General features: G+C 45.2%; 1 protein-coding gene across 1 annotated transcript; it reads left to right on the forward strand.

The window, feature by feature from the left end:
* The first annotated feature begins 2,082 nt into the window (after positions 1-2,082).
* On the forward strand, positions 2,083-48,747 carry SLC5A1 (solute carrier family 5 member 1). Its single transcript, XM_074972668.1, has 15 exons — positions 2,083-2,217; positions 5,033-5,104; positions 15,168-15,272; positions 18,796-18,855; positions 19,224-19,328; positions 27,410-27,515; positions 27,857-27,937; positions 28,814-29,034; positions 30,289-30,424; positions 33,052-33,159; positions 34,002-34,152; positions 34,789-34,957; positions 42,553-42,768; positions 43,732-43,834; positions 46,074-48,747. The coding sequence occupies exons 1-15, from the start codon at positions 2,131-2,133 to the stop codon at positions 46,289-46,291; spliced, it is 1,938 nt and encodes a 645-aa protein (XP_074828769.1). The 5' UTR covers positions 2,083-2,130; the 3' UTR covers positions 46,292-48,747.
* The last annotated feature ends 23,342 nt before the right edge of the window (positions 48,748-72,089 follow it).

Raw genomic sequence — 72,089 nt, forward strand, 5'->3', positions numbered from 1 at the left:
GAACCAAACCAATACAGCCACCACAGGTAAAGATGTGAATTGTGTGATTATTAATTCTTGGGCTCTGAGTCTCTCCTGTCCTTTGCATGTTGTGGAATCATCTAGACCTGGCCAAAGTGTGTGCAGTGGCTGTAAAGCTGAATTCTCCACTCACTCACACCAGTAGTAGTATCTTACAGTCTCTTTATTGTCGCTTTGCGCAGGGATGGATGACAACTCACGGGGCAAGGCAGTGGAGAATCAGGCCCATGTGCTCCACAACCTACTATTTTCTTATGTTAGTTGGTTGTGGCTACAGGAGCTGAAACTGGAATTCAATTCATGAACTAAGAATGAGTGAAAACAAAACAATTCATTTGTTACAAGGACACATGGGAATCCATTTGCATCAGCCTTTGTATGAAAGGCCAACTACATGCTATCTTAGACAAACTGTTGCCTGGTAATTAGGATTAGTAAATAAGACCTTTTTCTCTGGTGCAGACAACAGGAAAGGTTGAAGTTAATGGGAATTGTGGGTGCTGAGCAGCTCTTAGGGTTATTTTTTTCACCTATTGGCTTTACAAACAGCATTGTCACTGACTGTCTGTAGAACAAATAAAAGTCTGTGCTGAAGAGATGCCTAAATGATCAGAGGGCAGCATTTTGTAGGAAATTGGTAGGTATCTTTCTCATTTCAATGTATAGATGAGAAAGACGGAGTTCTTGTTTTACTCTATAACTTCAGATTAATGGTCCTTTGTTATGATATTTTACATATAGATACACTTCTGTTTAGCTACTACTACTACTCATAATAATTTTTTAAAAAGCAAAATGTCGTAGGATAATTACACCTTGAAAAGGATTCCCTAACAACAGAGGGTCAGATCTCAGTTGCACTACTGAAAATCAGAAGTAATTCCACTGAAATCAATTATGTATAACCAGCATAAGATCAGAATTAAGCCCACTATGCTTTGTATGTTCTGTACTATTCATTCTCTTTAGGGTAAATACAATGTGGCAATTGATTCCTGGCTGGCAGCCTACTGAACTGTAAATGAGTTATGATTGCGTGGGGTAAAGCAAAGGTGGAGACAGACTTTCAAATATCCTCAGAGCCTTGAAATTCTTACACCTGTCTATTGCCTATGTCTCCTGCACCCCTCTGATCTTGGCTGTGATATCCACCTCCTGCTCAATGAGAGAGGATCACAGGGAGCTGAGGAAACTTCCCTTTTCAGGGGCTGTTTCTGAGTGACTTAGAAGCCCCATGGAAAATCACAGCCTGCCCCACATTTTGAGTTCTCTTTTGCATCAGGTCATTTTGTTTGGTCAAATTTTAAACTCCAAGAATAAATAACTGCATATGGAACCATACCTAAGCACCACTGAACTTTGGGGGTTATTTGAATCTGGAATTAGAACATCATAGCTTGCCACCGTGGGCAGAACAAAAACCCTGGTTCTGAACACTGGGATGGAGAGCGTTCATTTCTGGATCTCAAATTTATGGCTGAGACACATCTCTATAAAGATCTAGATGTAAGTGGTAATAGTGGCTTCCTATTGTCTTGTTCCAGAAATGCTGGGCTGTACCTCCATTGTGTATTCCTGCTGGGATGAGGGATGGCACAGCAGGAGTATTAGCTCATGGAACTGTGGGGTTTCCCTAAGTGTCAGTCACTCTTTCTTTGGGCTTGGTAAGTATCAATTTCTCAAGGAAACAATCAATTCTATGACCAGATTTACAGGAACAACCTCTCCAGGAAGAGTATCTGCAAACAGTGAGGTGCATACACTGGGTATATTGTGTCCAAGCCACTCCTTCCACAGCTCACTCCTTCCCAGACTCTGCTCTCTGTCTGCAACAACTCTGAGCACCTTCTCCGAGGGATGTGACTTCGGGTTGGTCTTTGGCTCTGAAATCAGCAACAGCTGTAATAGGGGAGCAGTTTTTTGGAGAAAATCACAGCTCAAGAAAGAGCATCAGCTTCGCTTTGTATCCATAGAAGTGAAACAAGTGAATCTAAAGTTACATATTATACAAGAGAGAGGGGGACGACAAGGGTTTATTATTAACCTGAAGTCTGTGAGAGACATTATAAGGAGAGAAGAAGAAGGAAAGGTGCCGGAGAAGCAGGCAGGATGGACTCCTCTGAAAAAATCAATAACCCTGCTGACATCTCAGTCATAGTCATCTATTTTGTGGTAGTCCTAGCAGTGGGAATATGGGTATGTCTGGATCTTTCTTTCTTAATGAAAGTGTGGTTTATTGTGTTTTAGGAAAATGGCTTCGTAAATTAAAACTACAATTGTGTAAATTGCCTGCTGCTTAACTGTGGGATGGGCTGAAAGTTGGCAGGATGGGGATTAAGTTGGGCTTCAGTGGGGCAGTAGGACCTGGTATGAGATCTGAATTGGAGGTGAAGATGATGAGATGGTAGTGGAGGAGAGGATAGATGGGGCTGGGATGAAGAAGGGGTATGGATGGGGAAGGGACTATAGGAGAGGGCCAATGGATGGAGATCAGGATAATGGTGAAGTGGACATTTTTAGCCGATTAGAGTGGGGACCTGTAAGGAACAGAGTGGGGGTGAAAATGGGAATGGGATGGTAGCAGTGGTGAGCGGGGATGGACTTTGGGGTGCTGGAGCAGAGGAGCCTGCAAATGGGAATTTGTGATGGAGTAGTAGTTGGGGTGAAGTGTGAGAGGTGGGGTAAATGGGGATTGCAGTGGGGTTGATTGTGGTAGGAATGGGGGGCGAGTACTGGACTGAGTTGTAAATGGGTATGGATTGGAACAGAGCTAAAGGTGGAGGGAGATGGTAATGGAGTGGGAGATGGGGATTGCTGCAGGATGGATATGAAATGGACGAGAGCACAGACACGGTCTGGACACAGGAGAATGCCAGCTTTCATCAGTAGGACTTCACTGCAGAGAGCAGGTGCATGTAGACTCTGAGGAGGAACAAATCTCAGTGAGGACAAATGCTGCTGGTGTTAGGGTCTTTTCTGTTTAAAGCCCAGATAGGATTGTGCCTCCTCCTGAAGCATGCTGATGATGCAGAGGGAAGTACAGAGACTGCAGCCTTAGAAAGAGAAGAATTATTTTGCACTTAATGGGTGAAAGGCAGATATTGTCCTGTTAGAATAAGTCTTGATTCTGCAGGGTTCAAAGGAAAAGGGCAGATAGTGTTTGTACTGATGTTACCTTAGTGGAAAACACTAGTGTGTCACTTGGTTGAAGAGCTGAGATCCCTTTCAGGAACAGAGTCTGTGTATTCTATCTGAGGAGACATCAGTGTCCATGGGGAAAATGCTGCTAGTCCCTTGAGGAAAGAGCCAGCAGTTAACCAGAATGAGTCAGGGAAACCTGCCCCTCGGTGACCGACCTGTGCACTCCCCTGAAATAACCCAGGAGTCCATGCCATAAAGGAGAGCAGCAGCTGCAGACGAAATCTTCCACACTAGCAGCCTATCAGAGTTTTGAAAAGTGATTAACTTTTGAGGCCAATGAACTAGTTAAAGTTTGTTCAGCACTTAGAAGATGTGAAGTACCTGCACCTGTACCTCTGGCCGAGAGTATTGGCGGCCAAGGGTTGGATTGTACCAGAGAGGCTGTCCATTTATTTTCCGTCCCACAGAAGCAAAACACAATTGAGGGCCCATACCTTTCATGAGAGCACTGCTTCTTCCTAGTGCACCCTGAGGTGCAAGCAACCTCAACTGAGCAGGGAAGAATGGGGAGGAGGCCCCCTCATCAGCCCATTCTAGCCAGCCAAGCTGTCCATTGACTCAGAAGGGTGCAGCATGCTCTCCTCTAAGGAGTGTTGTGGCAGAAACACTTCCATTGCATCTTGGGGAGCTCTGGGAGGGAACCAGGCTTGTGCCTTAAAGGTACAATCTGACCTGAAGTGTGATTATTGTAATTTATTATTGACTGTAATTCTTTGTAACATAAACTCCTGGGGCAGAAGAGGGCTGGCAGGTGGCATGTCAGGCACTGGAGCATTGAAGTTTCTAGTTCTGAATAGTTTCTAAGAAGCTTAATGTTAAATGTGTCTCTTGATTCAACTATTGTATGTAGTGAAACATGCCCCTGTTTGTTTGTTTTCTTGCTTCTATATTAGGATCAATGATCTGGCTCACTTTTTCTCACACCCTCTCTGGGCCCGATCCAAAGGATCATTGTTTGCAAAGGGTTTTGGATCAGGCCCTGTGAAAAATGTGATGGAAACTTCCCATAAAGTCACTCCTGACATATAAAATGAGAATGAGGAAAGTAATTCTTAACTGGCTACTCTGTGGAAGTGAAGAAAGGCTAAAAAGTGAAGTGCGGGTACCTTGATGATCTTATCTGAACAGGAAAGGTTAAATTGCCATGCAAGTAGATTCCTGCAGGGAAACTCTGGACCACACTAGTATTGAGTAAGAAAGCTAGGTATAAACAACGAGGAGTCCTTGTGGCACCTTAGAGACTAACACATTTATTTGGGCATAAGCTTTCGTGGGCTAAAACCCCAAATAAATTTGTTAGTCTCTAAGGTGCCACAAGGACTCCTCGTTTTTGCTGATACAGACTAACACGGCTACCACTCTGAAAGCTAGGTATGACATTTCTAGTGCATGAACATAAAACTCTCTACGTCAGCAGTTTTGAGGCCTGCTCACCTGCAGGAGTGCTCCCATGAGTGACAGTTTGCAGGCAAGGCCCTTGGTTAGTGATGCCTTTCTTGTGCTTTATTTTTATGGTATAGTTCATTGTATTTTAATATGTGCAGTGTTTAGATTTGGGTTTTGCAGACTTCGTGTAATGAAAGTTGAAGCAATAAAGCTTGAATGGTTAATTTATAGATTGATATAAGAATCATTGCTCAGTCATTGTCAGGTCATATTATTCCCTTCAAAATCTTTCTCCCCTGGCCATTTTTGATCATTACGTTAATTTTTCTTTCTCATCACTGCCCTGGCTGTTGATGCCATCAGGCTAAATTTAGCTTATTAGAGCTGAAAATTTTAACCTTTTTTTTTTTTTTTTTTTAATCAGGCCATGCTCTCAACAAACCGCGGGACTGTCGGTGGATTCTTCCTAGCTGGACGGAGCATGGTGTGGTGGCCGGTAAGTGCAATACACACACAAAGGAATTGTACTTTCACTCCACACCACACATAATGTTTGGCTGCTCATCACTTTATCACGTCAGGATTTTATTGAATGTCGTATACTTACTATTTGCTCTTGTCCCACCGAAGTTTTTCACTGAGGGCCTGACTCATGTGAGGTGATTGCTGTTAGGTACAAGGTACAGAGAGGAATTGATTTGTAGGTGTGGTTTCTGTGGTGCTGCTATATTGCCTTCATGTGGCTGTGTAATCTAGTCCTTTGTTGTAACATTGCAAGGAGAGAACCCTGGAATGTTCATAATAAATTACTGAGAACAAGTCAGAGTTTACGTTTATAATAATAGTACTTAGCACTTATATAGCACATTTTAAGCTGTATATCTAAAAATGCTTTACAGAGGAGATAAGTATCATTATCCCCGTTTTAAGATGGGGAAACTGAGTCACAGACAGGAGAAGTGACTTGCCTAAGGTCAGTGGCAGGGCTGAGAGTAGAACCCAAGTCACCTGAGTTAGTCCAGTGCTCTCTCCATTTAGTCACCCTTTCTCTAGTGAATGAATCTTTCTGGCAAAGCAGAAAACCTTCTAGACAAATGTGATGCATTGTCTAGGTGTCACTAATATGGTACTTTCATGATTATCTTTGCAGTTCAGCTTGGAAGGAAAAGTTCAGTGATTTGTTATAATAACTACCTGATCCTGCAATTGGACCCATGGGGCAGGACCTTTGCACTTGAGAGGAATTTGATGCCGGGCTCTGTCCATGTGAATCCAATGACATGATTGGGGCCTTAGAGAACTAAATAAATATTTACTGACTGTAGGAATTTTCAAAACAGCTTTCAGAAATCCCTGCCACTTTTTCAGTGTCTCCATTCAGTATTGCCTGAATTGAGGAGGAGTTGGGGCTGCCATTTTAATGATAAGAGCATTGTATTTCCCAGCAGGAGGAGGATCTCATGAGTAGATTAGGCCTGAGAAAATTCAGGTCCTAATAGAAACCATTGTGAAATAGAGAATGTCAAAGTTATTTTAAGGTAAACTTTGTTTTGTTTAATCAATGGAGTGACACTGCCATGAAAATGGATAACATAGTGGTAAGTCAGGACCCGTGACTGAGTGACTGTAAATGCACTAGGCCTGATCCTCTGCTGTCTTGCACCTTGTGTAATTCTTTATACCTGTGAATAGTGAGTATAAAACAACCTTCGTACAGGTGCAAATGACGACACAAGGTGCAATGCAGCAGGGAAATCCAGCCCAGTGTCTACAAGTGCAAAAACACCATGGGTCAGACCCTCAGGCCTAGGTGAGCCCCTATGCACTGCTTTAAAGAACAAAGGGGACTTGAAGCTTCCCTAAAGGGGCAGCTGGGAATTCCCCTGACACAGGGGAGTCCCCCAGGGTCATAAAACAAGATAGCCAGCTTTACATCGCCTAAGCCCCTTGCCCATGTCGGAGGCCAGAGGGGATGATCCTGTACTGCCAGAATTGTCTCTAGGATTAACATTTGCTTAGCCATCTTTGCCTCCCTGCTACACTGTGAGCTCAGTGCAGCTGAGGATCTACATTCCTGATTACGTTCTCATTAATCCTTCACTTTGGAACACCTACATACCTCCCTGTGACTTAACAGGAAATCTCTTCCTCTCCACCCTGGCAGCACCAAAGCAAAAGACGTGGCAAGCTCTCAAATCCCTAGTTAAACACTTACATTAACAATACTATTCTGGAGGGCTACTCTGCTCAAGGGAATGTGCACTTTCCCTGGTTTCAGAGTCTGGGTGGGGGTTGAGCCTCCCGGGGGGGGGGGGGGGGGGAAATAACATTAAAAGTTCAAACGAAGCAGGAATTACCTGCTTCGTGCTGCGACAGCTAATGCAATATGTAATATTTTAGAAAAAGTGCCACTTCCTGGCTTCACCCTGGAGCAGTGCCATGTGTGATTATAATCATGTGAGGATGTTCCAGGGAAACCTGGGTGACTTATTTCCCAAGTCTGTAGATGTGAATGTTGCTTTATAAATGGACCCTTCCCACCATAGTATATTAGTTCCTTTGGACTTGCTTACATGATTCATTGCTTTCTGCAATAGATAATAAAAGAAAATATATTTCTAATAACCTAGTATAGAAATTAAATTTCCATTGGATTAGTTTCATTCTTCAGTTGTCATGCTGTTCCCTGCTATACCAAGCAGCTACGGGCATAGGTTGAAGATTAAGAAAAGAAACGAGGATGGTGTTTTTTCCCTGTTCTTTGCTGATTCCACATTCATGGAAGTTTCTAGTTGTGGCTTCTCCAGGACTACTTCTTGATAGGAACAATGATATGAATCTGTTAATTTTAATGGCGCAGCTGTGGTCTAGGAGACTAGATGAGGGGCTATATGCAAAGTAGTTGTAGCCGGGGTCAGTCACAGTGTTATACCAATAAAATAAAAACCAGTAGGATCTTATTAACAGGGAAAAAGCAAAATACCACATTTATTGTGAATACAGAAAGAATCATAGTAAGCAGTTAGTTATAGCTATAACATTCCATTCAATCTCATATTTATTCACACATTAATTCATACACACACACACACACACACAGGTTCTGCAAGGTTGTTATCATAGTTACCAGCCTTAGAGTTGCTCATGCCAAGCCACTGGCCAGGTGGCCTGGACATCAGGAGGGAGCAGGGCCTCATCAGATGCACATGTGATGCTCCTGGAAGTTGGTTTGCAGAATCAGACCCCAAAGTTCTCACTTTCCAGAGTCCAGTTTTATAGGAATTTCTTCCTATGTCAGTCTATGGGAATTGCTTCATCATGCTGTTGCTGAATCAATCAGCAGATGTCACATTCCTGACGGCTCCGTGCTGCCAGATGTTATCTTGTTCTTTGGTTCTCCCATTCTTGAGGCTGTTGGGTGGATTCCAGTCTGCCCTCCGGGGGGGGGGGGGTCCTCTGGTTATTTCCACTTGACGCCTTCTTCAGCCGATGGACACTGGATTCTTAGGCTGGCACCTCCCTGATCATTCAGTTATTATCCACACCAAACATCCATCCACATACATCCTCTATCTCTATTTTAATCACAATTGTTAACAAAGTGAGATGAATACAACAAAAGGGCGGGGAGTCTCTGGGTGCTGTTTCTGTTACAGAGTATTGCTTTGAGTCTCTCTCTGTGTGGGTAGTTGTTGTTACAAAGAATTGCTTTGAAAACAGACTCTGTCTTAGAATGTACTAACACAATTAGCAGCTTGCAAGTTTCACACATAGAGGGAGAGAAACAGTATCAAAAACCAAGAGACTTCTTAATTAGTAATACCCTGTAATTTAAACTATGGGGAATCAAACTCATTTGTGATTTTAATACAGAACTTCTTTAATATGATCCAACAACAGGATATTAGAGAGACAAGATGGGTGAAGTATCAGGGGGTAGCCATGTTAGTTTGTATCCACAAAAACAACAAGGAGTCCGGTGGCACCTTAAAGACTAACAGATTTATTTGTGCATAAGCTTTCGTGGGTAAAAACCCCCACTTCTTTAAGGTGCCACTGGACTCCTTGTTGTTAAGATGGGTGAAGTAATAACTTTTATGGATAATATCTTTTATGTTATTACCTCACCCACTTTGTGCCTCTAGATGAGGTGCTGGCAGTCAGGTGAACTGGAGTGTAATCTCTCATCTGACACTGACTTGCTTGTGTGAGTGGACCAGTCACTTTCTCCTCTGTGTCTAGTTTCTCTAACTGTAAAGGGGGATAATGCAGTTGAATTAGGCAAAACCTGCCCACTCTTGGCTCAAATGTTTGGCTCAAAAATTGACTTTCATGGGAATTGAGGATGGTTGGCATTTACCAGGATGAGGCACAGAGTGTGCACTGGTTAGCTGTTCCATCCAGTCTGTGGGCCCAATTCATCCTTTAGTATTGCTCCCCTTAAGTCAGCAGTGCCAGAGATTAATTGGATTCAATAGCTCCAATAGTTAATGAGAGGATTCAGTGTAACTCTCATTCTCATTGATTGCCAGAGGTCCACAGTTCATTCCCATAGGACATGGAAGCTGTGGCCTCTCCTTGGGCCTGCTCTAAAAAGGGAACAACCCCAAATGAATTGTTTTTACTCTTGGGGATTCAGGCACAGATGTTCAGGAAAGACATGTATGTCCTATGACTGCAGAGGTGTTAACAGGCCACTCTACCTAGAATGGTCCCTTACAATATGTGCTAACTACTTATGCTAAAAAATCTGTTCCACCTTGCATTTTGCTGTGAGATTGGGAGCACCTTTCCCAGACTGGAAGAAGAGCTCTATGTAAGCTCGAAACCTTCTCTCTCATCGACAGAAGTTGGTCCAATAAAAGATTTAAACATTTTGTTAAAGCTAATGTTTAAAAAATTATATAACACATAGGTTGGGAAAAGAGTGTCTGTACATCTGGGTATAGTGCTTAGATTATCCACAACTATAAAGTTAGTTTTTAAAAGTAATATGATACATAGTGTACATAGTCTGCAATAACCCAAATTTAGGTGAATAGATTTAACAGTACAGTTTAGATATTAGAATCCAAATACTCGGGTACATCACTCATGAAAGGTTGTACAGAGATTTGGTTGTGGAAAGCAAAATATATCAATGACTGGAGATTGTCCCTCAGTAATTGAGAATTAGGTTGGTTGTCCATTTAGAAAATACAATCTATGAGGAAAGTATTTGTTACTTTCCTGACGGCACTTCTCATTGGCACTCAGCTCATCCCTCCTGGTATTGCCGACGTCCTGTGATGTGTTCTATGTAGATGTCCCTCAACCACCTGATGGCGTCCAACACCATGAGTTGCTGCATCAGCTGAGCAAAGCGTTGACTGATTCTGCATTCTCTCAGCACTCGCTCATTACTGGGCGATCAGTGAGTGTGTCTGGACCTGGTAATCCTTAGCTCTCAAGGTTGCTTCAGTTACTTCAGTTGTAGCTACTTGTGGCTCCTTTCAAAAGCCAACTTTCAACATCATAACTCTTGACCATGGAAACGGAGTTTTCCTTCCTCCACCCCTTAGTTAGAAGGGTGAGGAGTTCAGCCAGATAATTGGCTGCAGACAGTGCCTTGTCTTACCAGTGTAGGGAAGTATGCAAACAGAAATCTTGATAATCCTGGGTATGTGGCCAATCTCTCAGTATTGACAGGGCCCTGGAAATAAACATACACAATAATAAAAATGTCAAGTCAGGGCCTCAAATACCAAGGAGCTCTGATTCACAAAGATATGTCAAAGCCTAATCTATTCTTAAGGAATAAGTATTAAAGGAGCAGAGAAGACAAAGAACATAAATTCTCTAGGGATCAGACATTATTGTTAAACATGAAGACTTTAGTTAATGGTAACTGGGAAATATATGGAGACTTGTTTGTGTGTTACCCTTAAAACAAATTAAATTAGCTCTCCCATTCAGGATCAGTGACATATTAACCTAAGGGCTGAACAGGCCAAGGCTTAGGGCAACAGTAAATGAGTAACATTCAGCAGTCAGAAAAGGGAGAGAATTGGGACATTCAGATAATTGTCACTTCAGTTTAATATGGCCATGTTTCACTGTTGCCCATTGGATAGGTTTCTCTGATCATTGTGTCCAGAGGATTATTGTATACTCAAAGTTTTGCCTGTTTGTTGAATTTAGCAGGGCTGTAAGAAGCCTAGGGGTGGCTATTGGGGATAAATATTTTGTTTCCTGTCCCTAGTTGGAGTGGACACTTTTAGTCTTGGCCCAGGGCAAGAGACAGGGTGAACAATGATGGTTGTTCAAGATAAAAAGACCAACCATAAATTCGATCAAAGTGAAGCTTTGACAGGAAAGTAAAAAATACAGTAAATCAAACACCTATAGATTTCTCCAAGCCCTTCAGTGGGATGCCTCTTCCCAAGATGGGAGGCATTGGGTCTGGGGGTGCCTACATATCTAAGAGTGGAGGCGCTAAAGTATCAAGCTAGCTTACTAGCAAGTAGCAGCAGCTGTGCTGATCTCACACCCATCATGCTCCTATGAAGTCCCAGTGAGATGCCTAAACAACTGAAGGTTTGAAGAGGTAAATAATTGCACTTCAACAAGGGGGACACAGGTGATTACGCTGTGCAGCAAAGCCTAGGATTCTTGAGAGATGCATGTCCATCTCTTTTTAGTTAAAGAATTGTGTGGCATTTAAAAATTACCTGATTAGGTGGTAATACAAAATGTAGAACATATGGAGTCCTTAGGAGGGCAGCAGAATAGCAAACCGGCTTTCCTTTCTCAAGGAGCTGAGTCTTGACAGATCTACAATGAGATTTTACAGAGGTACTAAGCAATATGCAGGTTTTCTGAGTGGTTAAGGGTCGGGAGAGCTGTAGATTTGCACTCAGACACTTTTGTGTCCCAAAAGAATGAAGTAGAAGAACCAGTTTCATTCCACAATGGTAAAGTCACCACCAAAAGAGGCCCAGCATTAGGTTAGGAGAGGAGTGGTACGTATAGCACACTGTAGGGACTAGGGAATTTTTCATTTAGGCTGCTAGGCAAAGTGTAGGATTTCCAGGGTCTTTGAGGCCTGTGGGGCAGCAAGCACCAGGACTTCTGGGCATCAAAAAGTTAATGAAAATAAGAAGGTGAATAGATAAATGAATAACATGTAAAATATAGTTACTTTCATATAGCTGCAGCCTGATGGTAATTTTCTGAATAGTGAGCCCTTGTCAAAAGATTTTAAACTCGTTAATGTTCCACATTTCCTCTCCTCCTCTCTTCCCAGTTCACTTTTTTACCATGTGTTTCCCTGTCACCAATCCTTCTCCCCTTCCCGTAATCTTTCATCTCCTCTCTTTCCACTATCCCTCACTAGCTGAACAATTGACCCCTTCCTTTGCAAGCCCTCCTGCCCTCTCCTAGTTCCAGTCCATCCTAACTGGTGGAGGGAACCTTACTCCTTGCAATTCCCTCAGCAGGGAAACAGGTGGAGCAAGTGTATCTTTAGGGCCTTGCAGCCTGTGCAAGCTCTGTATCTCTTAGATCAGTTCAGAGGGGAAAAGAAAAAATCACACCCTATCTAACTCATCAGACCTCTGGAATAAGGAGAGGTGATTAATGGCCAGATTCCTGAAAATGGTAATGCGCTGACCCTGTCGTGAAGGAACAACTGTATGGTAACATAGAGAAGCTTCGAAAATAGGTCAGAATCCTTTAGCTAATGAGGGGTTATATTACAGTACCCACCTACTCTGACTGATCAGATTTTAGTACACGTGTGCTGTCTCTCATTGGAACCCTGAAGAGGCAGTTGCCTGTCCTGGAACCCTGCAGGGGGACCCTGAGGAAGCTGTCATCCCTCGCTGGAACCCTGCACGGATCCCACTGGCTGCCAGCTCCGGTCCCAGGGCCCCAGGAGCTGAAGCAGAAAAATGTCAGGGAGGTCTCCGGAAGTCATGGATTTCGTGTCTTCCGTGACCTCTGTGACATAAATGTACCCTTAATCATAGTAACTGCCATAAATGCTGCCAACCATCAGCTAACCTTGTCCACATAACTTTTTCATGCTACAGATTACAAAAGTATTGGAGCAAACAATGGAAATCTATTTTCCCAGTTCTGAATTCAAAGATGTGTCTATATATATATATAAAATATACACATTTGTAACTAATATATGCTGATCTTATGATCCTCCAGCAGATGGTCTTTCCTATATCAAAGAGGGAAACAGAAATACAAAGCAATAGATTTGAAATATTTGCATTGCTTTGTTCTGAAACCAGGAATAATGACTGTTGTGTTAACTGAAATCTTTTGCTAGTTGCATTGTTTTTTGTTTGACTTTGTATTTTTCTTTAAAAATTAACAAAGAAAATACAGAGCTGCTTGGGTAAAGCTGGAAATGTTCCTGTGAGGGTGAGTGCGCCAATGTGCCCCACATTTAGGGGCACTACAGGCATGGCAGCTGCAGCTGCCATTTTTTTGGGCTTTTCTTTGGCTGCTTTTGTTACCTGAAGCTGTTGAAAGTGCAGTGTGACTGTTAAAAAGGCTATTTTGAGCTTTTAAAGCAGCAGCTAGGATGGAAGGAACAGATTTAATGAGAATCAGAGGATAATGTGGTTAATCATTTCTGAGGACTGCATTCCTAATAACTCAAAATGAGGTTTAATAATTTATTTATAGGGGATTGAGTGAACAACAGCTGACGATGAGCTAAAAGTCAAGATGTAGAATTTTCCCCCAAATAAATCAATAAAGTTTTGATAAAAAGCATTCATATTTGCCCTGAAGCCACTCTCCTTACAATGCGTATGATAATCAAGTTGGGCCATTTCCAGCACAAATCCAGGTTATTCCCCCCCCCCCCCCCCGATTTGTGCTGGAAATGGCCCAACTTGATTATCATACACATTGTAAGGAGAGTGATCACTTTAGATAAGCTATTACCAGCAGGAGAGTGGGGTGGGGGCAGGTATTTTCTCATGCTTTGTGTGTATAAAAAGATCTTCTACGCTTTCCACAGTATGCATCCGATGAAGTGAGCTGTAGCTCACGAAAGCTTAGGCTCAAATAAATTGGTTAGTCTCTAAGGTGCCACAAGTACTCCTTTTCTTATTAGATATGAGAGGTGATTATAATATTTAATTATCAAAGGGCAGTGGCAACTGGTCAGTACTCAGACCCCCTCCCTTATACACTTCTTTCTTTCTTTCTTTCTTTCTTTCTTTCTTTCTTTCTTTCTTTCTTTTTACAGTTTTTTTCTCTCTGTGTCTCTCCTAGATGTTGAAAAATAAATAGGCGTGGGGAAAAACACTTCACTGACCGACTTTTTTCATTTCTAATCACTGCAGCTCATAAGTACCCTCTGCTTGTAATATCCAAGCCAGTCTTTTTTCCCCCCTTATTCAAGTGTCTGACCCCTAATACTTCAGTTCCTGACCTTGTAAATCATGGTTTGCTGTAAAAGCGGCAGAGTCCTGTCGCACCTTATCGACTAACAGACGTATTGGAGCATAAGCTTTCATGGGTGAGTCTATAAGGTGCCACAGGACTCTTTGCCACTTTTACAGATCCAGACTAACACGGCTACCCCTTTGATGGTTTGCTGTGTTATACTGCCTCCAAAACTCTCAGTACAGGGAAATGATGCTCACAGCTTCTCTCTCCATCTTCTCCTATTGTCTCTTTGAGTTGTTTGATGAAGAATGAGACTTTTTAGGTATGATCTCCCTCCTGTGAATTGCTGTTGTCTATTTTTAATACAGCGCTAACTTCTTTCTCTTTCTTTGGCATCTCTCCAGTCAGCAGTTGCTGTATTCTACCCATTACTCTCTCTGTGGGATTGATACAGAATGTTTACAGGTCTTAGATATCAACATGCCTCATTTGCAAATCCTTGATCGGCCATCATTCACGAGTACTTTAGATGCCCTTGGGTGCAGTGCTGTACCTATGATAGCAGTGTCAGAATCTAATTCGGTTAACCTATTGCCCCCTTGATGAAAGCAAACCAAGTATGAAAAGGGTGTTTCCCACTGGAGGTAGAAGCCGGCCTTAATGACTTTTGGATCTTAAGTCCAAAGAGTTATATCTGACTTTCCTGGAGGAATCAGCCACTTGTCCTTGGAGCAGGTTAGACATATCACATGAGCCTTTTGCCCTAGCTGCCAGGGCCTCTGGCCTAGACCATTGGCTGCTCATTCTGGAATACATCACCCATGTGTTAATTGGACAAGTTCTCCAAAGAGTCGTAATTCTGTATGGGTTGAGGTCACGTGCGCACCTGCAGTGGAAGAGGGAGTATTACCATTTACCAGTTTCCCCTCTGGCTGAGTTAATATGCAACATCCTGTTACGTCCTCCTTGCTTGTAGGGATGATGGCTGCAATGTTGGGTTTTAAGAGGAGAAAATATTGGGGGATCTTCAAGGTTGTTGGGCACTCAGATCCCTAAGTGATGACACACAGGAAATCTGAAAACACTAAATAAGCATGGGTTTTTAAGAGATTTGTCCTGAGCCCAGGATCTATGATCCATGTCTGTTCTTCTGTTTCCAGATTGGTGCCTCTCTGTTTGCCAGTAACATTGGTAGTGGGCACTTTGTGGGCTTGGCAGGCACAGGAGCAGCTGCAGGAATCGCCACTGGAGGATTCGAATGGAACGTAAGTGGTACACATTTAAATAAAATTTTAACCTCAGGGGTATCCAAAGAGATCAGGTGAGTCCACATTGTCCAAAAATCCAGCTCAATCTAATGCTGTCAGAACCCTCAGGGCTGGTGACTGGCAGAATCACCCACCACAAGAACACTTTATGTCAATTTCCATTCCCCCAGCCTCTCTCACCACTCCCACCTGCAGTCCAGCCAGTGGGGAAAGAAAATCCCATTGCTATATTAAGAAACCATGATCTCCTCTGCATCATTTTTCTGGGAGCTCGGTGTGTAGGAGTTGGGGGGAGTCATCATTGTTTTTGCTTTCATCCCAGCAGTGAGGAATTCAATGTTGTCTTCACTCCTTTCTTCATCCGAAGAGCCCTTTTCTCCTTCTCTGTCTTCTCATTCCCCTCCCACTAAGATACAGCTGCGAAGGAGTTCAGAGGCTACCTTGTAATCCACCATCAGTGCTGTTCTGTTCTCAGCCTGCTGGGGGCAGACCCTGTCTATAACCAAACACCTCACTTGATTAAAATGACTACAACTACTGCCTGGAATTGGCAGAAGGGCCGTAAGGTTTGGAAAAGGGTAAGATAATGTGCCCCCTTTCCTCAATCAGTCTACCTGTAACCCTCCATGGATTCAATATGTGCACCAGGAGGAGATGCAGGAGTTGTGGAATACCCCCTTTATGCTGTATTTCCCCTCTCAGATCAGCAGGTCATAGGTTGCAATTTGCATCACATGTTATTGCTGCCCTGAACAGCACTAGCTTCTCCTCCATCGGTACTCCTTGGAGAGGAATTGGGGGCACAGCTCCTTGTAGAGCATTTTGCTGTTTACCTGGTGCTCTGGATGACTTGTCGTGAGGAGGGAACATGGATGAGCACAGTCCTTGGGATCTAGCCCTGTTTTCCCTTGGATCCTTAGACACTGGAAGAATTATTGGCCATGCCTCCAACTGTTGCACTCCACAGCAAGCCCCTCCTTAGGTTTTCTTAAAAATAGAATTGTGTTGGGTATAAAATAGGGCCCCATATTGTTTTGAACTTCTTTATGCATGGGGAAGGGAGTAGAAGTTCACTTGAGAGAGATGCACACATTGGAATCAGTTTAGCTGTCACCTTTTAATATTTTATGTTGCCACTGCTTTAACAAATCCAGGCTCCATACCAAGGCTACTGGATCTTCATGACATCTGAAGGGATAGAATCCAGATCCTCTTTCATAAGCACAGGACTTGAGCTCAAGAGGAGACTCTCCCCTAACTGATAGTAGTATGCAGCCTAAGACACATGGTTGAATTGTCTTGATTCTGTCCAGTAGAGGACAGTGATGCATGTGTATACGAGTACATGCATGCACACACAAGCCAACCAGTTAGCTCATTGCAATACTTACAACACAATGGAACTGATAAACATGCTAATATACACAGGAAAAATGCTGCTCTTGGATCCACACTGATTCTCTTACCAAAAGAGATACTAGACTTGATTCTGCTCTCATTTATACTGGCTTTGTGTCAGTGTAATTCCATTGACTGCAGTGCAGTTACTCTTGATTTACACCAGTGTAAAAGAGAGCAGAATCGGGCCCAATATCTCTAGCATATCTTGTGCTTGATATATGAGCAGAACTTCAGAGATGCAATAAAGAACTAGTGTGTGGATGAGAGATCTAGCACGCAGCTCTGAGAGCAGCATTTTGACCTGTATTTATCCGTTTGAATGTGCACAGCTCTGCATAAAACAAGTTGCTAATATTGTCAGAAAAATTATGATGTATGATCAACAACAAAATATCTGATACACAGAATATACAATATATAGTACAGCCGCGCTACCATACTTGACAGTATATAGTTCCATACATGAGAACACAGTACATCTTTTATAATGCGCAAGGCCACTTCATAAGCAGGCCTCAGCTAGAGTGCTGTGTCCAGTTCTGGGCTCCACATTCTAAGAAAGAGGTGGACAAACTGGAGGGAGTCCAGACGAAAGCAACTGATAACAGTCTCCAAACATGTTAAGGGCCATAAAAAAGAGGACCGTGATCAATTTTTCTCCATGTCCGCTGAAGGTAAGACTAGAAGTAATGGGCTTAATTTGCAGCAAGGGAGATTTAGGTTAAATATTAGAAAAATCTTTCTAACTATAAGGATAGGCTTCCAAAGGAGGCTATGGAATCCCGGTCACTTTAAGAAAAGGTTTGACAAACACCTGTCAGGGATGGTCTAGGTATATTTAGTCCTGCCTTAGTGGAGGGGGCTGGCTGGGCTGGGCTTGAGGTGCCTTCCAGCCCGACATTTCTATGATCCTATAACTGAACCCCACTGTAGAAGGCCGTCAGTTACACCTGCATTTTATCTAAAGAAGTGGGTTAGTCTGGTTGGTGACAAGAATATGGAAGTAAGCTCCACTCTCCAACACCTGGGGCTAGCAAAGCTAATCACAGATGAGACGTGATCATAACCCACTTGGATTTGGGGATGGAATGTTTCCTGTACTGGTGGCTGCCTGGAGACTGGATTGAGGGACTAAGTAAAGGGGGCCGGGGCAGCGCTAGACTTTCTTAAAGTTTCCTGGTGGTAGCAATAGTCATCTGTCACCATACAAAGGCTTCTGTGGGCTGCTGCTATTCTGATCACCACATTGTTCAGACCTGCTCGGGGCAAGGCTAGGTGAAGCCCAGCTGCGCAGCCAGGTGGAGGGAACAGGGGGAGCAATCCAAAAAAAAGGCTCCACCCGCTGCGGCGCTTTTACTCAGCCGGCGGTGCCCCGGCGGCCGGGCCTCCCTCGCTCCGGGCGTCTCCAGTGGCCCTGACAGTCCTGCCGCGGCCGCCGAGGTGCCGCCGGAGACCCGGGGCGCCGCTGGTGAGTAAAAGCGCCGCAGCGTGTGGCTCCTTCTTTTTGGATCGCTCCCCTTGTTCCCTCAACAGGGGAAAATTTAAAAGGCGCCAAGACATTGACAAGGCGCCACTTGTGCTCAGTGGGGGAGCGGCCGCTGGGGGCCCCCCCCCAGCTACTCTACTGGTGAAGCTGTGATTAAAATGCCTGCATCTAGCGTACACTCATGTACTGGCGGCTGCTGCTGCTAGTGGAGCTGCCATGGGATACTGCAACAGAGGGAAGTTTTAAGAGCAGCATTAGACACACTACAAATGTAATTCCCCATGGACGGATGTGGGGCCAATGCCAAAGCAATCTTCTTTTTGATATTCCAGTAACTCTGCTGCAGTGGGGGACTCTTCCTCGGGTGCGTCTGTCGGACACCTGGGGTGAAATTCTAGTTCCCTTCAACTGAACGGCAAAACGCCCATTGACTTCAATAAGGCCAAGATTTCACCCCTGGAGTTTCAACTGTAAAATGCTAGACAGGTAGAAAGAATGAGGCTGAGGTGCCTTCACTAGCCACCATTTTACTCACTGCAATGTTTATAGTTGGCATTCAGCCTGATATGTGGCCTTGGAAAGTGCTGGTGACAGGACCAGAGGCTAATTCAGCTGTTCTTTCCTTGGTTACAGGCCCTGATGATTGTGGTGGTTCTTGGCTGGTTGTTTGTTCCCATCTACATCAAGGCTGGGGTATGTATAGGCACTGGCTTATATCTTTTATGGTTCCCTGTTTTAATCTTTCTGTTTCATTTTGCTGTGTGTGGTCTAACACCATCACAAAACCATTCTCAATGGGAAGAAAGAGACCTGGATGTGTCAGGCATTCTACATACGTTATGTCTGTATATATTTAAACAACAAGGTCTCTTTGTCTTTGAGATCCCAACATGAGCAGCATTTGACTCTGCCTTTCTGTGCTTCCTGGAGGCTCCTGCTCCTTGGCCTTCTTCATTTCTAGTGCACTTATCAGTGTGGTAGCTGGGCGGCAGAGCCTGCTGATGAACTATGTTAGTTGTCTGTTGCTCGTAGTATGAATTCTTCTCCCTTTCCTTCTGCAGGTGGTGACGATGCCAGAATATCTCAAGAAGCGGTTTGGTGGCCAACGGATTCAGATATATCTGTCCATCCTTTCTCTGCTCCTCTATATTTTCACCAAGATCTCAGTGAGTTAAGCTTTTCCATTTCCTCTATTCTTAGTGAAGTTCCTATCTGTATGATTATTTTTCACTTGTATGAAAACTCTCTACCTGTCTGGTTCACTTGTCTGTCATTTGGTGCCTCGGCTTAATTTAGGTAGATAAAAAACTGTTTCCATGTTGTCACTCTTCCTTCTAGCAGTGCTATCCATCCAAACCAGCTCTACAGCTCTGAGTGTCTGCGCATGTTGGATTATACCAGGGGACTCTTTCTCTAGATGGTGGTTATGATTTAGCTTTCTTTTTCCAGGATTTTGTTTCCACATGTGCTCCCCTCTGGAACAGGTCAGGCTGGCTGGAGCCTTGTACTACATACAGTATGCTCCACCTCAGGCATCATTGATAGAAATTGAAGAGAAGGTTCCAAGCTATTAGCGTTAGTTCCCAGTTCTCTGCCTTTGTCCTCCAAGGGTAACTATTGCTGCTTCTTACCCAGGAACATTCACTCACCCATTTAGGCATTTAATTTTAGAGCTTCCTCTGTATCATCTGGGCCCAAGGTCTCCTATTCTGACTCCTGAGCTAGATTCTCCTGCCGCAGGGTATGAGTAACTCCGTTTGGCTCCCATAGGAGAAAAGAGGTCTTGGGTTTTTGGCCCCGCTTTCACACTCATCCTTCCATCAGCTGAACATGCAGCTTGTTAGTATTAATGAAGCAAAAGTGAGAAACAAGAGAGGAAGGCAGATGGGGAGAAGGGACAGAGAGATAGGGTTAGAAAATACAGGAGTGAGAAAAGCAAGGGCAGGAAGGGAAGGCAGGGAAGAGTCTTTCTGTGGATCAGCTTAAGCTATGAAGTGTGGCTAATGAGGGCACTGCAGTAGTGAAGAGAGCTGTGATTTTCCTCCCCTTTTGAAACCATTAATTCTCCATCCAAGTCCACAGGTCAGGCAGACCTGGCTCTGTTGTTTTCCTGCAGTTGCCATGGAAGTTTACTCTTTGCCCTCTGCATAAGAGCTGAGTGATAATAGTATAATTTAACCTAAAAGACCTGGCCTTTTGCTCCCATTCTCATGCTGTTATGATAACTGATTCTTATCAGGGTTACAAATTAAACAGGCTGGGACTATCAAGAACCCGCAAATTGGATTTTGCTTTCCGTTTATTTCAGTGAGGTGCTGTCAGCATAACTGTTTTTATATGCAGCTGTAATTGGAAATGCTGCATCCATTTCACAGGGGATGGTATCATTCCTTCAACTCTAGCAGACGTGGAGTGAATCCATACAGATAAATGGCTCATCATTCTAATCCAAAACCTATATCTATATTTCTGTGTTATGTATGATTACTTGCTACCTATATGCCAGATTCACAAAAATAATTCCCTTTTTATGGGTAAATTTCCTCCCTGTGTCCAACTTACGTATCGGTACTCTGCACTGGGGATTTCCATCAACTCCAGCAGAGGGACCCTCCTCCCAAGCAAATGGAGTGGCTCCACTCACTCGCAGTTATCATTACAGTCCTGAAAATGAAGTAGCCCCTAATGTTCTTGCATCCTCAGTTTTCAGGGCGGAGCAGGGCAATAGCTGGTGGCTCTGTACAGCAACAGATCAATTAGTCCCAGTCTGGCTCTACCATACAATCATCCCACCTTGCCCACAAACAGAGCTGCACAAGTACTCACAGGGAGCCACTATGGAACTGGTTTCTGGCACTTGGGTGTATTAGCTCCTGCATAAGTTCCACAAATCACGCCCCTCCTCCTGATACAGCAGAAGCACTCTTCCTCTGTCTGTCTGACTCCTGGGTAATTGTATGGCCTCTATTACTGTAGGATCTGAGTCCCTCACAATCTTTCACTGTATTGAATGCACCTAATGCTTCTGCTGCATTGTAGTCCTCTGCAGCTGTAGAAAAGGGGACAGGATTTGTCTTAAAGAACGAACTGAAGGTTTGATTTACATGTTGTGTTTCATTGAATATATGCACAGTATTCTGTTTATTAGGACTCAGTTCCCATTCTTATTTGTTATGAAGCACTGTTAGTGTACAGTAGTGTGCAAAAAGAAAAGGAGTACTTGTGGCACCTTAGAGACTAACCAATTTATTTGAGCATGAGCTTTCGTGAGCTACAGCTCACTTCATTGGATGCATACTGTGGAAACTGCAGAAGACATTATATACAGAGAGACCATGAAACAATACCTCCTCCCACCCCACTCTCCTGCTGGTAATAGCTTATCTAAAGTGATCATCAAGTTGGGCCATTTCCAGCACAAATCCAGGTTTTCTCACCCTCCGCCACACACCCCCCACACAAACTCACTCTCCTGCTGGTAATAGCCCATCCAAAGTGACCACTCTCTTCACAATGTGTATGATAATCAAGGTGGACCATTTCCTGCACAAATCCAGGTTCTCTCACCCCCTCACCCCCCTCCAAAAACCACACACGCAAACTCACTCTCCTGCTGGTAATAGCCTATCCAAAGTGACCACTCTCCTTACAACATGCATGAAAATCAAGGTGGGCCATTTCCAGCACAAATACGGTTTTCTCACCCTCCCCCCCCCCTTTTTCCCAAAAAACACACACACACAAACTCACTCTCCTGCTGGTAATAGCTTATCTAAAGTGACCACTCTCCCTACAATGTGCATGATAATCAAGGTGGGCCATTTCCAGCACAAATCCAGGTTTTCTCACCCCCCCCCCCCAACACACACACAAACTCACTATTGCCAGCAGGAGAGTGCGTTTGTGTGTGTGTGTGTTTTTTGGGGAAAAGGGGGGGGGGAGGGTGAGAAAACCTGTATTTGTGCTGGAAATGGCCCACCTTGATTTTCATGCACGTTGTAAGGAGAGTGGTCACTTTGGATAGGCTATTACCAGCAGGAGAGTGAGTTTGTGTGTGTGGTTTTTGGAGGGGCGTGAGGGGGTGAGAGAACCTGGATTTGTGCAGGAAATGGCCCACCTTGATTATCATACACATTGTGAAGAGAGTGGTCACTTTGGATGGGCTATTACCAGCAGGAGAGTGAGTTTGTGTGTGGGGAGGCGGAGGGTGAGAAAACCTGGATTTGTGCTGGAAATGGCCCAACTTGATGATCACTTTAGATAAGCTATTACCAGCAGGAGAGTGGGGTAGGAGGAGGTATTGTTTCATGGTCTCTCTGTATATAATGTCTTCTGCAGTTTCCACAGTATGCATCCGATGAAGTGAGCTGTAGCTCATGAAAGCTCATGCTCAAATAAATTGGTTAGTCTCTAAGGTGCCACAAGTACTCCTTTTCTTTTTGCGAATACAGACTAACACGGCTGTTACTCTGAAACCTGAGTAGTGTGCAAGACACCACCGCCCGCTTGCTGATGAACTAAAGATGTGGCAGATACAATAGAGCACAAAAGAAAACAAACAGAAAGCTGTGATGCTTCATGGAATAGGTGGGTCTTTAGCATCTGCTTGGTGGAAGGGGAGGGCGAACGATTCAAATTAATAATGTGTGAAGCATATGGTGTAACATGCAGTCTAGATTGGGTGAAGGAGACAGGTGAGAGAGAGGTAGAATGAAGGAGTTGGAGGAAATGAGAGGAGGAAGAGAACTTTGAAGGTGCAGGCTAGCATCCTGATCACTAAAGAGCCAAATCCTGTAGTACTGTAAATGGCATCTTATTCAGTTATGCCTACGCCCCTGAGCTGTGTAACTGGGCAAAGCATGAACATTGAGATGCACCAGTGCAGTCATGTAAAAGTTGAAAGGAAGGTGTAAGTGGGGAGCAGGGGAAAGAAAAGCTTCGGGCCCTTCAGAGAAAAGGGGCATGTCTAGGCCAAAAGGATAAGATCATGTGCAGTGGTGTAAGAGGGGAAAGGCATTAAATTAACTTGCTGTAAGTTAGGGGATTCTTGATGGCTAGTATAGCTCAGGTGGAACAAAGTCATGGACCCAGCTAACCCAAAAGAATGGCCCACATGCCCCAGAATAAGAGGGGCAGCGCAGTCCAAATGCCACTCCAATTATAGCTTGTCCAGTGGTGACCACTGTGGAAATTCAGATGTATTTGGTGCACAGCAAGGGGCCGGAAGGTATGCCTGCTGCCGTGGCAAGGAGCTATTTGGCCACTGGCAGCGCACCATGCTGCGTGGCCAAGTGCCCATCAGTCCAGCATGTCACCAGGAAAAGGATAGATACAGAAGGCCAGTGGACACCAGCTCTTGTACATAAGAGATTTTGTTTATGTAGATTCATCTGTTGTGCTATCTAGGCATCATTGCAGATGGCATATGCGGGATGGGAAGCAAGCTGCACATGGCTCTGTGGGAATCTTTCACTCCAGGTGCCAGAGGCAGACACAGTGCTGCCTAGCAGCGTGAATCAGAACATTCCAAGAGATTTGAGAGATCTGCATGCTGCTTCCCTGGCTGCTGCCTTAGCAGACACTCCCTGCCTTGCAGTTCCTAGGGCTTTTGTCATCCTGCTTTGAAAGGACAGCTTTTCTTATGCTTGCTAGCAAGTCACACCTAACAATTTGACTCACAGTGTTGATGCAATTTATATTTGCATCTCAGAAGGATCTTGCATTCATGGTGCCTGTCTTACATGCTGCTTCCTCGTTTACGCCACGTTGGGCAAAATCTCAAACACCATATGTAACATGCCATATTGTATGTATGTTCCATGGTCGCTCTACTGTGTGAGCTGTTGCCATGGTAGCTTTCAGGGTTGGAGTTGCTAACCACTAGCACTTCTACCATTGCTGTCACCAGTGGTAGAAAAGGTGGGCAATTTTAAGAAGATCATGTAGTGTAGCAAGGCATTGGTGACCAGTAACTGACTAAGTTAAGACTAAGTATCTGGTGAAACAAGTAACTGGATGCTCCCCCATAGTCTGAAGGAATAAAAAACCTGAGTCTATGAATGCATTGCAAATGTTCCTTGGAATTCTTTAGCTGTAATGGTAGTTGTAAAAGGACAATCATGTCATTTGTAGCTTTGCCTAGTGGTTCCTGAATTACGTGTTTTTTTTGTTTGTTTGTTTTTTGCATGGAGAAGATAGGATAAGATTTTAATGGTATCCATAAAAGAGAGTTAATGGAGTGACAAGGAAATATCAGTCGTAAATTAATTTAACTGGGAGGTAGAAGAGGTGAACTCGGAAGGTGATTAAGCAAATCCAAGAAGTTTGTTTATTGCTCAGGATGTTATATGATTAACTGGGTTTTCTTGTGGGATCATTTTATGACCATTAATGTTTGTAGCCATGCAAACTAAGCTAATGCTAAAAATAAATGAACCTCAAGCTTTGGGCCATAAGCTGATCCTGTGAGGGTCAGGAAAGAATCTCTCCCCTAGAGGGGCATGGTCTCACAGTTAGCCTGTGGAATTACGCTCTACAAAATCCTGCATCTTAACCCCAGCCTCCATGGCTGCAGATGGCAAAGGCAGGGGCAGAATTTGTTGGTGGGGCCGTGCATGTGAGCATGCAGTGGCTGGTGGTGGGAGCAGGGCTGGAGGATCTGCAGCTGCACAGGTCTCCTCTTTGCCCTGAAGGCAGGAGGGGTGAAGGGGTGGGGTGTTGAGGTGGTGACAGTCTCAAGGTGGAGTTTCCTCAGTGACCTGGGGGAGAGGTTTTCTTCCTCCAGCATCTGCCCAGCTACTCAGGCTGAGTGCTGTGGAATGGATTTGCCCCTTTATATTTTTGCTTTAGTTTTCTTGTCTGTAAAATGCAGAGGATGATACTCAGTTTCCTGGCTGACTGGGGAGTCATGAGGATATGTTACTTACTGATTGTAAAGGGCTTGAAAGGTAAAATATGCTAAGTAGTGTTACGTACAGCATGGCACAATTAGCCAGATGCATGACTTTTATATTACCCCTCTCCTTGTGGCAGAATACCTGACTAGATGCGCTCCCTGTGTTCCTTGAATAAATGTTTGCCCTAAAACCTAGTAGAGCTGTGGACTAAATGTAACCCTTCTGCCCATCAGAGTTGGCAGCAACAAGGGCCAGGTTCAATATCTAGGGGATCCATTCCAATAACACAATGCAAACTGGCTCGAGCCCCCACCCAGTGACCTGGGACAAATATATACCACCCCCGCTGGGCGCCTCCAAGAGGCAATACTTCCCCTCTCGCAAGCACATAGTCTGAGTGTAGCAAAAAGCCTTTTAATAACAGAGAGAAACAATGGGGCATTATGTTGGGGAAACAGCACCAACAGGATTCATAACACAACCCATGAGCAAAAAAACCACCCCAAGCAAATGGGGGCATGCCCCTTTCCCTCGGGTTCTTGAGTCCCAGCACCCAAACGTCTCTTGAGTCCAGCAATCCACAAATCACCCAAAGTCCAAAAAGTCCAGCCCCAGAGTTCAAAAGTTCATCTGCATAGTGTTACTCCCCAGTCTGGCTAAAATGTGCCTGTGTGTGGGGAAAAGGGGCAAGGGGCACCTTACGTGTCCTGAAGCTGACTGCCCCACAGGGCTCTGCTCTGCTACGCTGTCTCACGAACGGCTCTGCTCCACCACGACCGGCTCCGCTCTGCACCACTCGCCGTCTCACGAACAGCTCTGCTCAGCTCGCCATCTCACGAACACACCGCTGTCTCACGAACGGCTCCACTCCACCACGACCGGCTCTGCTCTGCACCGCTCGCTGTCTCATGAATGGCTCCACTCTGCACAGCTCGTCGTCTCACAAACAGCTCTGCTCAGCTCGCCGTCTCACGAACACACTGCTGTCTCACAGACGGCTCCGCTCCACCACGACCGGCTCCACTCCGCACAGCTCGCCGTCTCACGAACAGTTCTGCTCAGCTCGCCGTCTCACGAACACACCGCTGCACTCTAGATCTTCCGGCTCCCCACTACTTGACACAGTGCTCAGTGATTTCAGCTCTTAGTGATTTCAGCTCTTAGTGATTTCAGCTCATAGTAGTGGGGGCCTTAGTGCTGGTGCACCTTAAGGCCAAAGTGAATGCAGCACAGTACCTGTAGCAAGACTCTTAATAGACCCAAAATTAGCTCTGACATTCCACAGTGGAGAGAGACAGAGGTGCAATTGGTGCTTCAGGCCCTCACAAAGGGGCCCACACCACCAGGTACTAATACCTGTCTCAAGTCTCTCTCCATTCACACAGTTTTGGAACCCATTACCCTTGCCTAGCGAGTGCTACTTAGTTGATGGTGAGTCCCTCCATCATAGCAAAAGGCCAAGTACAGTTCCAAGCACAGTTCCCATAATCAGGGTAATAACAATTTATTCTTCCTGCCCCAATAACAGAGACACTGGGGATCCCACAGCAGCCGAAGTGACCATTTGGGCAGCTATGGCCTCAGTCTAGGCGGGGTGGGTGTGCCTATGCAAATGAGATCAGCCCCTGAAGTTTTTTTTTTTCACAACTTGCCACACCTCACCACCAGATGTCAGGGTGGAGCTCATCCTGACACTGCTTACATAAACATCCCTCTTAAGCCTTGTCTGCCCTGGGATTTTAGGGTGAGGTTTTCAAAAGCACCTAAGTGATTTAGGAGCACAAATTCAGTGAGATGACTTTTAATGGCATATGCTCCTAAGGCATGTAGGCACTTTGGAAAATCCTCCCTTAGCACTGGTGCAGCATGTTGCACTGTTGCACATGCCAACCCCGAATAGAGAGATGATTTACACTGGTGAGGCATGATTTGGATTGGAATTGGTTACTCTGATTTCAAATTATGTCTACTTTAGGAGTTTGCATTGATGCAGCTGTGTTGGTAACTAAAATTCCAGGACTTATTCATGAATTTTGCTGAACTGTTTCTCCATACATAAGTTCACAGGCCTGGAGAGGTGGGTCGCCAGATTTGGCTAGGAGGGAATCACTGACACATTTCTGGAAACTATTGTAAGAAGTGCAGAGACTTAAGAAGTGAACTTCAAAAAGCAGCTGGCAGTTAAAATAAAGCAGGTCTGGGTGACCAAGGAGACAGGATCTGTCTTTATTTTGCATGTGCTTTTATTTTTGTGTGCAGAGCTTTGGGGTGTGGAGGATATCAATAGATACTAATAGAAATGTTATTTTTATCTTAAGCATTCCCTAAACTGTCATCTTTCCTTTTATTAGGCAGATATATTCTCTGGAGCTATATTTATCCAAATAGCCATGGGGTTGAATATTTATTTGGCCATAATCATACTGCTGGGTATTACTGGTCTTTACACGATCACAGGTGAGTTTGTGGAACAGATTGATAAATTAAAAACAAGTTAAAAGGGGATCCAGAAAGATGAAAATGGAAGTGGGGAGTAAATGGGAAGAAATGAGAGCATGAAAGGGGAGAGGTGTATGTGTGTGTGTGTGTGTGAGAGAGAGAGAGATGGAGGGCCAAGAAGAGGCCAATTCCCATGAAGGCATTAGCAGAGAGGCTCATGTAATGGCAAAAAGAAAAGGAGGACTTGTGGTACCTTAGAGACTAACCAATTTATTTGAGCATGAGCTTTCGTGAGCTACAGCTCACTTCATCGGATGCATACTTGTAATACTCATGTAATGGCGTTTCTTTGCTTTTAGGTGGCCTTGCTGCTGTGATATACACAGACACCTTACAGACCATCATCATGCTGGTGGGATCCTTTATTCTCACAGGATTTGGTATGTAAATCTGATGAACGAGAGCTGGAATGATCAGCTACAGCCCCCAGTGTCCTGTGGAAATGGATCCAGCATTGTGGAGTCCTGACAGGTTAATAGCTAAGGAACTCCCATTGCTTCATGTATTTGCCAGGGAAGGGGAAGAGCCACATTGCTAAGCCCTCCTGTCATCCTGACCAAGCTCTATAGTTGCCATAGGGATGTGATTCCAAGGCAAGAAGGGACCATTGTGATCATCTCTTCTGACCTCCTGTATAACAGCCTATAGAACTCCCCAAAATAGGGGCTGTGTTACTGTGAATGGGAGGCCAGGTGTCCATGAGATCATGTAGGTACTAAAATGCAGTCCATCCTGTGAAATGGAACCCTAGTATTTAGGGTTCAGGCTACCTAATTAATCAAGAGGAAGTAGTAAAGCCCTGTGAGGCTGTAATTTCCTCCCCCTTGCCTTGTGGCTTCTCATTGGACTTCCTCTGTGTAAGCTTTTCACTGCATGAAGCTGACCCCCTGCTTCACAATAAACAATATTTCAGATTGACTTAATCAGGTGGACTCTGTCTCTGGTCCTCACTTAGGTCAAGGAGCCTGGAGATATTATACCTGGCAAAGTGGAAGCTTGGATCTGGGGCATGGGAAGGACAGTGGAGTCTAAAGGAATCTTTTAGAGCTCCATAGCGACCTGAGAAGGAAAGCCAGTGTGGCTTCTTGCTGATGAGTTTTCACAGCACAAACTTTGATGTTTCTGACAATGTTGATCTCTATTGGGGCAGGTTTATCACATTGATAGCATGGAGTTTTTTCCTTGGATTCTTCAGCTCCATCAGGAATTTCAAGCGTCCAGTACCATGATCAGTGTCGTTACATTCTGTTTTTCAGCATTTTCCAAAGTAGGAGGATATGAGGCCTTTATGGAGAAATATATGAACGCAATTCCAAGCAACACCTCATATGGAAACATTACCATTGACCCAGAATGCTACACCCCTCGGGCAGATTCCTTCCACCTCTTCCGAGACCCGATCACTGGAGATCTGCCATGGCCGGGCCTTACCCTTGGCGCGACCATCCTCGCTTTGTGGTACTGGTGCACAGATCAGGTAGTGTAAAGGCAACAACTGGGAAATTGAGAGCATTCTAAAATTTGCAGTGTAGTTGGATTGATCTCTCATAGAATCATAGAATATCAGGGTTGGAAGGGACCTCAGGAGGTCATCTAGTCCAACCCCCTGTCTTTTGGCCCAATCCTCCAATTTGTCTCACCCCAACCCTGTGCCATAAAAATGGCTATTATCTCCTAAGAGGAAATTGTTTTTTTTTTTTCTCTATAGCTTTTAGATTCTCAGCCTCTCCTATGTTAAGTGACTAGGATGTGTATGTTCCTTTACTATTTTTTTTTCATGCCATTCTGGACATATGTTGTGTGTGTGATGTTTTTTTCCCTTTCTTGCGACATGCTGGATGAACATTTAGGGTCCAATTTTAAAAAAATGGGCATCTTAATAGGACAGCTACATGCATATGACCATTATCAATCTGGGTATAGACTTGGCTTCCCATCCAGCCATATTAGGCATATGTACTCTGTCTATGTGGGCTGCTCGGGGGCAAGTGCAGGACTTGAGAAGTGCCAGAAAGCTAGTACTAAAGTGCCTCAAGACACCATTCCAGCTCCCCCCAAAAGTGCCACACCATTCGGGAGTGATCTGGCAGGACTGGAGAACTGGTGCTGCTTTAATCTCTTGCATAAAGAATGCTGGACAGTTGCTCTGTGTATGTGTCTGTCCCCTCATCGGGTGCTATGGTGCAGGACTGTCCATGTGTTTTCCTTTCCTTTCCTTCTGTCTAGGTCAGTGGTCCATCTAGTCTCCAAAAATGATCAAATTGGGATGTTTCAGAGGAAGGAGACTGCACTACTGTAATTGTGCAGTATTATAAACCATGTGAGAGTTGGGGGGAATTCTTTAAGCCCCCAGCTGGTGATCAACCTATTCTCTGGAGCACAAGGATTGAGAGCCTTTATCATCTGTAACCTAGCTAGTTTAATAGTGTCTGCTGTTCTTATTCATATAAATGTCTAGTCCTTTTTGACTCTTAATAAGCTATTTGGTTCAACAATATCCTGTGACGGGGATTCACAGGGTTAAACATACATTAGACAGTAGAGTATTTACTTTTAGACATTTAAATGTGTTCTCAGGCCTTCAAATGCCCTTGTATTTTTCTAATTATGAGCAAGAGCAAAGAGTTCTCACTGGAATACAGTTGAAACAGAGTCATTTTGCCTTGGTATGCCTGGCATCGTGTGTGGGTGACAAAGCTGGAGTCATTCACATCTACTGTCTCATTGACAGGTTATTGTTCAACGATGCCTCTCAGCCAAGAACATGTCCCATGTGAAGGCCGGCTGTGTCATGTGTGGGTACCTGAAGCTGCTGCCCATGTTTTTGATGGTGATGCCTGGGATGATCAGTCGGATTTTGTACACAGGTAGGACCTAGAACTGTAGCCCCCTCATTCTCTTCTCACTCCTCTTCCAGCCCCACTCAGTTTTCTCTTTGCTGTCCCCCCCACCCCCAGCTCCTTCAGTCCCTCTCCTAACTCAGACCATGAAAACATACACAGACCAGCATTTCCCACAAAGTAAGAAGACACTGCTCTTTCTCCTTCCCCTGCTCAGGGCTCCCAGTGATGCTATCACTGTCCCTTGTGGGGACAGGAATCGAGGGGCAGGTCTTCACTACCCGCTGGATGGGTGGGTAGTGATCGATCTATCAGGGATCGATTTATCATGTCTCGTCTAGACGCGATAAATTGATCCCCAAACGCACTCCCCGTCGACTCCAGCTCGCGAGAGGCGGAAGCGGAGTCGACGGTGGAGTGGCAGCGGCCAATTCGCTGCCGTCCGCACGGCCAGGTAAGTCGACCTAAGATACGCCGACTTCAGCTACGCTATTCACGTAGCTGAAGTTGCGTATCTTAGGTCAACCCCCGACCCAGTGCAGACCAGGGCCTAGAGTGTGTCCCCTCTTTGTTGGAATTTGTTACTGACTGAGCCAGGGGGAAACACTCCTGTCTGTGACTGACGTTTTGTGGGGCAGAGGGAGTTGTGCCTGGATCCCACAGAGGAGTGTTTTCAGCTCATGGAAATGCCTGTGATTTGCAGGCTGCCTAAGCTCAGTGTGAGTGAAGTGCCAGTTGTTCTTTCCCTTCACACTGACCTCTGTGTACAACCAGGGGTGGCAGGTTTGTAGAAATTTTGGTGGTGCCTCGAACCTGCCCCCCCCAAACTCCACCCTCCTCCCCCCCCGCCTAAGGCTCTGGGAGAGAGTTTGGGTGCTGGGTGCAGGCTCCAGGCAGGGGGTAGGGGCGCAGGAGGGTGTGAGGGGTGCAGGCTCTGGGATGCAGTTTGGGTGCAGGCTCTGGACTGGGACAAGGGGTGGGGGTACAGGAGGGGGTGAGGGGTGCAGACTCTGGGATGGAGTTTGGGTGCAGGCTCTGGGCTGGGACAAAGGGTGGGGGTACAGGAGGGGGTGAGGGGTGCAGGCTCTGGGACAGAGTTTGGATGCAGGCTCTGGGAGGCTGTGCAGAGGGCTGGGGTGCAGGCTCTGGGAGTTTGGGGGCAGGAGAGGGTGTGTGGGAAGGGGGTGGGGGTGCAGGCTCTGGGATGGAGTTTGGGTGTAGGCTCTGGGACGGAGTTTGGGGGCAGGAGAGGGTGTGTGGGAAGGGGGTGGGATGCAGGCTCTGGGCTGGGGGTAAAGGAGGGGGTAATGGGTGCAGGCTCTGGGAGGGAGTTTGGGGGTGGAAAGGGGTGCAGAGGGAGGGGGTGCAGGCTCTGGGAGGGAGTTTAGGGATGAGGGGGTGTGGAGGGAGGGGGTGCAGGGGTGAGGGCTGTGGGGTGGGGCTGGGGATGAGGGGTTTGGGAGGATGCTCGGGGCTAGGGCAGAGGGTTGGGGTGTGTGATGGGGCTGGGGATAAGGAGTTCATGATGCAGGAGGGGGCTCAGGGCTGGGACAGAGAGTTAGGGTGTGGGAGGATGAGGGCTGGGACTGAGGGGTTTGGGGTGTGGGAGAAGCTCAGAGCTGGGGCAGAGGGTTGGCATGTGTGGGGGTGAGGGCTTTGTCTGGGCGTGCGGGCTCTGGGATGGGGCAGGGCTGGGGATGAGTTTGGGGTGCAGGCAGGCTGCCCCGGGATGGGGCCAGAGAGGAGGACTCCCCCCAGCCCTCTCCCCGCTGGCAGCAGTGAGCTCTGGGGGAGGGCCCCCCCCACCCGGCAGCACACTCAACCGGCACCACTGTCACTGCACGTGCTCCTAGGGCCCCTCTCAGGTCCAGGAAGCCCCCTCGCCTCCCCTGCGGTGGGGCTGGAGAGGGGGGAGGGGGGACTGCCATCACATGTGCGCCGCCTCCTCTGCGGCTGCCCCTCACTGTAGCCTCACTTGGGGGTGAGGGATGGGGCTGCCCCTTGCCCAGCATGGGGCAGGAGCGGTGACTGCAGGCAGGGCGGGGGCCCTGTGCTGGTGGAGGGTCCTGCTAGAAAAGGGAAGAGTCTGAGGAGGAAGGGCAGCCTGCCCTGCCACTAGTGGATGGTGGGAACTAGGACCCTGCGGTGGCAGTTGATGCAGGGAGGCAGCACGGAGCTGCAGGGGAGAGACAGGGACGCTGCGCTCCGGGACTGGGGGAGGTGCGCGGGGGCAGCAGGTGGGGCTGGGGGAGAAACCCGGCCCCAAACATTGGTGGAGCTGGGCCCCCGGGCCCTGAATATTGCTGGAGCCCGGGCACCATGAGCCTATATAACTCGCCACCTACGTGTACAACAGCAGGCAGGAGAGCAGGTGACTCTGAGCAGGAGAGGGCCTTTCAGAGCACACGCTAACTTTGCCCTGGCCTCCTGTGCAGCTCTGTGGATACAGTTTTAGTGGCTTGACCTCAGCACCATTATCACTGGAAAGAGGTGATGCAGGAATGGAATTCCTTCCCACAGCTGCGGAGTCAAGGGTGAGATCAGGCAAATAAATCCAGTGGTTTAGCATGGAGATGGGTTTGGGAAGTTCTCTTGATTTTTAGGCAACTTGCTGCTATGACCCCAGCTAACCCTGTCTGTTATCTTTTTCTCAGATATGGTGGCTTGTGTCGTGCCTTCAATATGTGAGAACTACTGTGGCACCAAAGTTGGCTGTTCAAACATTGCTTATCCAAAAATGGTGGTGGACCTTATGCCGAATGGTAAGATAGTGTTTTTGTGGGAAAGACATGGATGACGGATTAATAGAAGCTGGTTGTTGAGGGGGAGAGATGTCCCAGGGCTGGAATTCAGCTACCAGAACTAGGGACCTGCATTGTCATTTAGTCGATTTGACATCACTCGTTTCTTGAGTTATCAGGGCTCAGCTATCATAGGCCCTAGATCATTCCAATACACAGTTTATTCCTGTACATGCCATGCGTTATCCCAGATGGTTACAAACTAACCATGACAATGTTACTTATTTGCAAACATGAGGCAGTAAGATGCTGCTGGCATTAGCCTAGTGTGAGAAATAAATCTGGCCTACAGTTGCCAGTTATTAAGAGGCAGCTTCTGCACGATCTCTGTGTTGAGGGATGTACTTGCAGTTCCTCTGCTAAACTCATTGGTCTGGGAACAGAAAGTGCAGCCCTCCTGAGGTTATTCTTGGGCGGTGTTCTTTCTCTCCCAGTGACCCAGAGTCTAATCAGGCAGTATAAATGACAAGTGTGTGTTTTTGTGGGGGGGTGTCTCTGACCCCTGACGTTGTACACAAAGGACTCCTATCTGAGTAAATACACACAGGCATTATCTATCTCCTACTAGCCCAACCTGGGTATTATGTGGTATTGTAAATGTTGTGCTTCCTGACCTAGAAGGCATCATTCTACTTATGTCCCAGTAGGGTATCATGAAGTTGTTATAACCTGGGCATACTTCAGTTATTAACAGATAGCTGGGTTGGGGAAGTCAGACCATGCACTCAAAGAGATGTCACTGATGTAGCTTTCCCAGTGACTGACCCTCCCCAGCTCAGGTGGTGTCTCTCTCTGTGTTTCAGGTTTGCGAGGTCTGATGTTGTCAGTCATGCTGGCCTCTCTCATGAGCTCCCTGACTTCCATTTTTAATAGTGCTAGCACTCTGTTCACCATGGACATCTACACCAAAATACGATCCCGGACATCTGAGAGAGAGCTCATGCTGGCTGGAAGGTAAGTGTTACTGTACCCTTTCCCAGCATTAGGAACCTAATTAAATATTGGAGCCACCACAAACTGCCCTTTGAGTGCCTTGATGAACAACCTTTCACTGAATGCATGTGATGCAGCAGTGACCTCTTGTGGCCTGACAGCTTAATCCCATGTGTGTCTTTCTCGATATTTTGTGGGGTAGTTTCCAGCCATGTTTCTTAATTAAAGATTAATCGGAGGTGGCTATTCCCTACAAATATCTCAGGGAATCTATTTAAATTTCATTCCAAGATGGCAGTTATACAAAGCTACAGCATATTCACTAGCTATGCTGCAGATTTCTCTTTTATTCATCTCTCTCTGCTGTTTTATTGATTGCTGTATTTATAGGTGACTTCTTATTATAGGTGATTTATTATTTTGATAGCAGAGTTCTCATTTTGGATTGGCTGAGGGATCTGGTGAGATCTCATAGCTGGTTGCTTTTTCCCCCCAGTACTGATGGTTAATTACTGTTATTTTTTGCTCATGTTTTAATGCTGATTGACTAACACAATGAATTGTTAAATTGTTGATTGGTTCTTTGTGATTTCTGTATTTCTGATTGATGTTTATAAATAAGTGGCTAACAGATTTTTTTATTGATTGTATTTATAGGTTATTTATCTTAGCTTTAATTGGTATCAGCATTGCTTGGGTTCCTGTGGTGCAGTCAGCTCAAAGCGGGCAGCTCTTTGATTATATACAGTCTATCACCAGCTACCTGGGGCCACCCATTGCTGCTGTCTTCCTGCTTGCTATCTTCTGTAAGAGGGTCAATGAGGAGGTGAGTACAGGCTAGGAGAAGAGCTCTGTGTGCAAAAGTTCATAAAAGACATTCATCTGTACACTGGGACAAGTGCCCTTCCTTGTTTCTCAATTTCTTTGATTCTCAATTTCTTTGAGGCTATTCCTGCTACAGCCCAGTGCCTGAGGGGAATTGTAAATATTGTGTAATGCTTGAGGGGCTCTTAGCTCAGTTGAGGAATCCTCATACTCCCCTTCCACCACATATATGTAAATGTGCATGGGTTTTGTTGGACTTTATTGGCTCCTAGACAGTTGTGAAGCTGGAACCACCTACTGTTTCACTGTGACTTATGCTGAAGGGATGATTTCTGGGAAACACTGCTTTAATGCAACCTTCTAGGTTTTCTATGGGTTCTGTTGGCTCCAACAAAGAAGGAGAAAGTCCTGTGGTTAAGCTGCTGTCTTGGAACTCATGAGATCTTGGTTCTATTCCCAGCTGTGCCACAGACTCCCTGTGAGAACACAGGCAGGTCACTGAGACTTGAATTTCAGGGGTGCTGAGCACTCAGAACAACTCCCTCAGAAGTCAGTGGGAACTGTGTGCTCAGCACCTCTGAAAATCACTCCAATCATAGCTCTGTAGCTCCATTTCCCCACATGTAATACTGAGGATAATACTTCCGTATGGTACCCATGAGGATAAATTCATTAATGTTTGTTAGGCGCACAGATGCGATGGTGAGGAAAGCCAATAGATAAACAAAATAACACTGTTTCCAGGTGAGACTGGAGCTTTCTAGTTACTCTGACTCCTTCCTCTGGAGATTGGTGGATATACTAATAGTAATAGTGGTGGATATTTCCCAAGCAGGGATGTTCCATTTCCAGGCACTGCTTGGTTGAATCTCATGTAATGGATCAAATCCTGAGGTCGTGAGTAAAAATCGATTAAGAACTAGTAAGATCCTCAGCATTTGGTCCAAAGCACACTCCTAATTAGAATAAATACTGAGATCAAGTAAAAGCAGAAGAAATTTGCAGCACTGCCTGGATCAAAGTCCCATTTTTATTAGTATCTTCCAGATTAGACTTTTCGGAAAGATTCTTATTTCTACAGTAAACTGAGTGTCTCATCTTGTCTTAGTCCAATATATTTCTGTGATTTTCTGACAATTTAACAGTAATAGTCACACAATAAAATTTGTTCAAAGTAGAAAATTTCCAGCAGGATTTTTAATTCTATACCATTACTTGTCTCCTTTTTAGCCTATGGGCCAAATTCTGCTTTAAATGGCTGCAACTTGACTAAAGTCAGAGGGCTACATCTGCTTACTCCAGGAGTGACCTTGGCTCTGTATATCTGTTGGTTTTGTTGTATTTAGGAGGTGCAGAATTGAGAGAGTCAGATAAGGTAAACACATGGATAGGGAAGGACAAATCTCTGAAGGTGGTTCTTTGAGTAGTGTCCCTATGGGTGCTCCACTGCCGGTGTGGTGGCGTCCCTGCACCTGGGATTGGAGATCTTCCCTAGCAGTGCCCGTTGGGCCATACAGGCACTCCTCCCAGACCTGCACCATGAGCAGCATCTGTACAGTGCTGTGCGGTCCAACCGCCCTCAGTTCCATCTCAATTGCCTTGGTCTGTGACTGAATCCTTAGCAGAGTCTTGCATATGTCTTTACTGTCCTTCATAATACTAGTGTTTTTGCTACTATTTCTTAGTTATTAGCGGTTTTCTTAAAATTTTTAAAATTTCCTTTACCCTCTCTTACAAAAAATATAATTTTTCCTTTGGCTCTTTCCCTCCCGTTGTTTTTAGATTAGCATAGGTTTCCTTTTCTATGCCCTTCCCTAGCTGTCCTTACTGGAGCTATGCCCAGATCCTCCAGGTTTAATAGGTTCTTCTCCTGTCATGAAGCCATCCCAGTGAACGATGGCTACTCATAGTTCACACTGTTTGGGTGAGAGGCACATATCACAGAAGTGCACACAATGTCGCAAATTGAAGGCTCGGTCCAGAAAGGACCGTGAATTGAGGCAAAAATTTTAATAATGGAGAGCTCACTGCGACTAGCCTCTGACCGTGGCCCCGATACCTCTCCTTTGTGGCAGTCACAATCAGCATGGTCATCAGCTGACCCCCACGCACCACAAAAAGAAAATCTTCTCTCTCACATCAAAAGGAGAAGAGACGGGCCCTCAGCTCACTCACCAAGGAGCCACCTTGGAAAAAGGCAACTCCCGCGAGGTCGGTAGCCTCAACATCTTTGGGGGAAAGTCCTGGCTCCTGTGACCGTCCAGACACCTCCAGTCCCAGCACTGTTAAGATCCAAGGGCCCTAATACGGCAGGACCACAGACAGACACACAATCACTTGGCACTGAGACAGACAGACATCAAAATTCTCCCTCAATGACTTTGAGTCCAACTGGTGCCCACTAAGCTCCTGGCACCATCTACTGGTTGTCCAACAGAAGACACTTAACATCTGCAGCATTGCTATCCATTATGTCTGCACAAATACATATATAGCCATCGATACCGATGATGCTCCTGCTGGTATCACAAGACTTCCGCTACCTGAGAGACCCAATCATCTCTGACACTCCAGAATCACCGCTCTTCTGTACCAAGCTCCCAACAGTCCATACCTCTCCCCGGGAGATATCTGTCACACACCGGACTCCTTCACCATCGAATACCGCTCCACCCTTCTCCAGCGAGGAAGAAGAGGAGGAGTATTCCATCATGCCTCGCATCCCATGATCATCTCAAAGGGCTCCCCACACAGAATCATACTACTGCCCTTGATACACAGAGACCAGAAATGACCCAGGTGCTTGTTACGGACACCCCTGGAGGCAGCCCCAGGTGCCTGTTCCCCTACAGTGGCCTTGGGCTGCATATAGGTCACTCTTTCCCAAACCGCCTGCGGAGCAGAGTCAGACTGTAGGCCTCCTACTCTGAACCAGAATTGCTAGAGGAGCATGATGAAGAAACAGAGGAAGAGGTTACATCACCAGCCCACATCTCCTCGTCCTCCCACAATGAGGCCATCACCTCCAACATCGGCAGATGATTTTAAACAGTTCCACGAAATGTTCCGCAGGATTCTGGATTCTCTCCAGATCCCTCTGGAGGAAGTTAGAGAGCAACAGCACAAGTTGCTTGACGTCTTGCAGGCCTCCACATTGGCAAAGATCGCGCTTCCAATCAACAAGGCCTTGTTGGATCCAGACAAGGTGATCTGGCAAACCCCAGCATTAATACCACCTATCTGCAAGTGAGTGGACAAGAAGTACTATGTCCCTGCTAAGGGCATGGAATTCCTATTTTCTCATCCTACTTCAAACTCCCTCGTAGTCAATGTGCTGCAGGAGAAAGGATGACAAAACCATTCCAGGACAGCTCCTTACGACGGGAACTGGAAGAGGAAGAAGATTTGCTAATTGAGGCTCTCCTAGCTAAATATAACCATATGAACTATTCCAAGTTTCATGAGGTCAGTCAACATCTCCAGAGGACAAAAAGGAGCAGGTGGCGGAAGGACAACTTCTGATCTGTTCGGCACTGCAGGCCTCTCTGGATGCTGCGGACACAGTGGCCCGCTCCATTGCGGCATCTGTAGTGATGAGACGAGCCTCATGGCTCCATCTCTCGGGGTTCCCCAGGTAAGTGCAGACCACGATAGAAGATCTACGGTTTGAAGGATCTAAACTCTTTTGCTGAGCGCACTGATGAGTCCTACATTCTTTAATGAATTCTAGAGTGACACTGAGTTCTCCTGGCATATATACACCAGCGCTGAAGAGAAGACTGGTAGATATCAATCTACTCCAAGATTTCGACCTCCTCCTTCAATGGCTTTGAGATACACAATGCAGATGACAGAGACCTCCTCCAAAGCACAGACAGACATTGGCGCAAGCAACTTTACCCCACCCATCCACCTCTACACAACAATTTTGAAAATGTGGTCGAGGTCCTGAGATGCCTCCCCCGGTCCAGTTGCTGAAACCGTCTCCAGTAATCCATCAGTTTGGCAACCTCTTGACTCCATTCTAGCCATCATGGCGACAAATCACCTCTGACAAGCGGGTCATGGAAATCATCAGCAAGGGACAGGTTTCAGAGTAGCAGCTGTGTTAGTCTGTATCTGCAAAAAGAAAAGGAATACTTGTAGCACCTTAGAGACTAACAAATTTATTTGAGCATAAGCTTTCGTGAGCATCCAATGAAGTGAGCTGTAGCTCATGAAAGCTTATGCTCAAATAAATTTGTTAGTCTCTAAGGTGCCACAAGTACTCCTTTTCTTCTATCAGCAAGGGGTATTCTATTCTGTTCCTCTCTCTCCCCTAACCCCCACCACTCTTCCCTGTCTCGTATCAGGGACCCTTCTCACAAACATCTTCTACAAGAAGAAATAAACCACCTTCTGTGACTGGGTGCTATAGAACTGGTCCCATTCCAACACAGAGGGAAAGGTTTTTATTCCCACTATTTTCTGATCCAAAAGAAATCCGGCAGGTGAAGACTTATCCTAGACGTGAGGAACCTCAATAAGTTTATCAAATTACAATGCTTCAAGATGGTCACACTATCAACAATAATCCCAGCACTAGAACAGGGGGACTGGGCCCTCAACCTCCAAAACACGTACTTCCACATCACCCTTCCCACAGTGATTCCTCAGATTTCATCTGGGGTCCGACCATTATTAATAAAAGGTACTACCCTTTGACCTCTCTACAGCACCCGGGGTATTTTCCAACATCCTCGCAGCAGTGGCGGCGCACCTTTCCAAACAAGGGATTGTAATATTCCCATACCTAGATGACTGCCTCCTCAAGGCTCCATTCAGATGAACCTTTTCTCAGACCTCAGCCACCAAATAAACATACAAAAATCGGTACTGATGCCAGTACAGCATCTGGAATTTATTGGGGCCCAACTGGATGCTATAAAGGCCAGAGCCTTTCTCAGAGTGCACAGATTTTCCACAATAATCAGCCCCATCTCCACTGTGAGAACCAGCCCAAGGAACTCCGCCAGGACTTGTCTGCAGCTGCTTGGTCATATGGTAGTGGCCAAGTTCATGGTGAAACATGCAAAATTGCACATGCGCTGCCTTCAGGAATGGCTACGAACGCTGTACATGCTCCACAGACATAGCCTAAACATACTGCTCTCAATACCAATCAAGATCAAGGACTCATTAGACTGGACACAACCCTGAAATGTCTGCATGTGGGTCCCCTTCCTCCAACCAACACTGTCCTTGATATTGACAACCGACGCCTCACTATTTGGATGAGCAGCACATCTACAGACTCACACAGTACAGGGCAAGTGATCCCCGGCAGAATCCATGTTGCACATCAACCTCCTAGAATTATGTGCAGTCTGCAATGCATGCTGACACTTTCTGCCAATAATCAGCAAAGGACCATAAGAGTAATGACGGACAACATTGTGTGCATGTTCTATATCAACAGATGGGGGGAGAGAGAGGTCCCAATCCCTATGTACAGAAGCTCTGAAATTGTGGAACTTGTGTATCCAACATGGCATCGACATCTCTGCCACATACCTACTTGAACATCTAAACACCATGGCAGACTCACTGAGCAGAAGGTTCTCACAGAACACGAGTGGGAGATGGACACAAGAACCCTACAACACACATTCAGTTGCTGGGGATTTCCGAACATAGATCTGTTCGCCACTCCCCAAAACACCAAATGTCCACAATTTTGCTCAAGAGCAGGTCTAGGTCACCAATCTCTGGGGGATGCCTTCCTCTATGGTTTCCCACCCTTTTCCCTACCATTCAAAGTGCTCAACAAGATACAAGTGGAATGAGTGAGGCTCATCCTCAGAGCCCCAACATGGCCACGACAGATATGGTATCCTAACCTCTTGTGCATGGCAGTCTGTCCACTGATTATGCCCTGTCGGCATACACCCCCCCCACCCCCCGTACACAATCTTCTATGAAGATAAGGTCACGTTCTGACCTCACCAATAGTTCTTACTCAAGATACCATCCTCATTCCATCCAAACCAACCTATCCACCTTCCCTCCCTCTTCCCTGAGCCACATGGTAACCAGCCCAAGGTCAGATGGGCACTAGCCTTCTACCTTGACAGAACCAAATTGTTCAGACAATGGCCACATTTATTCCTCTCTATTGCCGAAAGATCAAAAGGTTCAGCTGTATCCAAACATTTTTTTACATGGATCTTGGGGTGCATCCACCTTTGCTACCAACATCACAAACTTCAGCCCCTATCTGGCACTCGATTGCTCTCCATATCAATAGCTTTCCTGAATAATGTGCTGATTACGGACATTTGTAAGGCAGCCACCTGGGTGTCCATAGACGCCTTCAGTCATCATTTGTGTGATCACCCACAACACGGCATCAGGTGCCCTACTAGGACACCCAGGCCTGTCCTCCTCAGTAGAGATCATTCCCAGCCTTCCAACTAGGGGCACTGCTCTCCAGTCAGTTACAGTGGAGCACCCATAGGGACACTATTTGAAGAAGAAGAAGAGAGAGTTACTCACCTATGCAGCAACTGAGATTATTTGAGATGTGTCTTCCTATGGGTGCTCCACTACTCGCCCTCCTCCCCACTGCTTCAGAGTTCAAACATTGGCTCTGCGGCAGAGAAGGAACTGACAGCAGTTGGACCACATAGCGCTATATTGACGCCACTCTCAGCACGAGACTGGGAGGAGGAGCCCATGTGCGGCCTAACAGGCCCTGCTAGTGAAGATCTCCAATCCCAGGTGCAGGGATGCTACTCACCTACAGGGGAGCACCTGTAGGGAAACAGATCTTGAAAAATCTCAGTTACTGCACAGCGTGAGTTCAGATAAGGATCTAAAATGCTAGAAGTTCATCCGACAGTCTGCAAACTTCAAAAACAGCTTGAATGTGAGCTGTGCTGTGGGGGCAGAGGATTGTAATGATTTAATAGATTTTAAGGCCAGAAAGGAACTTTGTGATCATCTAGTCTAACCTTCATATCACAGGCCAAAGAATCTAGCAATTTTATTGGGACATGTCGAGGTTGCAGAGCCTTTTCTTCTAATGTCTGAGCGCAAACTTCATGTCATTCTTGAGAGATAATTTCTTTTCAAAACAAACACTGCAGTGCTGCTGTTCTTTTAAAAAAAACCCTTGCCAGTAACCCAGCACTCATGAGCAAACCTTGAATAACATAGTAGCGTGTACAGGCTAATCCTCCCAAGCCACCCTATAGTCACCCTACATTTGTAGGGGAGGGAGGCGGGGTTCTAAGGTGTGGTTATATAAAGAGAAGAATTATTTTTAAAGCCAGGAAAGCACTTTGACCTTTTCAAAGGCTTTTGGAGATTCTCTTGGATTTCCTAGCCAGTACATGATGTGCATTTACACTAGGAGTTCAATTTAATAACTGGTTTGCGTCTGGTTAATAAGAAGGCTTATGTTCTCTCTTTTCTTAATCCCTTGGTGCTGTAGGCTGTTCACGTGTCCACTGGCAGTAGTGCACATTGCATTGACATTAGTAGGTTAAAGAAGGCAATGTATTTACATATCCACAACAGCTTTCTGATAAATCTGCCTGTTACTTTCTTTCGAAGGGTGCCTTCTGGGGCTTGGTCGTTGGGCTGGTCATTGGGCTGATTCGAATGATTGCAGAGTTTGCCTATGGAACTGGAAGCTGTGCAAACCCCAGCAACTGTCCAAAGATCATTTGTGGAATTCACTACCTGTACTTCGCTATAATCCTTTTTGGGATCTCCACCATCATCATTCTGGGTATCTCATTGATAACTAAACCCATTCCTGATGTACATGTGAGTATCATTGTCTCTCTTGCTCTTTCACTTGCTCTCCTGCTCCCAGAGATATGGGAGATCTATGAAACCAGTCACTTTAATTTACACTGAAAGTAGCATTAAGTATATTCTACCCTTGAATTTTACATTATACAAATTACAAATTATATAGGATCCTCCCAGTTAACTGGGTTCAGAGAGAAGTTTTGCATTTTCCTCAGATTATTCCTTGGTCCAGATATCTCTGGAAATGGAGCACACTCTGCTAGGAAAACCAATGTTCTGGAGAGTACTCTGTAACTAGCAACACCTTGGAGACATTATATACAGTGGAACCGCAGTGTTACAAACACCAGAGTTATGCATTGACCAGTCAACCACACACTTCATTTGGAACTGGAAGTATGCAATATGGCAGCAACAAACACACACACACACACACACACAGAGCACAGTACTGTATTCAGTGTAAACTACTTAAAGTAAAAAAAAGATTTGACAAAGTAAGGAAACTTTCTTTGCTTGTTTCATTTAAATTAAGACGGTTAAAAGCAGCATTTTTCTTCTGTGTAGTAAAGTTTCAAAGCTGTATTAAGTCAATGTTCATTTGTAAACTTTTTAAAGAACAACCCTAATGTTTTGTTCAGAATTACAAACATTTCAGAGGTGTTCATAACGCTGAAGCTCTACTGTAGTGCAAAAATATGCAATAAGAAGGGAATTTGATTTCTGAGACACACACACACAATAGATGGTGCATTTTGTGCATTGTAGCAAAATCTTAAGGGATGAAGGTGTTAAGAAAGGGAAAGAGGAATAATCTCCTTCACTAACTGTCCCCGGTCTTACGAGAACCTTGCTAATCCCTGAATATTATTTAGCAAACATTCATGAGACCCCCAAGTCCTATACTGATCTCAATGTGCTGGTCTCGGCATTCTAAGGCTTGCAGCTTTGTAAACTCATTTTGTTTAATGGCAGCTTTACCGCTTGTGCTGGTCTCTGCGGAACAGCAAGGAGGAACGTATTGACCTGGATGCAAATGAGAAGACTGAGGAACCTGAGAGCAATGATGATGTATCAGGTGATTTCTGAATAGCATTCTCTTTTAAGATCTGTGGAAGCCATCAGTGTATTTGAGGTTCCCAACTTCATTCCTGAAGAAACAGTGAAAGTGCCCTGTACTCTCATGAAAACTCAGATGCTAAAGGGCTAGTAGGCAGAGTTAATGCACAGATTTTTCACCACTGTCCATTAATTGGGTCTGGTGTAGATTGTCAGTGAAATTAATTACAAGATGACAATCTAGTTCCAGTTGATTTTTGTGCACAGCACAAAAGCCTTCATGTAATTAGGTGAGAAGCCCAGGGCTAGAACAAAATGGGGTGGTACAGCTCAGGAGTGATGTGGTTGCAAGAGTTGTGTGTGGGCCTTACACTTTAAAGGACAGAATGAAGATGCATTTGGAAGTGGTGTGTAGGGGGGTAGGTTTTGGAACAGCAAAGGTGGTGTGCACAGCAGGGTGAAGGTGTTTTGCCAGAACTGCATTGGGAAATTTACACAAAACTTTGCCTGTCTCCAGGCTCTGACACAAAGCTCACTTCCACAAGGTTGAAAGCATCAGTGAATTCAGCCATTTAATAAAAAGAGAAATAATACAAAAAACATTTGAATAAGCAGATGTAAACCCTGCACAAATCAGTGACCTACTTCTCAATCTCAGGCTGAAGAGACATGGCTGGTGTCTCTATCCTCTAACGCCTGTGCACACCATGTAAGCAGGGCAAAGTTGCCTTAAATCAGCCAGAGATAGCTGGTGGAGAATCCCCCTGGCAGGAGATCTTTCTGCAAGCAGAAAGTTGGAGCTGCCTCCTACACAGCTGCCCTCCCTAACCTTACCCCATGTAAGGGAGAGAGGGAGCAAGTTGGAGAAAAGGGAAGGAGAGTGGATGCGGCAGAGTGGACCTTTGCTGTGCCAGATTGTTCACTGTTGTAAATTAGGGCTGTCCTTGTGCAGCCTTGACCCAGGGTGCCCCAAATGGCTCCCTGTGGCCCCTTCCTCTCTCCCTACTCCAAAGCAGCACAAAGAATAAGGAGATGTAGATAGAGAGGGCCAGGAGGTGAAGATCTGGCCCATTACTCTGTACCCAACACTTTTCAATCCTGTATGTTTAAATATTTATAATGTGCTTGAATCAACTTAGTGATTTCTAGCATTTGTGAGCTACCATTATTTTCAGCTATGTCACTGCAAACTGAGAACAAACAATTAGTGAACTGGAAAGCACAGGGGTTTGTAGGGTTCAAAATTATTAGCAATAGCTACAGAGCAATTTGGTGATCATAAATCACTCACTTTGCATGTCTGCTGTGGAATCATAGTGTTCATCTGATCCTACAGCCCCCATCTCTCCTTAAGCATTTTTCATCATAACAGCTCCAATTTGTGGTCTTAATTTCACTTACGAGAGGCTCTAAAGCAGGGCTTCTCACAACAAATTTTTTGGTGGCCTCAGAGTGCAGCCATCAATTCTTGCTGGTGGCCGTGCTGACAATTTTTCCTAAAATACTTAATTAACTTTTGGAAAAACAAATAAATATGCACATATACATGTCCAAATCATTGTATTTTATTTATGTAGGGTTTTATTCCAGACTCAGTAATAAAAATAATTTACAGTTGTCTGTATTCTTTACTGGACCTAAACAGAATAGAAACACAAATAAGGCACTTTGCGTGTTCTTGTCTTTCTGTTGTTTGTTGTTTCTTTTTCTTTTTTGGTTGTGCTTTTTCCCCCCCTAAGACTTGCTAGCTGGTAAGTCTTCTGCTGTGAAAAGTGGTATTTGTATGTTTGTTAATATCACTTTTCACAGCAGACTTACTCAGTTCCCGCAAGCCCTGGGACAAATTAAGTCCTGGATGGGGAGGTGGGCAGGGAGGCAGCAGGGCCCAGTGATGATGGTGGGGGTGGTGAGCCTGGTTCCGGAGACTGGAACCAGAGCCTGCCACTGTGTGGATGGAGCACGAAGCCTGCCTCCCTTACCCCCGGGAAAGTGGGGAATTCACCAGCTGCCTGCACCTCTAGCGTTTGTGTCTCTGGGGGTTGTGGGGGCAGCAGCCCTGGGAGAGGGTCACTGCTTTGTGGGACCCCCCCCAATCACAGCACAGGAGGCTGTGGCCGCAAGAAAAGGCCCTGGTGGCCGCATGCGAAAAACAGTGCTATAAAGAATACTCTGAATCACTGAGACCTTGTTTTAATGCCAGTCTTATGGAGCCACATACACCACGTTACTTGACCACTGTGCTCTTTTTTCTATCACAGAACAAGGTGATGAAGAGCAAGGATGCTGTAAGAAGGCCTACAACTGGTTCTGTGGCTTAGATCAGAAAAAAGGTCCCAAACTGAGCAAAGAGGAGCAGGAAGCAGTGCAGAAGAAATTGACTGACACTTCCGAGAGGCCAATCTGGAGAAATGTTGTGAACATCAATGGCATCATTCTACTGACTGTGGCTGTATTCTGTCATGCCTTCTTTGCATAAATCTCATCTCACAATCCAGAGTTTACATGAAGGTCTAATTTTTGAAATTAGAAATTTTTGAAATTAGACCCTTTTCCTTTTGAAATTGCACTGTATTCTTCAAAAGAAATTATGCTTTCTAAATTATACAGTTAGATATACTTATGAGACTTGTACAATGAGATTGTATGAATAAGTTGATTTATTCATTGGTTATATGGTGGTAATTAAACATCTATTGGCTAAGGAGCAGGAGTACTGAAGTCCCAAAGGGTAGAATTTCAATCCCGTACATCAGGGAGAATTTAGTAAATCTCTCTCCTTATGAAATACATTTCACAGCTCAATTTCAGAACATGAGAACCAGGGCTGGATGAGCTGCATGGAGTTCATGATTTTGTAAACTATTTTGGGAGACTGGCGAAAATTTCTGTGCCATTTTCCCAAGGTGATTTTTTTAAAGTTCAGCTATATGAAAGACTGTGCTATGGATTTAGGATAAATTAATCCCCTCAAAATAAAGGCTGCCTTAAGTGAGTTCCCCATAGATGACATTTTATTGATGTATTCCTTTGATACAATAGCTATTTTTAATAGCCCTTTTCTCTCTCCATTCTCTGTTCCATATATTACATTGTTTTTAGTGGATTTTTTTCTTCTCTCCTCTTTTGTCACTCTTTCTCCTGTGTGGAATATGAACCCCAGTACCATCTGAATTTAACTTGTGTACTTGTGCTATTTGAGTCGGTTTGAAATTAGGCAAACTAAGTCTGACCAGCTCTAATAAGAGTTGTGGTTATGCCTGACTCTTCAAGATTAGCTTCAAAGGTTCCAACGCAATCTGAGCATTTAGTTTAACATGAATCTCTGTTTAAATGTGAAAGCTTTATTTATAAAAATATATTCATGATAGTTGTGATTCCCTAGCATGATGTGTCAAAATTAGACTCCATTTACATTAACTGCGGACCTCCATTTTATAAGAAAGGCACCAGTGTTCTCTTAGTTCCCCTTCTTAGTTAGTGGATTTACTACCTGGTAATTCTGGCTTTGTGTCTTGCTTCCAAGTACACGAAGACATTACAGTATTTTTCCTGCCAAATTAGGAATCTTCCTTCTCTGATAGTTTCATTAAGTAATTTCATTCATGCCGTGAAGTAAGACTGTTACGCTATAGTTTCGCCAAGGAAAACAGTCACTGCTCTGACATCATCTAAACCATTCCAATTGTCTTCATCTTCTTTGGGAGTATGAAACCAGGCTGAGACCTTGATGAGGCAATGATAGGGTTGCCTACCTTCCAGGTTTGGCCTGGAGTTTTCCAGAATTAGCATCAATCTGCTGGTGACTACTAAAAGCAATCCAGGAGATTTTAATAGGATATTTTAAGAAAATGACATTGTCATGTTGGGAAAAAAATATCTCCCGGAATAGCTTCAGTCAGAGTTGGCAACTCTAGGCAATGACCATGGCTTGGGTCTCAGAGACTAGTAAGAAGCTATGGAGAGATGTGTGATACTTCAGTTCCAGGCTGAAAAGTGAAACCAGAACTTTTTATCACCGAATTCATCTTCCCAAGAAGGCACATGGGAAATTCCCAGTTGCTGCAGCTAATCCGTATTACAGTCCTTTTTGTCTTGTGTACCACAGCTTCCTGCAATGTCTCAATTCAGTGTAACGTGCATCTTCCTGCAGTATTCTACAGCACACTGCACTGTGCTGCAACGTGTAACAAGCAAACCAATGCAGTCTTTCTGAAGCATGCTGCACTGTTGCAAATCCCTATTACTTTCATGACACACTGTCTTCTGACAGAATATTGCTTCTTCAGATGAGTCCATAGCAAAATGTGCTGTCCTCTTACTGCATGTAGCTGCACTAGGATCTTCAGTATAATGTTCTATTTCCCTGCAGTATCCTGACATGTACTGCATAGTGCCAAATCATCAATACAATCTGAATCCTAATGCCAATGGTCTTACAATAAATAGAGCAGCAGGGAGCATCTTAACAGTCATCACTGTATTACGTTATAGAATTCATTATATTTCATCAACTTTGAAGGTTGTATGTATGTATGTATGTATGTATTAAAATGTTTCTAATGTGTTTGGGGACCAGAAAGACAAGAGTTCTTTATATAACACAACATAAAATGTAAAATATTTAAAAAGTTTCTTGATCAAATGCTGAAATCAAATGCCTTCAATATGCGTAAAATTCTGGCCTGTCCTACACAAGGGCATTAGGGGGTGAAAGAGTCCAGTTGCATCATCCCAAATAGATGGCAGTTACAAACAGTTACTCACCTAGACTCTCACCCCACAAAATGACACTTATGGAATGCATAAAAACGCAGCAGCACAGAATCTTCCGGCAATCTCAAGGGACAAAAAGTTTTCAACATGTATTGTGGGTTTAGGGATTTTTTTAATCTGGGCATATACTCTGAATAACATTTTATAACACTGAAATCTACTAACAATAAATGGCTTTTGTGGTTATTAAATGCTGAAATTAATCTGGGGTATTTAATCACCTATAAGAGCAATATACAGCTTCCTTAAAATTATTGTGGGAGGAGGAGTGCCTATGGTATAATCGATTCAAAAGGGCAATGCCATACTGAAGACTTCCTGTTTGCAGGAGGAGGTGGAGCTGAGGGAAAGATTTGCTTGTGTTCAGCAAAGAGATGCTGAATCCCTTCTTGCCTGTATTAGATGAGTTTGTATGGGAACATTTGTGGAGATATGAATAGTGCCCATAAACTGTTGCACTGTCACAACAAAACTAATATTGTTACCAGAGAGCTGCCACACTCTTGATTTGCCTCAACTGTTTCACTTCTAATATTCAGTCTCCTACCCTTGTGTCTCTTTCCCCAAAATATTCAAAACCAAACATTGTGTATAACACAATCTGGAGAAACATTGTGTAGAATACAATCTGGAGAAAATATGTTGAAAGATGATCCTTTAGAACATTGTAGATAATACTATAATTTCTTTGAAAGTTGGTCAGTGTTAAAGGTGCTGTTTCCCAAATGTACTATTGTGAAAGTACAGTACCAAGAGATATGACAGCTTCTATAGTAACTACAGTATTTGTTCTTTATGGAACAGCAGATTAACCTGCACACTTACTTATGGTTTCTTTATCCATGTACTGTCCTTTCACATATCTGGAAACTGACTTTGACTCTGTTCTGTGGTTGCATTCCCTTGGCATTGTAGTTGAGATGGCCTCGTGTGCAATGGGAAGGAAAAGGAATATTGAAAACTAAAAGCAAAACATTATTTCTAGTAAGATTTCAAAACTGATCATTGTCTTTTAGTACACATGTACCTTGCAAGCTTTAAAAGTTCTAGCAATAATCTCCCAGGATTTTTTGTTAAAGTGATCATAATTTTTATTAAGACTTGGTAGGTCTACACTGAAAACTTTTGCTGGTAAAACAATGTTGGTTGGGATGTGATTATTTTTATGACATTTCCATGCTGATAAGAGCCCTAATGTAAATGCAATGATACAGGCAAAAAGGTGTTTTTGGTGGCATAACATATTCTGTTTGGGGAATTGGTATAAGCTGTATGGGCAAAAGCATTCTTTTTTTCCCCCAACAGAAGCTGTGTCTACGCTAGGAGAGTTTGCCAGTATAGCTGTACTGGCAAACCTTTCTAATGTAAACAATGCTGAAGAAGACACAGCCTACAGCTTGGGGAAAAATGTCCCTTTTACTGAGAGATTCAATGCTTGCCTTTTATTTATGTGTTAGGTGTGAGAGCAGGTTTCTATGCCGTATCTACATTTGAAAACTCCATCAATGGTGCAGCTCAACTGGTGAGACCAATAGTGGAAGTGGTAATGTAGACAGGACTCATGTGCTTTTACCACCTTGTAGTGTAGCCGTACTTGCTGGTTAAAAATTCCCATGTCCTGTCTACACTACAGCTTCCACCATTGCTACCTCCAGTGGAGATGTACCAGTGGTGAAATATGGCTAGGAAAAGGTCTTAGTGATCTGGGCAGGAGGACCACATAGTCTCTGAGGCTACTAATATGCAGTATGCATCTTTATGAAAAGTCTCTGATCAGCTCCAGAAGATTAAAAGAAAAGGTAATCAATAAACAAAGGAAAATAATGAGTAGGATAATGTAGGCATTAACATGGCAATGAAATGCCTTATTTCACAGGTAAATAGAAGATTGTAAGATGTTGATATTGGATAGGGTGACCAGATAGCAACTGTGCAAAAACAGGATGGGGGTGGGAGGTAATAGGCGCGTATATAAGAAAAAGTCCCAAAAAACGGGACTGTCCCTTTAAAAAATGGGGCATCTGGTCACCTTACTATTGGACAATGACTATTTGTGAAAGAAGTGCAATGGTCTGTCAATTCTATAGATGTAAAAGGGACAAACACTGAGAAAATGTCAAAGGGGAAGGAAAGTCAAAGAAGAAAATATGTGAAGTAGAGAGAGAGAAGGAAAAAATGCAAGCAACAGAAAAATAAATGTATTCTCAAATAAGAACATAAGAACAGCCATACTGGGTCAGATCAAAGGCCCATCTAGCCCAGTAGCTTGTCTTCTGACAGTGCCCAATGTCAGGTGCCCCAACAGAAATAAACAGAACAGGTAATCATGGAGTGATCCATCCCCTGTTGCCAGTGATGAGCTGCCAAAATCTTAACAACCGGTTCCCTATAAAAAGTTCTGGTTTAAGGGATGTGCCACAGTATGTATTTTTTGTACCAGTAGGGTTACCATATGTCCATATTTTCCTGGGAGGAATTTTTAAAATTTAAAAATATAAATTTAAGAACCAAAAAGTATGACATGTCAGGGAAAATACGGACGTATGTTAACCCTACCTAAAGTTCTTTTTTAAAAAGATGGGCCTGAACTAGAAATGAGCTCTGTTTCACATGTGTGTGGGTCCCTGCCACTCCCTGGGGGTGTGCTAGGGTGACCAGGTGTCCCAATTTTGGGGTCTTTTTCTTATATAGGCTCCTATTACCCCCCCACCCCCGTCCTGATTCTTCACACTTGCTGTCTGGTCACCCTAGGGTGTGCACATGTGTGGGTCCCAGCTGCTCCCTGCCCCCCTCATTGAAGCAGGCGTGCAGGGGTGGCTGGAGATGGGCTGGCTGCAGGCAGGGGGTGCAGGGGTGGCTGGAGGCAGGGGCTGGCTGCAGGCAGGGGGTGCAGGGGTGGCTGGAGGCAGGGGCTGGCTGCGGGCAGGGGTGCGGGGCTGGCTGGAGGCAGGGGCTGGCTGCAGGCAGGGGGTGCAGGGGTGGCTGGAGATGGGCTGGCTGCAGGCAGGGGGTGCAGGGGTGTCTGGAGGCAGGGGCTGGCTATGGGCAGGGGTGTGGGGCTGGCTGGAGGCGGGGGCTGGCTGCGGGCAGGGGGGGCTGGAGGCGGGGGCTGGCTGCGGGGGTGGCTGGAGGCAGGGGCTGGCTGCGGGCAGGGGGGGTTGGAGGCAGGGGCTGGCTGCGGGCAGGGGGGGCAGGAGGCGGGGGCTGGCTGCGGGCACTGGTGCGGCGGTGGCTGGAGGCGGGGGCTGGCTGCGGGCAGGGGGTGGGGCCTGGCTGCGGGCAGTGGTGCGGGGGTGGCTGGAGGCAGGAGGTGGCTGCGGGCAGGGGGTGCGGGGGTGGCTGGAGGCAGGGGCTGGCTGCGGGCAGGGGGTGGCTGGAGGCGGGGGCTGGCTGCAGGCAGGGTGGTGGGTACTCATGGGGAGGGCGGCTCGGAGCAGCCCGAGCAGCAGGACGTGGCCCAGCAGAGCAGCCGGGCACCCACCAGGCAGCAGCGGGAGCCCCAGGGCCAGGAGTCGGGGGAGCAGGAGCAGCAACAGGGCTCATGCCCAGGGCCAGGTGGCAGCCCACGTGGCTCCCGCAATGCAGCGCCCCCGGCGGCCGGAGGAGAAATTACATCATTTCCCGGCCGGAGCTATCAAAGCCTCAGCGCCCCCTGCAGGGAAGCGGGTTAACAACCGGTTCTAAAACTGCTTCAAAATTTAACAACCTGTTCATGCGAACCGGCTCCAGCTCACCACTGCCTGTCGCTCATTCCCAGCTTCTGGCAAACAGAGGCTAGGGACACCATTCCTGCCCATCCTGGCTAATAGCCATTGATGGACTTAACCTCCATGAATTTATCTAGTTCTTTTTTGAACTCTGTTATAGTCTTGGCCTTTACAACATCCTCTGGCAAAGAGTTCCACAGGTTGACTGTGCGTTGTGTGAAGAAATACTTCCTTTTGTGTGTTTTAAACCTGCTGGCGCCTATTAATTTCATTTGGTGACCCCTAGTTTTTGTGTTATGAGAAGGAGTAAATAACACTTCCTTATTTACTTTCTTCACACCAGTCATTATTTTATAGACCTCAATCATATCCCCCCTTACCTAAACTGAATTTTGTTCTCTCTCAAGGGAACTGTTCTAAAATGTATATAGCGGAGTCTAGCACTACAGCATTACCACCTTAGAAAGAAATATGGACAGTAAAATTAATAATAAAAATAATCAACACTAATCTAGCCTGGTGCTGATTTCCTGCATGTCTGTCCAATTGCAGAAAAAAAATGGAAGAGTAAAATGAATGTGTGTGTGTGTGTGTGTGTATATATATAGGTAGAGTATGCAGTACAGTATGTGTATGTGCATGTGTGTTATATAATGTGTGTGCAATACACCAGCGACATAGCTCCTTATACAAAGAGAGCTGTCTAGCAGACAGAGCAAAGAGGAGAAAGTGAAGTTCTCCAATGAGCATGCTTCCAGCACTGTCTTTCCTCTTCCTAAGCAGCAGCACGTTCCCAGCTATTCCCCTGGAGAGCACGTGTGACAATCCAGGCTCTGTCTTCTCAGCCCTGGTCTACACTAGGACTTTAGGTCGAGTTTAGCAGCATTAAATCGATGTAAACCTGCACCCATTCACACGATGAAGCCCTTTATTTCGACTTAAAGGGCTCTTAAAATCGATTTCCTTACTCCACCCCTGACAAGTGGATTAGTGCTTAAATCGGCCTTGCCGGGTCGAATTTGGGGTACTGTGGACACAATTTGACGGTATTGGCCTCCGGGAGCTATCCCAGAGTGCTCCATTTTGACCGCTCTGGACAGCACTCTCAACTCAGATGCACTGGCCAGGTACACAGGAAAAGAACCGCGAACTTTTGAATCTCATTTCCTGTTTGGCCAGCGTGGCAAGCTGCAGGTGACCATGCAGAGCTCATCAGCAGAGGTGACCATGATGGAGTCTCAGAATCGCAAAAGAGCTCCAGCATGGACCGAACGGGAGGTACGGGATCTGATCGCTGTATGGGGAGAGGAATCTGTGCTATCAGAACTCCGTTCCAGTTTTCGAAATGCCAAAACCTTTGTCAAAATCTCCCAGGGCATGAAGGACAGAGGCCATAACAGAGACCCGAAGCAGTGCCGCGTGAAACTGAAGGAGCTGAGGCAAGCCTACCAGAAAACCAGAGAGGCGAACGGCCACTCTGGGTCAGAGCCCTAAACATGCCGCTTCTATGATGAGCTGCATGCCATTTTAGGGGGTTCAGCCACCACTACCCCAGCCGTGTTGTTTGACTCCTTCAATGGAGATGGAGGCAATACGGAAGCAGGTTTTGGGGACGAAGAAGATGATGATGATGAGGAGGTTGTAGATAGCTCACAGCAAGCAAGCGGAGAAACCGGTTTTCCCGACAGCCAGGAACTGTTTCTCACCCTGGACCTGGAGCCAGTACCCCCCGAACCCACCCAAGGCTGCCTCCTGGACCCAGGAGGCGGAGAAGGGACCTCCGGTGAGTGTACCTTTTAAAATACTATACATGGTTTCAAAGCAAGCATGTGAAAGGATTACTTTGCCCTGGCATTCGCGGCTCTCCTGGATATACTCCCAAAGCCTTTGCAAAAGGTTTCTGGGGAGGGCAGACTTATTGCGTCCTTCATGGTAGGACGCTTTACCACTCCAGGCCAGTAACACGTACTCAGGAATCATTGTACAACAAAGCATTGCAGTGTATGTTTGCTGGCGTTCAAACAACATCCGTTCTTTATCTCTCTGTGTTATCCTCAGGAGAGTGAGATATAATCCATGGTCACCTGGTTGAAATAGGGTGCTTTTCTTCAGGGGACACTCAGAGGAGCCCATTCCTGCTGGGCTGTTTGCCTGCGGCTGAACAGAAATGTTCCCCGTTGTTAGCCACAGGGAGGGGGTAGCCACGCGGTGGGAGGAGGCAAAATGCAACCTTGTAACGAAAGCACATGTGCTATGTATGTAATGTTAACAGCAAGGTTTACCCTGAAAGAGTGTAGCCAGTGTTTTATAAAATGTGTCTTTTTAAATACCGCTGTCCCTTTTTTTTTCTCCACCAGCTGCATGTGTTTCAATGATCACAGGATCTTCTCCTTCCCAGAGGCTAGTGAAGATTAGAAAGAAAAAAAAACGCACTCGAGATGAAATGTTCTCCGAGCTCATGCTGTCCTCCCACACTGACAGAGCACAGACGAATGCGTGGAGGCAAATAATGTCAGACTGCAGGAAAGCACAAAATGACCGGGAGGAGAGGTGGCGGGCTGAAGAGAGTAAGTGGCGGGCTGAAGAGAGGGCTGAAGCTCGAATGTGGCGGCAGCGTGATGAGAGGAGGCAGGATTCAATGCTGAGGCTGCTGGAGGACCAAACCAGTATGCTCCAGTGTATGGTTGAGCTGCAGCAAAGGCAGCTGGAGCACAGACTGCCACTACAGCCCCTGTGTAACCAACCGCCCTCCTCCCCAAGTTCCATAGCCTCCACACCCAGACGCCCAAGAACGCGGTGGGGGGGCCACCGGCCAACCAGCCACTCCGCCACAGAGGATTGCCCAATAAAAAGAAGGCTGTCATTCAATAAATTTTAAAGTTGTAAACTTTTAAAGTGCTGTGTGGCATTTTCCTTCCCTCCTCCACCACCCCTCCTGGGCTACCTTAGTAGTCATCCCCCTATTTGTGTGATGAATGAATAAAGAATGCATGAATGTGAAGCAACAATGACTTTATTGCCTCTGCAAGCGGTGATCGAAGGGAGGAGGAGAGGGTGGTTAGCTTACAGGGAAGTAGAGTGAACCAAGGGGCGGGGGGTTTCATCAAGGAGAAACAAACAGAACTTTCACACCGTAGCCTGGCCAGTCATGAAACTGGTTTTCAAAGCCTCTCTGATGCGTACCGCGCCCTCCTGTGCTCTTCTAACCGCCCTGGTGTCTGGCTGTGCGTAACCAGCAGCCAGGCGATTTGCCTCAACCTCCCATCCCGCCATAAACGTCTCTCCCTTACTTTCACAGATATTGTGGAGCACACAGCAAGCAGTAATAACAGTGGGAATATTGGTTTCGCTGAGGTCTAAGCGAGTCAGTAAACTGCGCCAGCGCGCCTTTAAACGTCCAAATGCACATTCTACCACCATTCTGCACTTGCTCAGCCTGTAGTTGAACAGCTCCTGACTACTGTCCAGGCTGCCTGTGTACGGCTTCATGAGCCATGGCATTAAGGGGTAGGCTGGGTCCCCAAGGATACATATAGGCATTTCAACATCACCAACAGTTATTTTCTGGTCTGGGAATAAAGTCCCTTCTTGCAGCTTTTGAAACAGACCAGAGTTCCTGAAGATGCAAGCGTCATGTACCTTTCCCGGCCATCGCACGTTGATGTTGGTGAAACGTCCCTTGTGATCCACCAGAGCTTGCAGCACTATTGAAAAGTACCCCTTGCGGTTTACGTACTCGCCGGCTTGGTGCTCCGGTGCCAAGATAGGGATATGGGTTCCGTCTATGGCCCCACCACAGTTAGGGAATCCCATTGCAGCAAAGCCATCCACTATGACCTGCACATTTCCCAGGGTCACTACCCTTGATATCAGCAGATCTTTGATTGCGTGGGCTACTTGCATCACAGCAGCCCCAACAGTAGATTTGCCCACTCCAAATTGATTCCCAACTGACCGGTAGCTGTCTGGCGTTGCAAGCTTCCACAGGGCTATCGCCACTCACTTCTCAACTGTGAGGGCTGCTCTCATCTTGGTATTCATGCGCTTCAGGGCAGGGGAAAGCAAGTCACAAAGTTCCATGAAAGTGCCCTTACGCATGCGAAAGTTTCGCAGCCACTGGGAATCGTCCCAGACCTGCAACACTATGCGGTCCCACCAGTCTGTGCTTGTTTCCCGAGCCCAGAATCGGCATTCCACAGCATGAACCTGCCCCATTAGCACCATGATGCATGCATTGGCAGGGCCCATGCTTTCAGAGAAATCTGTGTCCATGTCCTGATCACTCACGTGACCGCGCTGACGTCGCCTCCTCGCCCGGTATCGCTTTGCCAGGTTCTGGTGCTGCATATACTGCTGGATAATGCGTGTGGTGTTTAATGTGCTCCTAATTGCCAAAGTGAGCTGAGCGGCCTCCATGCTTGCCTTGGTATGGCGTCCGCGCAGAAAAAAAGCGCGGAATGATTGTCTGCCGTTGCTCTGACGGAGGGAGGGGCGACTGACGACACGGCTTACAGGGTTGGCTTCGGGGAGCTAAAATCAAGAAAGGGGGTGGATTTACATCAAGGAGTATTTCAGGCAGGACTTCACAGAGGGTTCCAATAAGAAATGGTGCACCTAAGTTATTGTTCTTATTGGAACAAGGAGGTTAGCCTGGCCTCTGATTGATACATGGCTAGATTTACCTCGCTGCACCTTCTCTGTGAGTGACTGCAGTGTGACCTAGAGGAATGAGTCCCCTAGACAGGGGAGGAGGCAAATGAGTACAAAACAAATCTGGTCTATTTCTTGTTTTGATCCACTCCATCTTTCTTTTACATCTTTGGCTGGCAGCAGACGGTGCAGAAGGACTGCATGCCATCCACATCTCATGGCTGCTCGGCAGAAGATGATACAGTACGACTGCTAGCCATCCTCATCTCTTGCCTGCCTGGCAGAAGATGGTGCAATATGACTGCTAGCCATCGTCATCTCTTGCCTGCCCGGCAGAAGATGGTACAATACGATTGCTAGCCATCGTCATCTCTTGCCTGCCCGGCAGAAGATGGTAGAATACGACTGCTAGCAATCCGTATTGCCTGCCTGCTCACCATTAGACGGTTCAATAGGACTGACTGCAGGACTAAAGAGAATGACCTGGTCAAGTCACCAAAAATTTAGTCCCTGCGCCCATGTCTGCCCAGGCGCTCCCAGCCGACGTGGCCAGGAGCACCTCGGACATGACGAGGACGGCTATCAGTCATACTGCACCGTCTGCTGCCAGAAGGCAATGGGTTGCTGCTACTGTGTAGCAATGCCGTACCGCGTCTGCCAGCACCCAGGAGACATATGGTGACGGTTACCTGAGCAGGCTCCATGCTTGCGGTGGTATGGCGTCCGCACAGGTAACTCAGGAAAAAAGGCGCGAAACGATTGTCTGCCCTTGCCTTCACGGAGGGAGGGAGGGAACGGGGGCCTGACAATATGTACCCAGAACCACCCGCGACAATGTTTTAGCCCAATCAGAGTGCTCCATTGTGACTGCTCTGGACAGCACTCTCAACTCAGATGCACGATTGTTTGCCATTGCTCTGACGCAGGGAGGGGCGACTGACAACACGGCTTACAGGGTTGGCTTCAGGGAGCTAAAATCAAGAAAGGGGGTGGCTTTACATCAAGGAGTAGTTCAGGCAGGACTTCACGGAGGGTTCCAATAAAGAAATGGTGCACCTAAGTTATTGTTCTTATTGGAACAAGGAGGTTAGCCTGGCCTCTGATTGATACATGGCTAGATTTACCTCGCTGCACCTTCTCTGTGAGTGACTGCAGTGTGACCTAGAGGAATGAGTCCCCTAGACAGGGGAGGAGGCAAATGAGTACAAAACAAATCTGGTCTATTTCTTGTTTTGATCCACTCCATCTATCTTTTACATCTTTGGCTGGCAGCAGACGGTGCAGAAGGACTGCATGCCATCCACATCTCATGGCTGCTCGGCAGAAGACGGTACAATAGGACTGCTAGCAATCCATATTGCCTGCCTGCTCACCATAAGACGGTTCAATAGGACTGACTGCCGGACTTAAGAGAATGACCTGGTCAAGTCACTAAAAATTTAGTCCCTGCGCCCATGTCTGCCCAGGCGCTCCTGATCGACCTCACACAGGTGACCAGGAGCACCTCGGACATGACGAGGACGGCTACCAGTCGTACTGTACCGTCTGCTGCCAGAAGGCAATGGGTTGCTGCTACTGTGTAGCAATGCAGTACCGCGTCTGCCAGCACCCAGGAGACATACGGTGATGGTTACCTGAGCGGGCTCCATGCTTGCGGTGGTATGGCGTCCGCACAGGTAACTCTGGAAAAAAGGCGCGAAACGATTGTCTGCCCTTGCTTTCACGGAGGGAGGGAGGGAAGGGGGGACTGACGATATGTACCCAGAACCACCCACGACAATGTTTCAGCCCCATCAGGCATTGGGATCTCAACCCAGAATTCCAATGGGTAGCGGAGACTGCGGGAACTGTGGGATAGCTACCCACAGTGCAACGCTCCGGAAGTCGACTCTAGCCTCGGTACTGTGGAAGCACTCCGCCGAGTTAATGCACTTAATGCACTTCTGTGGGGACACACACACTCGAATATATAAAACCGATTTCTAAAAAACCGACTTCTATAAATTCGACCTTATTCCGTAGTGTAGACATACCCTCAGATGGCCAATCCCGAAGTACAATGCCTCTGCAAGTTAGCAAGCGCCTCAGACCTAGAGAGCTGTGCTCTACAGTGTGGTCCTCCTTTCAATGTACTCTAGGGCTACCGCTTTTGAAATGCAACAAAAAACAGCCCCCTCCACCCCACTCTCCTGCACAAGGCAAGCCTGCCCTAACCCCATCTCCCAAACAGAAGGCAACTCCGTGACCCCCACATTCAACAGCCACATATAGTATCTAGAGAGGAAACACGTATAGGTAAGATTGATAACATTGCAGGTCTACTCACTCTGATTTAATCTCTCTCTCACACATGCCCAGTGTGCTTGTGTTTTAGTGGGCAGCCAGCTGCTGTATGTTCAACACTTTCGATTTGTTATTGCTTAAACTGCATAAGTGGGAACACTGCAGCATCTTTAGCTGGGCACACAAACTTTTAACATTAGATAGCCCAGTGTATTGGGATGATAAAGCAAATCTTTAGACCCATGTAAAAAACCCTGGCAGATTACTTTTTTTTTTTTCTGGCAACTGGCAAATCCATATTAAAAATTCAGCCAGGCTAGTCAAATACCAGCCAAGCGGTAACTCTAGTGTACCCCCACCTTCTGTTGACTTAAAAAAAGGCTTTGTACCTGTGACTCCTCCCACTACAGCTAGCAAAAGACTCCCCCGGTCCTGTCCTTTCTGTGTGATCACTAAACACCTCCCTGTCTCACGCCAGGGGACCACAGGACTCAGACAAGTTCTTCTGTTTTTTTTTTTTAAAGAAGAAAATGGAAACAAACAAATTTTCTCCATCACATGGGCTTTTGGTTTAATGCCTCTGCAGCTACTGTCTAGCTTCTCCAGCTAGATACTGATGTGAAAAAGGGCCACAGAAGAGATAGGGAAGCTCTAGTGGATGTGAACACTGACACTGATGAATTGAAGCGGTGGAGGCTCCCTGCTTGCCTGGCCATGAGGAGGTAAGTGAAATGCTCGGCATTTCTCTCTGGCTCTCTTAAATCAGATTAAGGATTAGCATAACTCTCTCCTCTGTTTTCTGAATAGGAAGGAATTTGAAAAAGGGAGGAGGGAAAGCTGTGATTTTGAAACAATAGAGGAAGGTTTTGCTGTCTGAAGGCACAGCTGAATGTCACTGTGAGGTAGAAATGTTTTACTGTGTGGGGGAGAAAATTAGTAAGGGGTTAGGGTTAGGGAAAGCTGCTGATATAGTGAAAATGACCTGCCCAAGGGATACTGGCCTTGTGTCCACTGCCCTTAATGGAGTTACTCCAGATTTATTTCAGGATATCTGAGAGCAGAATTTGGCCGATATTTTATAGCCCATATTCAAAATTCACCCTCTTAAATAATCTTTCCAGAGTCAAAGAACAGTGGCTATAGTCCAAATTTCAGTTTATCATTAATATAAGACAAGCACAGTTGGGAAACTCTGGACTCAAGAGCAAAGAGACCGAAATTTCTTCTCATCCCATGTGGTCCCTAGGGAAGAAATACACTGCATATGATAGGAGAGGACCCAATTCCATTCTCATTTACTCTCATGTACATCTGAAATAACCCCAGTTAGTTATTTGAGTTACTCCAAATTTACACAATTGTAACTGAGAGCAGAATTTACTCCCTAAAAAAGTACAGTGAAAGAACTCCACTTTTTCAACTGTCATTTTTAGTTTAGAATGAAGAGCATTGAAAAGTGCTGTCCATTAATTTGGGCCATCATATTCCACTTTCCTTAGATTTCAGACATATCCTACCATAAAATCTTTTTTTAAATCACAGCCAACAAAACTGATGCCATAATTTCAGAAAGAAACAGCTTTCCATGACATCACCTCCAGAGGTGCAGCTCACATGATTATTTTTGATGGCTCAGCAGAACCTCAAATCTTGCTAGAGTCCCATATCAGAGTGGACATGTATTTTGAGAGTTTAATCATATGAATAATTTATTTAATAATATACATTCCAACCCTACAAACACGACTGCCCCAAACCTCCCCTATTTCCACACCTCAAACCCATTTCACTGAGGGGGTTATTTCCCCTCTGAGCTCCTACTTCACATGCAGCATAGCAAAGACTGAGAAAGAAGAGAGAGAAACCATTTCTAGAGATGGTCTTGCCATGACTAGAGCCAGCCAAATTGCTACGGATCACATTGTCCGACAGACACACCAAAAGGCAAATTTTCAGAACTGACCGCATATTCTAAGCATCTATTTTTGCACATGTAAATGTCTGTGCTGACAAAAGTACAGGCATGTTAGTTCCCCACTGTCTAAATCATGCAGAGAAAACAAACTACCATATTTACATGTTTCAAAAATTGGCATACAACTCTGGAGGCCAGTTGTAGGGTTGAAAATTTGCTTCTACATATCAGGGGGACAAACTCAATCTGTCACTGCAGGCATTAACCATGATGGAGGTTGCTGAGAAGCTGAACATGATTAAGTTATGACCGTCAAACAACGATTGTAATCAGAAAAGTAATAACTATTTCTTAAACCATTAAACAGATCTGACTATGTCCACATGACAGGTACCCTGAACTAGGTCATTTGATATTTTTGTGGCAGGTCCAAAAATTAGCAAAGCATCTGGCTTGGCAATAGCTGAATTAAATCCCATTTACACTTTAACATTGAATCAACTTTGTAACTTGTTAGTGATATAGATGGTTCTTTACTACCCATGTCAGCTAATCATGTCCTTGTTAGTGGCCTAGGCTGGCAAATTATTTTCTTCCTGTAACCAAAACAATGTTATTTTATTATGTAGGTGGGACTCCCTTACTAGGTTTGAGTACCCAGGTTAGCCAGTCCTTTTCCCTAGTTCGCTGAGCAACACTCTAGAGTTCACTCCTCCTGTGTTGCTCATCCTGCTCTGTGTGCATGTTCTGTAGTATTTCAATTCTCTACTGAGTGTCACAACCTGGTTACAAAAACATAGTAGCATTTATGACAGGTTTCAGCATTTATGGCACGGCCAGCCAGCCTTATTCTTCAGAATGGGTGTTTATCTGATTGTTCTCTTTTTTTAAAGAAAAAAGAAAAGTGCGTGTGATTCTCAGGAATACTCAAGGTTTAGTTGAAGGAACCTCTAGTTCACAGGATTACAATATGTGTTCTTACGTTGCTTGAAATGAACAAACAAAACCCCCACATTTTCTCCCCCTGGACATTTGGAAGATGAAGGCAGAAAATCAAAATTGTCAGACTATATTAATAAAATAGCAATTTTTTAACACCCACATTATATATACACACATGGAATAAAGTGATATTTTTGTCTTGATGTTTTAAGAGCAAAGAGAATAAAGTAAGTTCAGTGGCCTAACTTTCACTGTGATTGTGCTATGATAGAAATAGGCTCATGAAACTAAATGTACATATATAAAAATAAGAACTCCAGTGATGCAGACAACACTAATAGCAGCCCTCATAAACTCAGCTGGGCTTAGAGTGGTTAATAGAGATGAGCAAATAATTCATTAGTGTTGTAGCTGTCACTATTGCATTAGATCAAAGCAGTCCCCATCCCATTAGTGGCTTCCTAGTTTTACACTAAATCTCCACTCCTCGGGATTGCTCTCTTACAGGACTTTTTCCCCCAGCATTCCTTTCTGTGGCTGATCTTTTAAATTTGGCAGAGCCAAACAGCTGCAGTACTATAGTAGCCATTTTGCAACTGGTAGCTGTAGCTTTCTCTTACACCTGGTAAGTGCTACTTATGTTTTTTCCCCCTTTCTTATTGCCCAGGAAATAGAAGGTTCTCACACTGATTAATTTTGGGGTATGTTTCAAATATCCACAAAGAGATCAGTTGTGTTTAAAGCAGTGAATACTCTCTTACGCCCAATTGTCTCTTGCTTTTTTGATCCTGAAGTGAAGTCCTAATGCTGAATTTGTTACATCACAATAACTTTTATGCCAGTAGCCTGTAATGTCTAAACACAGGCTCTTAACTTCACTACAGGATGAAGCAGGAGAAGCTGAGATGAGAAAAAAAAAAAATTCCTCACGAACACAATAGGCCAGATTCTGCAGTTAAACTAATGATGATTTGCATTACATATCAGATGTAAGTGGGTTAGAAAACAGGATGTAAGTTGATTAATTTGCTACAATAGGGGATTCAGTGGATGTGCACGTCATAAATATAAAGGGAAGAGTAAACACCTTTAAAATCCCTCCTGGCCAGAGGAAAAATCCTTTCACCTGTAAAGGGTTAAGAAGCTAGGATAACCTCGCTGGCACCTGACCAAAATGACCAATGAGGAGACAAGATACTTTCAAAAGCTGGGAGGAGGGAGAAAAACAAAGGGTCTGTGTCTGTCCGTGTGATGCTTTTGCCGGGGACAGAACAGGAATGGAGTCTTAGAATTTAGTAAGTAATCTAGCTAGAGATGCATTAGATTATGATTTCTTTAAATGGCTGAGAAATTAAGCTGTGCTGAATAGAATGGATATTCCTGTCTGTGTGTCTTTTTGTAACTTAAGGTTTTGCCTAGAGGGATTCTCTATGTTTTGAATTTAATTACCCTGTAGGGATTTACCATCCTGATTTTACAGAGGTGATTCTTTTTTACTTTTACTTCTATTAAAATCCTTCTTTTCAGAAATGGAATGCTTTTTCATTGTTCTTACGATCCAAGGGTTTGCGTCTGTGGTCACCTATGCAAATTGGTGAGGATTTTTACCAAACCTTCCCCAGGAAGTGGGGTGCAAGGGTTGGGAGGATTTTGGGGGGAAAGACGTTTCCAAACAATGCTTTCCTAATAAATAAACCCAGATAAACATTTGGTGGTGGCAGTGGAAGTCCAAGGGCAGAGGGTAAAATAGTTTGTACCTTGGGGAAGTTTTAACCTAAGCTGGTAAAAGTAAGCTTAGGAGGTTTTCATGCAGGTCCCCACATATGTACTCTAGAGTTCAGAGTGGGGAAGGAACCTTGACAGTGCAAAAGGGGTATAACTTGCACAAGTAATACAGAAGTTTTGGTACTGGCACCTCAGAAGGGTGCAGTAAGAAAAGCAGTAAACTAGATGGTGTGAAATAAAGATGGTCTGCCATTTTATCTTCACCTACTTTTAACCACTAACTTCCATTAAAGTTTTACCATTTACAAACCAAAGGCTGTCTCGGTCAAGGTCCCTGCAATCCTAAACTGGTCGTGTAGATTTTTTTTTTTTTTACCAAAATTATACAGAAATATTTTTACTACCCAAATTATACAGCTTCTGCCGCTGAGGTACCTCTCCCCATGAAGAGACTCAGGGAACAGGTGCAGACAATATAAAAAACAATTCAAAAAATCCTATCCTCATTTCTTATTTTATAAAACCCAACTGTAAGTTAAAACAAGCAGGAACTCCTGGTCTAGCAACAAGAAGTATTTATGCTTTAGCTAGAAATCTAGAAGTTATTGCTTTAGCTAGACAGCTAAGAGACTGATTTAGTCCTAAACTAGTTTGGGAGCTTTCCCAGTTGAAACCTGTAAACTGGGAGCTCCTTTTAACAAGGACCAGGAATATTGTTGCCAAGTACCCAGAGGCCAGTTTTCAAGGGTGACCTTCCTTGCAGGCACCAAAAAGCATGTCCTTTCAGTGGCAGGTTCTTCCTCTTTCTTCCCGACACAGCTATTCCCTCCTTAACTGGGGGCGGTGGATAATGGCCTATTCAAGCATCTTCCTCATTGGTTACGCTAGCTCCATTTTTCTGGGCTTAACCAGTCAATCATCCTCAATGTAATCCTTCTCTCTCTCTGCTGCCTCCTTTGAGAAGGTGTGCTGGTGGCCATCCAGTCACACGCAGCAATAACTCCCTGAGATGGCAGAGGCCTCTACCGCTCAAACTAGAGGGAGAGAGGGGAGACAAGGCTGAGCCGGGCCTTGGTTGTCAACTTCCTGGGAGCAGCATTTCTCTCCCCGGCACTCCCCACCTGAGCTACTGGCATGGAGACACCGCGGATTATAGATTTGCCAACCTTGTATTTCAAATATAAGGGACTGTTTTCTTAGCACCCCTGCTCCACCCCTCCTCCTATTATCATCATGATTAGTATTCATGATAATACTAAGCATACTTGCCTACATTCGCCAGGGGTATTTCTGGCTGCTTTTTGCAGCACTCGGCAACTTCCAATCTTGTTGTACAGAGATGAAAAACATAAGGGACGTCCCTTGGAATAAGGGACGTCCCTTGGAATAAGGGACGTCCCTTGGAATAAGGGACCGTTGGCAAGCCTACCACAGAAGCCAGGGCAAATGCCCCGAGATTACATTAATCTTCGTTTAATTTTTTTTGAAGGTTGCGATGTCAAGCCCTGGAATTAATGCCGGAATTAAGATTGCCCATGAAAGGCCACTATAGTTACACCTTCGGTGCTGCAGGAACGTGTGTGTCTCTGCAGCGGCTTTCAACAGACTATCCCCGATATTGGCAATGCTCATGATTTTATCGTGACTCTAGCGATTTGGGGTGGTCGTTTTTTTTTTTTTTAAATCTGTCTGAGGAAAACATGATGACGAAAGGCGCCAACTCATGGATTTTCCCTCATTCAAAATGGCCACCATCTTCTCTTACTGTCAATGAGGCTGAAGCCAGCAAGATGGTCGCCATTTCCCAACTGTCTAGCTGCATATGGAAGAGAGGCTGCCCTCAGTAATGGCTGCCACCTCTCACTGTTTTCAGGGAGGCTGAAGCCATGCCCACAGGAAAAGTGGCTGCCACTCCATCGTTCGGGGGATAGACAGGACAAGGGGTCTGTGAGAAGCAGCTGGGATACTGTGAAAGATAGCTGGGGAGAGTGAGGGGAGCAGGAGGCAGATTTAGTTGTTGCAGGGGAATGGAGGGCTGGAAGCACTGGGGGCTGGAGGAAGGATGAGGCAGTTGCAGGGGCAGAAAGTGCTGGTGCTGGGACCCTGACTGGGGAGGGGGGAGAATTGGGAAGTGGCACTGTTGGATCCCAAGTACAAAAGTCCTGTGGCAGCAGGAGGCAGAGAAGTGTCGCTGCTCGGTCAAGACAGTAATAGGAAGTGGATGGCAGTTCCCCTGTCTAGGGATGAGGAAAGGGTAAGTGAAATGTCCATCTGGGCAGCCAGGAAGAGGCTTATGTTTTTGTGTGTGTTAAAGGTTGACTTTTCAACCTGAAAATCTGTCTTTCACAGTGGCAGAAGAATAGAGGGGAGGCCAAAAGACAAACTGAAAACATATTTGATTTTTTAAACCAATTTATTTGGGCCAGTCTTGTGATTTTTGATCTTTTGAGGTTGGCAATACTTTATCCATTTGTTTGGCTATGTCTCATAAGAGCATCCCAGATGAATGTCCAGCACCAGTAAAAAGCGACGAGTTGGTTCCCTCAACAAAATTGGCTCAATTTTGGGGAACATTAGGAGTGACAGCACAATCTTATTAGTGTTTTAAAACTGCCCATTTTGTAAGTATGAATGTAATCTCTTTGTCTATGTTCTGATATGGGTAGGTTCAAAAGGCTCATCACTCTAGGCCAAAGCCTCTCTTATCATTGTCTTTTTTTTATTTCCCACCATTAAAAATATCCTCCCACATGCAATAATTTGTATCTTTCCAACCTTAATCTCATTTTGTGTGTAGCCCCCTGAGCAAACAGGGATGCCCCAAGAGAAGAGACCCACCTGTTGGTACTAGTGGGTCCACTCCAGAGTCCTGCACTGCTGTTTTCTCCAGAGCAGGTGGGCAGGTGAGGGGGATATGGCTCCCCTCAGTCACCCTTGTGACCCTCCTCCCTCAACCAATGGGAGGAAGGAAGACAGCAGACCCCAGCAGCTTAGAGGGCAGAAGAAAGCCAGAAAGACTGCAAGCAGTGTCTGGCTCCATTCAGTGCCCCAGATGCCTGGGAAAGCAGGAGGAAGGCTATCAATAGCTATGCTTTTCCTCCACCAGGCAGAGACCAACTGGGGAGCAGACAGGAAAGAAGGTCTCCTTGCAGCCTACCAGCACAGCACATCCAGGACCAGCAACTGGCCTGTCTGTAACCTCAGCCTACAGAAAAGCCCGAGGAGGGGACAATCCGCTCCTCCTTCCACCAGCCTCTCTCTCCTACCACTGACTGCAGCCTGCTTCCCCTGTAGCAGCCCACCCCAGATCTGGGATTTTAGATCAAGAGACGTGACCTGCTTGCAGCTGAACTTTGTTCCAATTTTTGAAGACTGTCAGCACAGCTCCAGAAGAGACTGGGGGATTAGTCCCTCTCCAGCAATCCCCGGGGAGGACCTGCTTGCTTACATCAGTCCCCTGACTGCTCACACAAAATAGGAGCCTGAGTGAGTACCCTGTATTATAGTGAGGTAGTTAGGGTTTAATCTTGCACCATTAAGGTACATTGCATCTGCAAATTCCCAGTATAATCAAGTATGTTTCTAACAGGATCTCCTTGCAGGCCCGCAATGTGTCTCCATGTGCACCACCTGGGTATGTGGGGGAAACAGACAGAATTGAGAGGGGATACGCTTTTGTTTAGGAAAGTTGGGGGGAATATGTGGTCACGTGCCCTAGTGTGCTTGCTGGCATAGCCTTTAGTAATTAAAATGCATTAATATATCTAATCATTTTAGTCATTTAATATTTATACTAATCCTGTATTTCTTTTTAATCAAATCCTTCTGTAAAGTTTATAGTTTATTGTTTTTAATTTGTTTGCTAGTGTGAGTTCTAGTGTGATACCACTGCCTTAGTGAGAGTAAACCCCTTGTCTCACTGGAGGCACTGCCAAGTAGCTTTATTCTTTAGCAGACCAGCAGAAGGAGTCTGGCATCTATCAGCAGCCTTGCAAACGAGCCCAGGCGACAGAAATGGTGGAATTGTCCAAAGACTGTGAGGTATCCCTCTCCTGTTTGCACATCATACATGTACTAAGCCAGCACTAAAAGGGCAGTAACATGATACTATGGGCAGTAACTAGGAACAATCTGTAAACACCAGTGAGACCAGAGAAACAATACAAAAGGATAACAATGAATTAAAACTTAATATAGATCAGAGTCTGTGACAGCGTTCCTATCCAACCCGCTATTAAGTAATTTTGAGAGTAGAGTTTCATGAGACACGAGCAGTACTTTAGTAAAATTCAAATATGTTGCACTGGCTGTTAGACCCACTTTTTAAACTCAGTTCTCTGACTCCTGTCACTAATTCTAGCACCTGTTTGATATGAATGTTGTCCTGTCCTCCCAGTATTAGTAAAGTTATTGACTGAACCTGGTCACTTAAAATATAGCATCCAGTCACTTGCCATTGTCGGTATGCTTTAACTTCAGCACTTATCAACTGACCAGATATTAATTGATTTTATTCTTACAGGAACTACCCCCAAAGCTTTGATTTTGAGCTTGTTTTTAAATAGTTATCCAATCTGCCTGCGGGTAGTAAAAACAAATTCAGAAGTGGTTAATAGCAATTTGATCAATTTTCTAGACAAGCAACATATCATACTCTTCCCTTCTGATCTGTGAACATTTTCCCCTCCCATGTTCTGTAGGTACTCAGGAGAAAGTATGTGATTAGATTGACTTTGTTGTGTGACATGATGATACAACGTCAATACAGACGGTTTGATACCATCACTGTACTTCAGGGAATCTTGGTCCAGAATATTATGCTAATGCCCCCTTCAGTTTAACAGTTGGGCTTTGTCTTCCTATACTGTTACCATAGCAATATGTCTGGTAATGGGGATAGGGTTGCCACTTGTCCTGGCTTTCTCAGGATTGTCCCTTATTTGAAGTAGCAGTCCTGGGAAATCTGGAAGGGTGCTCAGTCCACTCCTTTTTTGAGGTAACTCTCCCTTGGCACCAAGCAAGATTGGGGCCGCACTGTACAAATACAGAGTAGTAGACGTCCATGCCCTGAAGAGTTGACAATCTAACTAGACAGACGCAGGGTGGGAGACGAGGTATAACACATAAGCAGAGTGAACAATAGCATGGCAGCAAATGTCCTGTTAGTTCCACAATTTTTTTGGGGGGGAGGCTACCTAGGCGGGGAATAAGCTAAACGGAAAGAAAAAGGAAGGGGAAGGAGATGAGAGGGAGTAGAAGGGGCAAGTTCGGGTGAAGAGACTGGGAGGGAAAGTGTTGGAGCAAGCAGCCAATCTGTACAGGGCAGAGAAATTGCAGTCAAACCTGTAGAATGTTTTCTGAATGTCCTGAGGTACCTTCTTTGGCTGCATCTGCCCCTACTAGTTGGAGTCTCTGGCTGGTTGCTCTCAGCATTTCTCCCCCCACCCCTTCCAAGGCCACATCCTGGGCAGAAGGGAGGCATCACTTGGCTTCTAGTGAGTGTGTGTGATACCTACATAAAGTTCTAGATCCTGAGGGATGCTGTGGGGAGAGGTGGTTCCAGTTGGGTCCCATTTTACCCCCTTCTTCCATACAGCTGTCCCTGCTTTGGCTATTTCTGCTGGTACGAATTACAGGGTCTCTGGCTGATTGACATATAATAATATGTCCAGGATTGAGAAGGAACAGACAGTGAATCCAATAAATTGCTATTAACACTGTTGATAAATAATCCAAGGTAATATTGGGTCAGTAAATCTTTTTTCCTGGTTCTTTAAAATGGTTCTATGCATTTGAGTTCAATGGGAGAGGGGGAGCAACCAAGCTTAATAAAAATCATCATTACAACAAAAATATCCCCCCAAACTCCTCAACATTAAATGAAGTTTAACACCCTCAGGAATGCAAACTCCAGTAGCTCCCTCTGCCCTCCAGAGATTACAGGCTTTCCCAGAGTACTCCTCTTCACAAATCCCAACTCACAGTTCTCTCCTCTGACATCCCTTTTAAAAAGGATTTTGTGTCTGTTGTCTATGCTTTATTTCCATGATCTCTCATTGCTGGCAGAGGCTCCCTCCTTCTCTCTAAGGTTGATTTCCCAAATCCAGCAAAATTAAGTCCCCACCGCCCCCCATTATCCTTGTGCTGTAGTTTTCTAATATTCTGGGCTGCTATTAATGTGCAAATCAGATAACTTCGTAATCTCAGAGCTACTTCCTCTCTGCTCCCATTTGGGATATCTCCTATTGATGCTGTAGTCCCGTTCATGATAGGTTCCTCATTTTCCATAAACCGAGTCCCTATTATCCCCAGTTACCACTAATAAATTCCAGCTGGCTGGGGCCCTTCTTTCCTCCCAGCCAATCAAATTATACTCCCAGGGCTTGATTTTCAAGGAGTCCAATATGATAATTAACAGGTTAATCTATTGAAAGATGGTTTAGGTTGTCATTGCGTGGTCTGTTCTACTCAGGTGTGCCTGGAGTTCTTACACCAATAAAACAAATGGGTCTGGCTCTCTTATTGTGCACTTTCGTAGCACAATAGCAACAAGCAATCTTGATTGCATGCATCAGGCCTCTGTTATGTTTTGATTGAAATAAGCAAGCAGTGAGAAAGATTAAATAGGATTCTTTATTTAAACAAATTCACCAATTGTAACAGCTCTACTTTCTTGCTTTCTTCCCCATCCTCCTTTTCCTCACCTAAACTCCCACCACTGTTCCCAGTACACATTACATTTATTCATGCCTATTGTAGTCAATTAACCTTGAATTTGAGAGGTCCCCATGATAATAGGTCTGTTGTATCTATTAATAATTCTGTCCCCTTTCTTGTTTCCATTCCTTTACATTACACTGTGTTTCTCCTGTTCAAATGCAACAGTTAAATACCATTTTTTCTGTGACTAACGTTTCTGATTGTTTCAGGTAAACAAACTAAGCAGACGAGCTTAGACTACAGAATGACAATGGACGAAGAAGAGCTTCCCTCCCTGGAGAATAAGTTAATAAAGAAAGAGAAGAAAGGATCCACGTGGAGCTATTTGAAGAAAAAGAAAGGATAATCAGGTAGATGTGTGCAGTATAACATGGACAAGCCCAGTACAATTTTACGGTTCTGTAGCACTAGAAGCAATTCCTGATCCAGGTGAGTTACAGTCCCAAAGTCCAGACCATTTTTTTTTAACTTCTTAAGTCTTTCAAGGCTTTTGTAAGTGGCTCTCTCCAGAACTGTCTTCTTTTTTGTTTCATTTCCCTGTTCTTTTGATCTTGGAACTGTTGTCACTTTCCAGTGATGAATATCTAGACTTTTGCTTACAGGGAGGCTCTGAGGAACCATCTGTTGACAGAGTTTGAAGCTGAGAGATTAAGGATTGCTGTCAGCAGAATTAAACTAAATAAGGGCAGAAGTCACTTTGAACATGAACTTGATTCTCGTGTACATGTGGTCCTGGACTCTCTAGCCAAATGGCATTCCCACAGCAGATGTACTGAAGAGGTGCAGATGCTTGACATCGTCAGTAGGCAATGGTGTCTTTGCTTCCTAGTTCACGTGTTTTGGCTGGGGCACTGACAAAATAAATGTTGTTACATTAGCCTAACCTGGGAGGTCAGAAATGGAGTGTCTGGTATTCAGCCTCAGCCCAGTGGCCAACAGGGATGTTAGATTTGAGATCCTATTCCCTGTATTGTCCTCAGTGGGGGTAAGAGTGTCTCTAGAAGACAGTGTAGATCTTAAAGTTTAAAGGTCTTAAAGACAGAGGTCTTTTAAAGGATCTATCTTTTGCCAAATGACTACCAATGAGAACTGATTATCAAATCTAGCCCAGTTACATCAACTATAACATTGATTATATACAAATATAAGAATGGCCATATTGGGTGGGATCAATGGTCCATCTAGCCAGTGCCAGATGTTTCAGAGTGAGTGAGTAGAAGAGGGCAATTATGAGTGATCCATCCCATGTCATTCATTCCCAGCATCTAGCAGTCAAAGGTTTAGGGACACCCAGAGCATGGGGTTGCATCCCTGACCATCTTGGCTAATAACCATATATCCTCCATGAATTTATCTAATTCTTGTTTGAACCCAGTTATATTTTGGCCTTCACAGCATCCCCTGGCAATAAATTCCACAGGTTGACTGTGTGTATTGTGTGAAGAAGTACTTCCTTGTGTTTGTTTTAAACCTGCTGCCTGTTAATTTCATTGGGTGACCCCTGGTTCTTGTTATGTGAAGGAGTAAGTAAAACTTCCGTATTCACTTTCTCCACACCA

The sequence above is a fragment of the Natator depressus genome, chromosome 15 (assembly GCF_965152275.1).
Source record: "Natator depressus isolate rNatDep1 chromosome 15, rNatDep2.hap1, whole genome shotgun sequence".
NCBI lineage: Eukaryota > Metazoa > Chordata > Testudines > Cheloniidae > Natator > Natator depressus.

What these genes read in the sequence shown, in the direction of transcription:
- SLC5A1 (XM_074972668.1), top strand. Translation starts at nt 2,131, where the DNA reads ATGGACTCCTCTGAAAAAATCAATAACCCTGCTGACATCTCAGTCATA. An exon ending in ATATTTTCACCAAGATCTCA is followed by an intron (nt 19,329 to 27,409) that starts GTGAGTTAAGCT and finishes TCCTTTTATTAG; the next exon opens with GCAGATATATTCTCTGGAGC. An exon ending in GAGCTCATGCTGGCTGGAAG is followed by an intron (nt 34,153 to 34,788) that starts GTAAGTGTTACT and finishes TTGTATTTATAG; the next exon opens with GTTATTTATCTTAGCTTTAA.